Below are 72,089 nucleotides of genomic sequence, written 5' to 3' on the forward strand. Positions count from 1 at the left end.
GCAAGTTCGATGACATTACATCTGTTCTTGAGGGACTTTCACAATTGCCCCCCTGACTGTCCGAGTCTGATGCATTCATTGGAGACAAAGTTGGCGATTTACTCATTGAGCAGTTGGTAAATCCTGACCAAAGATGTGATTTTTTTTGCTTTTAGAAAAATAGTTCGGGCGAGTGAGATGTTCGTGTCACTGACAAAGAAAGTTACTACTTCAGCGGCTGAGAAAAACACTGCGTAAAAGGTGGCTTCCCGGTACTGAGACGTCGGTTCTTTAGAACAATAAACCCGTTCCTAAAAGGAGCCTACTCCTTCTGGTAGAGTTTACTGTCACATTACTGCATTTAAGGACAGTAAGTCACAAGTGAAGTTTGCAAATGAGTAATGTCTTCCTTGAATGTGACTGACTCATATTGTTGCCTATTTTTCGCTCTCTCTCTCTTCCCCACCCCCACGGCTTCTTTCCCTCCTGCTAGCTCCTGTTCCCGTACAAAAAGTAAAACACATGTATTCGGATCCAGCCAACACAGAAGGAAGACTGGAATAATCTGCTTTAAATTTGGAAAGTGGGAACTCCATCACATATCCGGGCCCGCTCTTACAGGACTGTGGGATTCCTCGAATCATTATTTGGCTCAGTGGTTCTTTTGGCCACATGCACGGGAACAGACCCTGTAGTTCAATTTGTCCGTGACAACCACATATCCTAAATTAATCTCGTCCCATTTGCCAGCATTTAGCCCGAATCCCTCTTAATCCTTCCTATTCATATACCCATCCATATGCCTTTAAATGTTGTAGTTGTACTAGCCTCCACACTTATTCTGGCAGCTCATTCCATACTCCCACCACCTTCTGTGTGAAAAGGTTGCCCCTTAGGTCCCACTTAAATCTTTCCCCTCTCACCTTAAACCTATGCCCTCTAATTTTGGACCTCCCTACCCTGGCAAAAAGACCTTAGGTATTCACGCTATCCATGCTCTTCATGATTTTATAGATCTAATCACCCCACAGCCTCCAAAACACTAGGGAAAACAGCCCCAGCCATTTCAGCCTCTCCCTACAGCTCAATCCCTCCAACCTGGCAAAACCCTTGTCAATCTTTTCTGAACCTTTTCAAGTTTAACAACATATTTCATACAGCAGAGAGACCAGAATTGCACACAGTATTCCAAAAGTAGTCTAACCAATGTTCTGCAATATGATCTCCCAACTCCTACACTCATGCACTGACTAATAAAAGCAAGCATACCAAATGCTTTCTTCACCACTCTGTCTACCTGCAACTCCTCTTTCAAGGAACTATGAACCTGTACTCCAAGGTCTCTTTGCTCTACAACACTCCCCAGGACCTTGCCATTAAGTGTATAAATACTGCTCTGATTTGCCCTACCAAAGTGTAGCATCTCACTTTTATCTAGATTAAACTCCATCTGCCACTCCTTGGCCCATCGGCCCATGTGATCAAGGTCCTGTTGTACTCTGAAGTAACCTTCTTCACTGTCCACTACACCACCAATTTTGGTGTTACCTGGAAACTTACTGACCATACCTCCTGTATTCATATTCAAATCATTTCTACAAATGACAAAAAGCAGTGGATCCAGCACTGATCCTTGCAGCACACCGCTGGCCACAGGCCTCCAGTCTGAAAAGCAATCCTCTAACATCACTAAATAAAAACCGAAAGAATGGCAGATGCTGTAAATCAGGAATAAAAACAAAGTTTCTAGAAAACCTCAGCAGGTCTGGCAGCATCTGTGAAGGAGCAAACAGAGTTAACATTTTGGGTCCGGTGACCCTTCCTCAGAACTCAGAGTTCTGAGGAGAAAAGTTCTGAGGAAGGGTCACCGGACCTGAAACGTTAACTCTGTTTTCTCCTTCACAGATGCTGCCAGACCTGCTGAGCTTTTCCAGAAACTTTGTTTTTTTCCCTCCAAACCGCTGTCTGTCTCCTACCTTTGAGCCAATTTTGTATTCAATGACTAACTCTCTGTGTATTTCATGTGATCCAGTCTACCATGTGGAACCTTGTTGAACACCTCACTGAAGTCCATATAGACAATGTCCACCACTCTGCCTTCATCAATCCTCGTCATCGTTTCTTCAAAAAACTTAATCAAATTAGTGAGACACAATTTCTCATGCACAAAGCTATGTTGACTATCCCTAATCAGTCCTTGCCTTTCCAAATTCATGCAAATCCTATCTCTCAAATTCCCTCCGACAACTTGCCCACCAGACATGTCAGGCTCACCATAGAATCATAGAATCCCTGCAGCGTGGAAGCAGGCCATTCGGCCCATGGAGTTTACACTGCCACTTTGAAGAGCACCACACTTACACCCAGCCCCCTACCCTATCCCTGTAACCCTGCATTTCTTACTCACCTGGCCTGCACAGCTGTGGATACTATGGGCAACATAGCATGGCTAATCCACCTAAGCACATCTTTGGACTGTGGGAGAAAACCGGAGCACCCGGAGGAAACCCATGCAGCCATGGGGAGAACATGCAAATTCCACACAGACAGTCACCTGAGGGTAGTCCTTGGTGCTGTGATGCAGCAATGCTAGTATTTCAAAACATCTTCATTTCTCTACATTATGTCATACCAAAGGCTTCCCAGTCAAGAAGACAATGGAGTGAAACTTGATGCCCAATGGGCACAGCAAAGATTTTAGAGGAAAACAACCTCAAAGAACTGTGGATGCTGGAAATCAGAAACAAAAGCAGAAATTGCTGGAAAAACTCAGCAGGTCTGACAGCATCTGTGGAGAGAAATCAGAGTTAACTTTTCAGGTCCAATAATCCTACTTCAGCACAGAAAGGATATGAAGAAGGGTCTCTGGGCCTGAAATATTAACTCTGTTTCTCTCTCCACAGATTCTGCCAGACCTACTGAATTTTCCCAGCAATTAAAGATTTTAGTGATGTTGATTGAGGGCTAAATGTCAGTCAGGGAGTGGGTAGAAGGTCCCTCAGAAGGTAACACACATACCTCTAAAAATGAAGGTTCAACTTCCACTTCAGAGATTCTCCTTTATTATGTTGTTTTTTATTATCCTGCTCAATGTTTATCCCTTAAACATTTCTTTGTGGAAGGTGACTGTGTGCCAATTGGTTGTTAATTTCCACACATTTAGATGATGAAAACATCAAAATTGTGAAGCTGAGGCAACTGGTGGTAACAAAGTCGCAGTAGAAATACAAATTTTTCTTTTCTTAAAATCAGCATTTTAAAATAAATGTAACAATGCGAAGACTCTGCCTTATCCTCGATAATGTACACTCTTCTACCAAGGTGCTAAATGAGCCTTAGGCTTGTAGACGTATGTCATAAGCATCACACCCAAGCTTGTTCTCATTCCAAACCCGTCCCTTCAAAGCACTTGTCAAACAGGTTAAGGTTGCAAGTTCTGTTCTAATATCCTGGATCTTGAGGAAATAATTTCAAGGGAGAGCTAACCTATGCCCTGCATGCTTATTTCTCTCTTGGTTATGCCCTTGTAAATAACAGTGCGTCCTGCAAATTTGAAGTTCAACTGTAGTCTTTTACCTAAGAATCAGCCTCCTATTTTGTTTCATTTTAATTCACTTGTGGAGTGCAAGTGTCGCTGGTTGGCCTTTTTTTATTACCCCTTCCTAACTGCCCTTGAGAAGGTGGTGGTGAGCTGCCTTCATGAACTGCTGCAGTCCATGTCTTGTAGCCCTTAGGGAGGAAGTTCCAGGATTTTGACCAGTGACACTGAAGATGCAGTGATATATTTCTAAATCGGGATGGTGAGTGGCTTCAAGGGGAACTTGCAGGTAGTGGTGGTCTCATGTATCTGCTGGCTTTGTCTGTCTAGATAGAAGTGGTTGTGGGTTTGGAAGATGATGTCTAAGAATCTTTGGTGAATTTCTGCAGCGCATCTTATAGATGATTTGCCGTGCTGCTACTGAGCATCAGTAGTGGTGGGGAGAGTGGATGCTTGTGGATGTGCTACCAATACAGCAGGCTGCTTTGTCCTGGATAGTGCCAATCTTTCTAAGTGTTGTTGGAGCTGCACTCATCCAGGCAAGTGGGGTGCATTCCTTCACACTCCTGACATGTGCCTTGTAGATGATGGACTGGCTTTGGGGAGTCAGCAGGTGAGTTACTTGCCACAGTATTCCTAGCCTTTGATCTGTTCTTGTAGCCACTGTGTTTATGAGGTGAGTCCAGTTGAATTTTTTGTCAGTGGTAACTCCCAGGATGTTGATAGTGAGGGATTCAATAATGGTAACACCATTGAGTTTCAACAGAGTGGTAGTTTGATTGTGAGATAACAAGGTGTAGAGCTGGATGAACACAGCAGGCCAAGCAGCATCAGAGGAGCAGGAAAGCTGACGTTTCGGGCCTAGACCCTTCTTCAGAAAAAGTTTGATTGTCTCTTATTGGAGATGGTCATCACCTGGCATTTGTGTGGTGTGACTACTGCTTGACACTTGTCAGCCCAAGTTTGGATGTTGTCCAGATCTTGTTACATTTGAACTTGGACTGCTTCAGTATCTGAGGAGTTGTGAACAGTGCTGAACATTGTGCAATCATTGGCGAACATCCTCATTTCTGACCTTATGATGGAGGGAAGGTCATTGATGAGGCAGCTGAAGATGATTGGCCCCCAAGATCACCTGCAGAGATGTCCTGGAGCTGAGATGACTGATCTCCAACAATCACGACAATCTTCCTATGTGCTATGTATGACTCCAACCAGCAGAGACTTTGCCCCCGATGCCTTTTGTTTCCACTTTTGCTAGGGCTCTTTGATGCCACACTTGGCTGAATGCAGCCTTGATGCCAAGGGCTGTTAAGCTCACCTCGCCTCTGGAATTCAGCTCTATTATCCATATTTGAATCAAGGTTGTAATAAGGTCATCACTTTACTGATGATTGAGAGTAGACTGATGGTGCGGTAATTGGCCAAGTTGAATTTGTCCTACTTTTTGTGCACAGGACACTTCCGGGGAAATTTTCCAGAATATCTTATAGATACCAGTGTTGTAACTGTACTGGAAGAACTTGACCAGGGGAGCGTCAAGCTCTGGAGCACACACATTCAGTATTAATACCAGAATGTTGTCAGGACCCATAGCCTTTGCAGTATCCAGTGCCTCTAACCACTTCTTGATCTCACATGGAATAAGTTGAATTCTAAGGTTTTGGAGTAGATTTGTAGCTCGGATTGTGGGTGTTGGGGAACTCGTTTGGGGAACTCCAAACGAAAGTACACAGAAAAGCCACACACATGGACCAGGTACTGAACTTCAACAGTAACCATCCCAGCACACACAAACGAAGCTGCTGCGAACACTATTTAAACGGGCAACAACACACTGCAGCAACACAGAACTATGCCAAGAGGAAGACAAATACCTCTTCCAGGTTTTCAAGGATAACGGATATCCAAAAAACTGGGTCAGAAGATGCCTACACGAACAACATCAGGAAGATACTACACGCCCCGACACACTCATCACACTACCCTACATCAAGAACACATCGGAACTAACCGCAAGACTCCTACGACTGCTGGGCATCAGGGTGGCACACAATCCCACATCAACCCTACAACAACTGCTCACCCAAACTAAAGACCCACTCCCCACCATGGACAGAACCTGCAGAAACTGTGAGAAACAGTACATTGGACAAACAGGAAGGAAACTAACAACAAGGGTACACGAACACCAACTAGCTACAAAAAGACATGACCAATACTCACTCATCTCAATCCACATGGACAAGGAGAACCACCAATTCGATTGGGACAACAACAAAATCCTGGGACAAGCTAAGCAGAGACAGTCACGGGAATTCCTAGAAGCCTGGCACTCACAAAGCATGCTATTAATAAACACATAGAACTCGACCCCATATACACTCCACTATGAAGGAAAACCGGAAGTGAGGCGATCCAGCTCATCAGACTCCAGAGTTTAAAAACCAGACGGAGGCTGCACTGAGGATGTTACCCAGCATGGTAACGAAATGTCTGTGAAGCAACAAACTAGCTCGGCAAGCCAAACAACCTCAATGAATTGAATTGGCTGAAGACTGGCATCTGTAATGCTGGGAACCACTAGAGTAGGCTGAGATGGATCATCCACTTGGCACTTCCAGCTGAAGATTGATACAAATTCTACATCTACAAAATCCCCTGCAGAGATGGTGGTGGTCCCGTTTGGTAGCTTCACCAGGTTGACACCTCATTTTTAGGTATGCCTGGTGCTGCTCCTGGCATGCCCTCCTGCACCCTACATCAAACCACAATAGTTGCATGAGAGATATTCCGGGCCATGAGGTTACAGATTGTGCTGGAGTACAATTCTGCCGCTGTGATGGCCCACAGCACCTCATAGATGCCCAGCCTTGAGTTGCTAGATCAGTTCGAAGTCTGACCCATTTAGCACAGTGATAATGCCACACAATACGATGGAGGGTATCTCAATGTGAAGGCAGGACTTCATCTCTACAAGGACTTTGTATTGGTCACTCTTACTGATACTGTCATGGTCAGATGTACCTGCAGTCAGCAAATTGGTAAGGATGAGGTCAAATACGTTTTTCCCTCTAGTTGGTTCCCTTACTATCTGCCGCAGACCCAGTCTGGCAACAATGTCGTTTAGGACCCGACCAGTTCGATCAGCAGTGCTGCTGCCGAGCCACAGTTGATGGTGGACATTGAAATCCCTCACCCAGAGTACATTTTTTCACAGTTGCCCCATGATCATTATCCCAATGGAGACCAGAGATGGGATTAACTCAGTTAAGCATTGAGGTTGACTATCTGAAGTAGTCATCGCTGAAAATATATAAATAACTGATGGGGTACATTGGAAGAACAGAGTGAGAACAGATACATAGGGTTTCTTTGAGAAAAGATAGCTCTTTAAAATATAAGGGACACTGTTCCAAACAGGCAACAAAACTTGAACTTTGAAATGTGAGTACATAGTGAGAAAACATGGCCATAACATTAAAGACCAATTTAATACCACAGTTTAATATTTGTGTAGCCCTAATGGAAATAGTTAAAGCCATGCCAATTGGCAGCTTTGAAAATAGTTGAAAAAGCCACAAGATAAATGTTCTCAAATTATAGCCTTCAGCCTATTGTGGACCATTAGTCTGTGGGGCATAGGAACAAGAGTGAGTTATTTCACTCACTGATAAAGCCTGCTATACCATGAGTTAATGTGTGATTTACAATCTAACTCCATGTGGTCAACCTATATTCCTTAGTACTTTTGATTTGCAAAAAAATTATCAATCCCAGTTCCACTATTGAAAACGTCTGTAGCTATAACTTGTAATTTAATTACACAGACAGACCAAGTGTTATGCAGCCCAACTATTATTCAGCAGATATTTTTCATTCTACTGGTAATAGTCTTTATAAACATGAAGGGAAATTAAAGCTAGACCAGCAAACTACAGTATTTACATGGGATTAAGCCTGTAGTTCACATTTGCTTGAGAAGTTCACTTATCTGTCTTTCCCTGTTTCTCCATGAGGTCTCTTTTTCTTCCAGAGACAGCCCACACACCTTCACTGTCACTACATATTGCTGACGACCCCATTGCAATGAATCGGTTATTAAACTACGCTCTCCATATTGCTGTTTCTCCTAATTTTACTCCTGAAAATTCTGATTTAAATGTTTGACTATGCCTACTAGACTGAGACTCCCCATCCAGTTGAAATGATTTCTCTCTAACATATCTACTTTCATTAATATCTTGAACCACAACTAATTCCTATGTGTCCAGCAATGCAGGAAGAAGGTAATTTACTCCACCAGCGTAAGGATTCTGGGTAATCCACGATTCAGGATGGGAAAAAAATTGTGGCTTTAAGAGCTGCTCCTATTTTGAGGTATTTTCAGTGTTGGAGGGGATTTCCTTGAATTCGAGGAGTAATTGCAGTTTTATAAGCTGTTGCATTGTTTTGGAACTTTGGGGATAAAAAGACCAAAACAACAGCACTTTAAAAAGGAGGAAGAGAGACAAAGGCAGTCACCATGTGAGAAGTGAATCAAATGGAGAAATAAACCTGCACAGATTTCTGACCCAGCAGTGAACCTGCACAGCTGACTGCCTCCGCTGTTTGGTTTCAAATAACTCTGAACATCAGAGTTTGTTTAAGATAAACAAACAATGAAATTCACAGTTGACCTTGGAGAAACCTGTGCAGGGGAGATCACAACAGAGGAGCAGTTAAGTTTTAAAGTGTAAACTTATTTTTTTTTTCTCTAAATCTATAATAATGTGTAGAGTAGATTCTTTTTGATTATATGTTTTTAATGAGGTCTGTCTTTTGATTAAACGTTAAAAATATAAAACTTAGGTACTAAGTTAACCTAGAACAGTGTTTTAGAGCAATAAGACTGGGCAATTTTCTGGGTCTGTAGATTGTTAAGGTGCAGAGATGGCCTTTAGAAGAGTGATGTGCTTTTCCTGTCACATGTAGGACACTGGGGAAAAATTCCATGTTACTGATAATTATGTCTGCAGGAAGTGTGTTTGGATGTGAGTTCTATCAGATTGCATGGATCAGTTGGAGCAGCAGTTAGAGGTAATGAGGAATTTACAGGAGCTGGGGGTGTGATGGATGGCATCTGCAGGGAGGGAGATAAACTGAAAATACAGCCAGGTAGATGGGTGACCTCCAGGAAAAGTAGGAGAGAGAGGCAGGTAGTGCAGGAGTCTCCTTTGGCTATCCCCATTTCAAACAAGTATGCTGTTTTGGAAACTGTAGCAGGTGATGGACCCTCAGGGGAATGTAGCACTGACAGCCAGGTTTCTGATGGCAAGACTTGCTGTAAGGTCACAAGGGGAATGTCAGGTTCCAAGCGATTGATTGTGATCGGGGACAGTCTAGTCAGAGGCACAGACAGACGTTTCCGTGGCTAACAGTGAGACGACATCAGAATTGTGTGTTGCCTCCCTGGTGCCAGGATCAAGGATATCCTGGAGAGTGTGCAGAATAATCTCAAGGTGAGATAGACCAGCAGGAAGTCATTATACATATTGGAACTAATGACATAGGAAGAGAAATGGACGAGATTCTGAGGAGAAAATATAGGAAGTTAGGGAGGAATGTAAAAGTAGGTCCTTGAGGGTAGGGGTACCTAGATTACTCCTGGTGCCACAGCTAGTGAGAGCAGAAATAGGAGGATCAAGCAGGTGAATGTACAGCTGAGGAGCTGGTGCAGGGGAGAAGGATTTGCATTTTTGGATCACTGGAATCTCTTCTGGGGTAGAAGTGACCTGTGTAAAAGGATTGATTGCACCTGAGTTGGAAGGGGCCTAATATACTGGTGGGGAGATTGGCTAGAGCTGCTTGAGAGGATTTAAACTAGTAAGTAGGGACGGTGGAACCCAGGGAGATAATGGTGAAAGGGATCAGTTTGAGACTGTTGGAGTTGGGAAAAGGAGCAAGTCTAATAGTCAGGGCGGGTCGGAAAAAAGCAGAGAATGAGGTAGGACAGATAAAGCAAACTACATTTATTTCAATGCAAGAGGCCTGACAGGGAAGGCAGATGAACTCAGGGCATGGTTGGGAACATGGGGCTAGGATATCATAGCAACTACAGAGATGTGACTCAGGGGTGGACAGGACTGACAGCTTAATGTCCCAGAGTATAGATGCTATAGGAAAAATAGAACGGGGGGCAAGAAAGGAGGGGGAGCAGTGTTTTTAATTAGGGATAGCATTACTGGTGTACTTTGGGAGGATATTCCTGGGAATATGTCCGGGGGAGTTATTTGGCTAGAACTGAGAAATAAGTAAGGGATGATTATTGGTATTGTACTATAGACCCCACAATAGTCAGTGGGAAATTGAGAAACAAATTTGTAAGGAGATCTCAGTTATCTGTAAGAATAGTAGGGTAGTTATGGTAGGGGATTTTAACTTTCCAAACATAGACTGAGACTGCCATAGTGTTAAGGACTTGGATGGAATGGAATTTGTTAAGTGTGTGCAAGAAAATTTTTTGACTCAGTATGTAGATGTACCTACTGGAGAAGGTGCATCATTTGGCCTACTCTTGGGAAATAAGGCAGGGCAGGTGCCTGAGGTATCAGTGTGGGAGCACTTTGCGGCCAGTGACTGTAATTCTATTAGTTTTAAAATAGTGCTGGAAAAGGATAGACTAGATCTAAAAGTTAAAGTTTTACTTGTTAAAGTTAAATGATGGAAGGCCAATTTTGACGGTATTAGGCAAGAACTTTCAAAAGTAGATTTGTGGGCGGATGTTCACAGGTAAAGGGACAGCTGGAAAATGGGAAGCATTTAAAAATGAGATAATGAGAGTCTGGAGGCATCATATTCCTGTCAGGGTGAAAGGCAAGGCTGGTAGGTGTAGGGAATGCTGGATGACGAGAGAAGTTGAGGTTTTGGTCAAGAATAAGAAGGAAGCATATGTCAGGTATAGGCATCAGGGATCAAGTGAATCCCGAGAAGAATATAAAGGCAGTAGGAGTATACTTAAGAGGGAAATGAGGAGGACAAAAAGGAGAAATGAGTTGGCTTTGGCAAATTGGGTTAAGGAGAATCCAAAGGGATTCTACAAATACATTAAGGTCGAAAGGGTAACGAGGGAGAGAATAGGGCCCGTTAAAGATCAGCAAGGCCACTATGTGTAGAACTGCAGAAGATGAGGGAGATACTAAATGAGTATTTTGCATCAGTGTTCACTCTGGAGCAGGATATGGAAGACGGAGAACGTGGGGAAATAAATAGCGACATCTTGAAAAATGTCCATATTAAATAGGAGGACGTGCTGGATGTCTTAAAATGCATAAAGGTGAATAAATCTCCAGGCCTGATCAGGCATACCATAGACCTCTGTGGGAAGCTAGGGAAGTGATTGCTGGGCCCTTTGCTGAGATATTGGTATCATTGATAGCCACAGGTGAGGTGCCAGAAGACTGGAGGTTAGCTAACATGGTGCCACTATTTAAGAAAGGTGATAAGGAAAAGCTAGGGAACTATAGACCAGTGGGCATGTTGTTGGAGGGAATCCTGAAGGATAGGATTTACATGTATTTGGAGAGGTAAGGACTGGTTAGGGATAGTCAACATGGCTTTGTGCATGGGAAGTCATGTCGCACTAATTTAATTGAGTGTTTTGAAGAAGTAACAAAGAGGATTAATAAGGGCAGAGCAGTGGATGTGATTTATATGAACTTCAGTAAGGCATTTGACAAAGTTTGTCATGGTAGACAGTTAGCGAGGATAGATCACATGTAATATAGGGAGAACTGGCCATTTGCATACAGAACTGGCTTGAAGGGAGAAGATAGAAGGTGGTGGTGGGTTGCTTTTCAACCTGGAGGCCTGTGACCAGCAGTGTGGCACAAGGATTGGTGCTGGGTCCATGGCTTTTCATCATTTATGTAAATGATTTGGATGTGAATGTAAGATTTACGGTTAGTAAGTTTGCAGATGACGCCAAAATTGGAGGCGTAATGGACAGCAAAGAAGGCTACCTCAGAGTACAATGGGATCTTGATCAGATAGGCAAATGGGCCGAGGAATGACAGATGGACTTTAATTTAGATAAGTATGAGGTGCTGCACTTTAGAAAGGTAAGTCAGGCAGGACTTATACACTTAATGGTAAAGTCCTGTGGAGTGTCGCTGAGCAAAGAGACCTTGGATTGCAGGTTCATAGTTCCTTGAAAGTGGAGTCGCAGGTAGACAGGATAGTGAAGAATACATTTGGTATGCTTGCCTTTATTGGTCAGTGCATTGAATATAGGAGCTGGGAGGTCATGTTGCGGCTGTACAGGATATTGGTTAGGCCACTTTTTGAATACTGCATGCAATTCTGGTCTCCCTGTTATCGGAAGGATGCCATGAAACTTGAAAGGGTTCAGAAAAGGCTGACAAGAACTTTGCCAGGGTTGGAGGGTTTGAGCTATAGGGACATGCTGAATAGGCTGGAACTATTTTCCCTGGAGAGTTGGAGGCTGAGGATGACCTTATAGAGGATTAAAAGTCATGAGGGGCACGAATAGGGTGAATAGACTAAGTCTTTCCCCTGGAGTGTGGCAGTCCAAAAGTAGAGGACGTAGGTTTAAGGAGAAAGGGGAAAGATATAAAAGGGACCTAAGGGCATATCTTCACTCAGAGGGTGGTGTGTGTATGGAGCTACCAGAAGAAGTGGTGGAGGCTGATACAATTATGTAAAAGCATCTCAATGGATATATGAATAGGAAGTGTTTAGAGGGATACGGGCCAAATGCTGGCAAATGGGACTAGATTAATTTTGGATATCTGGTCGCCATGGACAGGTTGGACTGAAGGGTATGTTTTCTTGCTGTACAGCTCTATGAGTCTATGGCTCTAAGTACGTCCATCTTCTCTCTGATACCTCACATTCCGTCTGCTTCTACACCTGTACCCACCTCCCACTAATGTGCTTCCACTCTCACTGTTGCCTGCAAGATCATCCCTGAATTATTGTCATAACTCCTGACATCAGTAACCCTGAATACCCTCACAGAATCAGGACACCTCTCCGTCTGTCACCCACTCTCACCTCCTTTAATACCTACATCCCTTTCACTCCAGGAGAATAACGGCCCCCAAAAAGGCACAGCAACTGATGACGGGGAGTATGTTCACTGACATTCAGCTCCTCACCTATAATGTCGATACCATTTTGACTCTGATCATTTCAAAGCCCCTGGACTGGTACCTGCGGATGCCCTTGACTTACCATTCTGCTCCCACTCCCTGATTGAAGGCTATCTTCTTTGACTTTACCGACAACTGCTGACAACCATGTGCTCGCCCTAAGCAGAAAGGCAGACAGCAATCCTGTGACCCTGCAAAATCTGGCTAAGCGGCAAAGTGCATAAGGGCAAGGCTGGGATGCTGTGAGCACCCAGGCAGTCAGAATAAATAAAGCACCAAGACAGGAATGAAGAGCGGAAGATGTGACCTGTCCCAGTCCATGAGCTGGGTATGTGTCCCTGAGAGCACAGTGTCCCAGTAATGCTATAGCATTACAATTAGAGTTACTGGTGCAACCTGATGTTCAGCATCGAAATGCAGACGTGCCCTGTAAGTAGATCAGAGATGTGCCCATAGGGCATTTTAGAGATTGGCACATATAAGATGCCAATGGTCATGGATACTTGACATAAGTGATTGGTTTCTATGGAGAGTGGCCTGAGATGTTGGTGCCAAGTGTCCAACATGAAGGTCATTTGGGGAAAGTGGCGCACTAAATTCACCACGCTTTGGCATCTGTGTCGAGTTTTCTCCACATCTAACTTGTTTGGCGTGTTTGGTCAGATGTTAACATTGAATGTTAATGAGGTAAATTGGGCCATTAATAAAGTGTTTAACAAGCAATAATCTGCCTTAATTAGCAACTCGTTGCTGCTTAGTGAAAAAACTTGTCAAGAGCATAAAAAATGGAGCGAGATGCTCCCAATGTCATTTGGCCTCGCCAAATTCTCATCTGATTCTGCCATGAATCCTGACATAGCCCATATTTCTCAGATCCCATTGTCTTTCCTGTTATGAATGAAAAAAAAACCCTGGATTTGGACATAGAGGGTTATAATATTGAAGTTTGTGGAACTAGAAAAGTCTAATTCCAAACTTAAGGAGGGTATGGGTGGATTGGTGAAACAGGCAGATGCAATTTATTGAGGATGAATGTTGAATAATTCACTTAAGCTATACGTTCTAAAGGATATTATTTTGATGGGGTTGCAAGACAAGCTTATAAATTTGAAAATTATATTTCTGACTCAGAAGTGATGTGTCACCATTCAAGCTGATGCTAATCGGTTACAAGATTTGTCATGCCTATACCGAACACTTGCATTAATCTAGGCAAAAATACGGCTTAAACTCTCCATGATTTCACGTGAACTTGATTTCAATATTCCATTCCTCATTTCTCCTGGAATCAGCCTATCAACTTCACAAGGCCACACTTTGCTTTTGAACTCTCAGATGCCTCGTGGTTCAGTGCTGGGCCTTTCACTATTTACAATCTACATCGATGACTCCAATGAAGGGACCCAATGCATTGTCACTAAGTTTGTGGATGGCACAAAAGATAGGTGGTGAGTAAACTGTGAAAAGAGTATAATGAGTCAGCAAAGGTGTATAGACAAGTTGAACGGATGGACAAGTTGTAGCAGATGCAGTATAATTGGGGAAAATGTGAACTTGTCCATTTTGACAGGAAGATTGGAGAAATAGCACATTATTTAAATGGAGTGAGATTGTAGAACATGGTGACACAGAGGGATATGGGTGTCCTGATGCATGAATCACAAGAATTAGTACGTGGGACAGTATGTAATTAGGATTAGTAAGTAATTAGCCCCCATGCAACAATTACCATCAAGTCAGGGGATCAACTCTGGTTCAGTGCAGGAGGGCTTGCCAGGAGCAGAACCAGGCATACCTGAAAATTAGATGTCAACCCGATGAAGCCACCAAACAGGACTACTTACAAGCCAAGTAGCATAAGCAGCAAGTGATAGACAGAGCAAAGCAAACCCATAACCAACAGATCAGATCTAAGCTCTCCAATTCCGCCACATCCAGTTTTGAATGGTGGTAGATGATTAAACAACTCACTGCAGGAAGATGCTCCACAAATATCCCCATGCTCAATGATGGAAGAGCCCAACACCTCAGTATGAAAGATAAGGATGACAGATTTGAAGGAATCTTTAGCTAGAAGTGCCAAGTGGTGATCTATCTTGGCCTCCTCCAATGACCCGAGCATCACAGATGTCAGTCTTCAGCCAATCTAATTCAATCCATGTGATATCAAAAACAGTTACAGGCACTGGATACTGCAAAGGCTATGCGCCCTGACAAAATTCCAGCAATAGTACTGAAGACTTGTGCTCCAGAACTTGGTTCAAATATGGACAAAAGAGCTGAATTCCAGAAGTGAAGTGACAGTGACAGCCCTTGACATCAAGGCTACATTCGACCAAGTGAGACATCGTGGAGCCCTGGAGTCAATAAGTATTAAGGGGCAAACTCTCTGCTGGTTGGATTAATACACGGCACATAGGAAGATGGTTGTGGTTTTTGGATGTCAGTCATCTCAGCTCCAGGGCATCACTGCAGGAGTTCCTCAGGGTAGTGTCCTAGGCTCAACCATCTTCAGCTGCTTTTATCAGTTGACCTTCCTCCATCATAAGGTCAGAAGTAGGAATGTTCACTGATGATTGCACAATGTTTAGCACCATTTGCGACTCCTCACACTGTGAAGCAGTCCGTGTTCAAATGCAACAATCTCTGCACAATATTCAGGCTGAGGCTGACAAGTGGCAAGGAACATTCATGCCAGAGAAATGCTAGGCAATGACTATCACCAATAAGACACAATCCAACCATCGCCCCTTGACATTCAAAGGTGTTACCATCACTGAATCCCCCACTGTCAACATCCTGAGGGTTTCCATTGAACTCAGACTGGACTTGCCACGCAAACAGAGTAGTTATAACAGCAGGTCAGAGGCTAGGAATCCTGCAGCAAGTAACTCAACTACTGATTCCCCAAAGCCTGTCCACCATCAACAAGGCACAAGTCAGACATGTAACTGAATACTCCCACTTGCCTGGATGGGTACAGCTCCAACAACACTCAAGCTTGACACCATGCAGGATAAAGCAGCCCACTTGAATAGCACCACTCCCACAAGCATCCACTGTCTCCATCACCGACGCTCAGTAGCAGCAGTGTGTACTATCTACAAGATAGAGTCATAGAGTTTTATAGCATGGAAACAGACCCTTTGGTCCAACATGTCCAGGCCAAACATTGCTGCCTCACAGCACCAGGAACCCGGGTTTGATTCCACCTTGGGCTACCGTCTGTGTGGAGTTTGCACATTCTCCCCGTATCTGTATGGGTTTCCTCCAGGTGCTCCGGTTTCCTCCCACAGTCCAAAGATGGGCAGGGTAGTTGGATTGGTTGTGCTAAATTACCCATCGTATCCAGGGATGTAGAGGCCAGGTGGGTTAGCCATGGACAATGCAGGGTTACAGGGATAGGGTAAGGGGGTTGGGTCTGGGTAAGTTGCTCTTCAGAGCGTCGGTGTGGACTGGATGAGCTGTATGGCCTGCTTCCACACTGTAGGGACTCTGTGATATCCTAAATTAATCTAGTCCCATTTGCCAACATTTGGCCCATATCCCTCTGAACCCTTCCTATCCATGTACCCACCCAGAATCCTTTTAAATGTTGTCATTGTACTAGGCTTCACCACTTCCTCTGGCAGCTCATTCTATACACACTCTGTGAGAAAAGGTTGCCCCTTAGGACCCTTTTAAATCTTTCCCCTTTCACCTTAAACCTGAACCCTCTAGTTTTGGACTCTCTTGGCCTGGGTAAAAGACCTTGTGTAGTTACCTTATCATGATTTTGTAACCCTTCAAAAGGTCACCCCTAAGCCTCTGATGTTCCAGAGAAAATAGCCCCAGCCTATTCAACCTCTCTCTCTAGCTCAAACCCTCCAGTCCTGTCAACATTGTTGTAAATCTTTTCTGAACCCTTTCATTTTAACAACATCTCCCTTGTAGCAGGGAGATTAGAATTACACACAGTATTCCAAAAGTGACCAGATCAATTACTGTGCAGAAATTCACCAAAGATCCTTAGACTGCACCTTCCAAACCAACATTCACTACAATCTAGAAGGATAAAGGCCGCAGATACATGGGAACACCACCCCCTGCAACTTCCCCTCCAAGCCACTCACCGTCCTGACTTGAAAATATTATCGCCGTTCCTTCACTGTGTCTGGGTCAAAATCCTGGAATTCCCTCCCTGATGTCACGTGGTATTACATCATGTGGATTGCAGTGGTTCAAGAAGGCAGCTCATCACCACATTCTTGAGGACAATTAGGGACGGACAATAAATGCCGGGCCAGCCAGCAACACTCATGTCCCACGAATGAATAAAAAAAATGTGGTAATGTTTGCTACTGTTGTACAGGACATTGGTAAGACCATGTCTCGAGTACTACATACAGTTTTGGTCTTCTTATTTAAGAACCAACTCAAGAACAATTCCAAGAAGGTTCACTCAATGGATTCCTGGGGTTCTATGAGGAAAGGTGGGACAGGCTGAGTCGACATCCATTGAAGATTAGAAGAATAGGAGACATGTTGATACATATACAATCTTGAGAGGACTTGACAAGATGGATGCTGAAAGGATGTTTTCTTCTGTCGGAGAGACTAGAACTAAGAGATGCAGTTTAATAGTACATTTAAGGTGGAGATGAAGAAATTCTTTTTCACCCCGAGTCACAAATCCGTAGATCTTGCTTCCCCATATCTTGCTGGGACCAGTTTCAATTAAGTTTTGAGGCGGAGTTTCACAGATTCTTCTTTTTTTTTAAAGATAAACTTTTATTTTTAATTTTACTGACATCTAAATATTGCCACTTGAAATCTATTCTGAAATCTCATTATGCATCATGTGCAGTAAGAGCTGCAGTACCACCCTTGCGGTTTCATGTATGAATAACCAGTGCTCAATGTTTACCCACAAAGTTGATCCATACCTTTTGAAAGCAGCTCCTGGAGAACAGTCCTAGTCAGAGAACTTCTCATTTTTAACCTTTCAGAGCTGACAGATTAATTTGGGTGCCTTTTTTAACAGTTTACAATATGTGCCTCTATCAAATGCGATCAAATTGCTCAGCTTGTCTCTTAATTTTTCTTTTGACCACTTCTTCTGCTACTTCTTGACCTTTCCTCCAGTCTTGTTTTCTGAATTTTCATCCTTTTTGCCTCCTTTGTTTCCATCTTTCTTCTTATCATCTTTGTGAGGCAAGTTACTGCTTCAAGATGCAGGAGTCGAAAAGATTCTCAACTGAAAAAGAACGTGTGTAAGGAGATGGTTGGGAATGTGGAGTGGAAGCTATAACCAGATCAACTATGATCCAATTGAATTGTGGATCAGACTTAGAGGGACGAATACTGGCTCTTAATTATTATGGAGCCCACTCTTCTTTGTTACACCACAGAGAGGAGTAAGATTTAAAAGATACATGAGGAGCAACTTTTTCACACAGAGGGTGGTGCATAAATGGAATAAACTTTCAGAGGAAGTGGTAGAGTTGGGTACAATTACAATATTTAAAAGAGATTTGGACAGGTATGTGAATAGGAAAGGTTTAGAAGGATCAAATGCTGGCAAATAGGATTAGTTCGGTTTAGGAAATCTGGTCGGCATGGATGAGTTGGACCCAAAGGGTCTGTTTCCGTGCTGTATGACTCTGACTCCTGATAAAACCATTGTCCTGAATTCTCATTGCTTGTCTCAGAAGCTGATTACAGATCAATAAATCAGATCAACCTAAGGTTATTCTTTGTGTTTGATTATTCAGGGCTCCCTGTTTCCACCATCAACTAAGCTCCGATTTCAAGGAGATGTCATTTTACTGATGCAGTGACTTGTCTTCACTCTGCTCAGTAAGAACTGTGGCTCACCTTTCAATTAGAAGGCTGTGCATCCAAGGCCCAGGGCACTGTTCGAGGTGCTGTCTTTCAGATTATGAAGATAAATTCAAATCCTGCCTATCCTCTACAGTGGATATTAAAGATGTTTTGGCACTATCTTGAAGAGAAGCAGGGGTATTTTCCAGTGTGTCTTTGTTTAATCTGAACAAAAGTCTCACATAAATGTAAGTGTTTTTGTGGCCTGGCCAACATTTATCCACAAACGAATAGCTAAAACAGATTACTTGGTAATGATTACATTTCTATTTCTGGGGAACAAAATTTCTGGGCTATATTCCTGCACAATATAGATCATAGAACATAGAACATAGAACAGTACAGCACAGTACAGGCTCTTCGGCCCACGATGTTGTGCCAACCTATTATCTTACGAATGTCAATCTACCCTACATTTTACTATGCTCCATGTGCCTCTCCAAGAACCGCTTAAAACTCTCTAAAGTATCTGACTCCACTTCCACTGCCGGCAGCGCATTCCACATGCCCACCGCGCTCTGTGTAAAGAACCTACCTCTGACATCTCCCCTATACCTTCCTCCAATCACCTTAAAATTATGCCCCCTCGTTATAGTAATTTCTGCCCTGGGAAAAAGTCTCTGGGTATCCACTCTATCTATGCCCCTCATCATCTTGTACACCTCTATCAAGTCACCTCTCATCCTTCTTCACTTCAATGAAAAAAGCCCTAGCTCCCTCAACCTTTCCTCATAAGACCTGCCCTCCAGTCCAGGCAGCATCCTGGTAAATCTCCTCTGCATCCTCTCTAAAGCTTCCACATCTTTCCTATAATGAGGTGACCAGAACTGAACACAATATTCCAAGTGTGGTCTAACCGGAGTTTTATAGAGCTACAGTATAACCTCACAGCTCTTAAACTCAATTCCCCTGCTAATGAAAGCCAACACATCATATGCCTTCTTAACCATCCTATCAACTTGGGTGACAACTTTGAGGGATCTATGGACGTGGACCCCAAGATCCCTCTGTTCCTCCACACTGCTGAGAATCCTGCCATTAACCCTGTATTCTGAATTCAAATTCAACTTTCCAAAATGAATCACTTCACACTGTTCTGGGTTGAATTCCATCTGCCACTTATTTGCCCAGCTCTGCTTCCTGTCAATGTCCCGCTGCAACCTACAACAGCCCTCCACAACTCCACCAACCTTCATGTCATCAGCAAACTTACTAACCCACCCTTCCACTTCCTCATCCTAGTCATTTGTAAAGATCACAAAGACCAGAGGTCCCAGAACAGATCCCTGTGGAACATCACTGGTCACCGAGCTCCTGGCTGAATACTTTCCATCTACTACCATCCTCTATCTTCTATTGGACAGCCAGTTTTGTATCCACACAGCCAAATTTCCCTGAATCCCACGCCTCCTTACTTTCTGAATGAGCCTACCATGGGGAACCTTATCATAGAATCATAGAATCCCTACAGTGTGGAAACAGGCCCTTCAGCCCAACAAGTTCACACCGACCCTCAGAGCATCCCACCCAGACCCATCCCCCTATAGCCCACCTAATCTACACCTCCCTGAACACTACGGGCAATTTAGCATGGCCAATCCACCTAACCTGCACATCTTTGGACTGTGGGAGGAAACCGGAGCACCTGGAGGAAACCCACACAGACACGGGGAGAATGTGCAAACTCCACACAGACAGTCGCCCGAGGGTGGAATCAAACCTGGGTCCCTGGCGCTGTGAGGCAGCAGTGATAACCACTGTGCCACCGTGTCACCCCTATCAAATATTATCAAATGCCTTGCTAAAATCCATATACACCACATTCACTGCTCTACCTTCATCGATGTGTTTTGTCACATCCTCAAAGAATTCAATAAGGCTTGTGAGGCATGACCTGCCCCTCACAAAGCCATGCTGACTATTTCTAATCAAACTGTGCTTTTCCAAATAATCATAAATACTATCTGTCAGAATCCTCTCCAATAATTTTTCCCACCACAGAAGTAAGACTGACCAGTCTGTAACTTCCAGGATTATCCCTATTCCCTATCTTGAACAAGGGAATGATATTTGCCACCCTCTAATCTTCTGGTACTACTCCAGTGGACAGTGAGGATGAAAAGATCATTGCCAAAGGGGCAGCAATCTCTTCCCTCGCTTCCCATAGTAACCTTGGGTATATCCCGTATGGCCCAGGGGACTTATCTATCCTCATATTTTTCAAAATTTCTAGCACATCCTCCTTCCTAACATCAACCTGTTTGAGCATATCCACCTGTTTCATGCTGTCCTCACAAATGTCAAGGTCCCTCTCACTGGTGAATACTGAAGCAAAGTATTCATTAAGGACCTCCCCTACCTCCTCTGACTTTGCGCACATGTTCTCTCCACTATCCCTGATTGGGCCTACCCTGACTCTGGCCATCCTCTTGTTCCTCACATAAGCATAGAACGCCTTGGGGTTTTCCTTGATCCTATCCGCCAAGTTTTTCTCATACCCCCTTCTAGCTCTCCTAAGTCCATTCTTCAGTTCCTTCCTGGCTACCTTGTAGCCCTCTAGAGCCCTGTCCGATCCTTGCTTCCTCAACCTGAAGTAAGCTTCCTTCTTCCTCTTGACTAGGTGTTCCACATGTCTTTTCATCCATGATTCTTTCACCTTACCATCCTTTCCTTGCCTCAGTGGTACAAACCTATCCAGTATTTGTAGTAGCTGCTCCCCAAACAACCTCCACATTTCTGTCATGCATTTCCCTGAGAACATCTGATCCTAATTAGTGTTCCGTAGTTCTTGCCTAATAGCATTGTAATTCCCCCTCCCCCAATTAAATACTTTCACATACCATCTGCTCCTATCCCTCTCCATGACTATAGTAAAGGTCAGGGTGTTGTGATCGCTATCACCGAAATGCTCTCTGACCGAGAGATCTGACACCTGGCCTAGTTCGTTGCCAAGCACCAAATCCAATATGGCCCTCCCCTCTAGTCAGCCTATCTACATATTGAGTCAGAAATCCTTCCTGGACACACCTGATAAAATCTGCTCCATCCAAACTATTTGCACTTAGGAGGTTCCAGTGTATATTAGGGAAATTGAAGTCGCCCATGACAACAACGCTATTACTTCTGCACCTTTCCAAACTCTGCCTCCCAATCTGTTCCTCAGTGTCTCTGTTGCTATTGGGGGTTCTATAGAAAACTCCCAATAAAGTGACTGCTCCTTTCCGGTTTCTGACTTCCACCCATACTGACTCAGTAGACAAACCCTCCTCCACAACCTCCTTTTCTGCAGCTGTGATATCATCCCTGATTAGCAATGCCACTCCCCCACCTCTTTTACCTCCCTCCCTATTTCTTTTGAAACATCTATATCCTGGACCATCCAACAACCATTCCTGCCCCTGTGTTATCAAAGTCTCCGTAATGGCCACAACATCGTAGTTCAACTTCAAATGCACTTCAAAAAATACTTCACTGTTTGTAAAACCTTGAGGTCAAGAAAGGTGCTGTATGAATGCAAGTCTGTATGCTGATTTTTATTGATGTAAATATTAAGCCAACTCCTTTTTGAAGTTTCTGAGTCATTCCATCACATTTGTTTGGGAATTCAGTTGAGGAAAAGCTTTGACTGTTTTTTATTGTGAAACCTTGCTTAAGGCTTGTATCCAAATAAAAGGATTCCATTGATGTTCTCAAAACAAAAAAGTACTCAAATATATCTTTCTTAAACTCTTGCCTTGAGGACCAGATTTAATTTAAAAACCACAGACAGAAGGAATCCTTATTGATGGCATTCTGCATTAGACTTTTACCCAGCTTAGATGAGACCCAATGGGGTTTGTGTTACAATGAGTGATGCAGTATGGTAATACTTTCTGTACAGCAGACATCAGTCTTGCAAGGAGAGTTTTATTTGCTGATTTACTTTTGAATCACAGTGTATTAAACAATGGACTATTTTCGCTACTTTGATCAGATGACTCTTGCTTCCTGTTGAAGTAGTAACGCCAGCCAAATATTTGTACAAAGTCAGGAAGACATTAAGTTTGCAGTAAAGTCACAGCTGCTGAAAAATTCCATTTATAATTTGGCTGACATCCCTCACCAGAACCACAAAAATATGGTCTCACTTGCATTATGGAAGCTTTCTATGTGCAAATTGGCTGTCTTTCAAAGTAATTGGTTTTTTTTATTCATTCACAGGATGAAGGCAGCACTGGCTGCGCCAGCATTTGTTGCCTATCCCAGAGGGCAGTTAAGAGTCAACCACATGGCTGTGGGTCTGGAGTCACATGCAGTCCAGACCTGGTAAGAATGGTAGCTTCCTTCCCTGGGGGACACCAATGACATTAGAGGGTTTTTCTGACAATTGACAACGGTTCCATGGTCATCATTATTCTTCATTCCAGGCTTATATCGAATTCAAATTCCATCATCTGCCATGGATTTGAACCTGGGTCCCCATAATATTAGCTCTGATGAAGAGTCATCTAGGCTCAAAATGTTAACTTGCTCTCTTGCCACGGATGCTGCCTGACCTGCTGTGATTTCCAGCGTTTTTTGTTTTGCCCGGAATATCGTGTGAGTCTCCTGGATTAACAGTCCAGCAATAATACCACCATGCCAACACCCAGTGGTATCGTACAGCACTTTGCAAGTTCTGGAGAGGACCCCATGGTTATTAATAATTCAGAGGCTGAAGCTAGTGCTCGGCGGATGGCCAGAATTCAACTCTCACCACAGAAGTTGGTGGAATTTAAATTCAATTAGTAACTCTGAAGTTGAAAGCTGCTGTCAGTAATGATGTCATGAAACTGTTAAAAGTTGCTGTAAAACCTCTTCTGCTTCACGAATGCCCTCGGTAAAAGAAATCTGCCATCCTTGCCCAGTCTAGCCTACATGTGACTTTTGATCCATAGCAATATGGTTGACTCAGTTATACAGTCCAGAAACAGACCCTTTGGTCTAACTAATCCATGCTGAACATAATCCCAAACTAAACTAGGGCCACCTGCCTGTCCTCTGGAGGGATCTAGTAGGCCACTCAGTTCAAGGGGTAGTTAGGGATGGGGAATGAATGTTGGCCTCTCTAGTGATCCCATGAAATAATTACTTTTTCCAAAAGTTTTTTCCCAAAGTGAAGTGGACAAAACATGTTAGTTTCTTTTCTAAAATGAGTCCTCAGTGGCTCTACACCAGTCTGCATCATGCAATATCAGTCAAGAGATTCTCTCACTCTTATCACAGGCATATTGGAAAGATTTACTAGTTGATAACCAAACTGTTTGGTCACATTGTGAACATATCTTTCATAGCCATCAAGCCTTGGAGTAGAATCCTGAGCTCCGGGCTCACAATGGTGTTATCCATTGTGCCACATGACTTCCTTCTGGGGATTGGAAAGGCACCATTTAAATAAACATTATTTTATCTTCCAGTTCAATAGAGTCCTAAGCGTTTGGAAATGAAAATAGTCAACTGTAATAAAATTTTTATTAAAGATTTCACAATTTCACATGATATACATAAGTAACATTTCCCTTTAAGAGAAGCGAGGCTAGAATGTATATGCACAATGGCTCAATGCTATTTGGAAAATAGTGAAAAGGATGTTCACCAGGCAATGGGTTCTTCTGCAGAACAATGCGCCCGAAGGAAAATGCGTCTAAGAAATCAACACACAAACATAACGGTGGTGGTTCTTCCAGCGAGAACATAAAGTCATTTAAAATTTAAGGAGAGAATTAGAAAATGCCTTTTCAAGCTCATACAATCCTGACAGTGTGGAAACAAGCTATTCAGCCCGACAATTCCACATGAAAGAGCATTCCCACTCTATCCCTGTAACTCTGCATTTCCACCTAGCTTCATATCCCTGGAGACTATGGCAATTTAGCATGGCCAATCCACCTAACCTGTACATCTTTGGACTGTGGAAGGAAACCAGAGCACACCCACACAGACACGCAAACTCCACACAGACAGTTGCCTGAGGCTGGAATTGAACCCAGGTCATTGGAACTGGGAGGTAGCAGTGGTAACCGCTGAGCTACCATGCTACCCCAAAGTACACATCTGTCAAGTTACACTAGGAACAGCCTTTGTTGGAAGGTCTTGCAAACCCGAAAACCTAACTTGGTTTCTTCCTCCATAGATGCTGCCTGAATTGCTTAGCAGTTGAGGCAATATTTGTTTTTATTTCACATTTCCAGCACCCTCTGTATTTTGTTGTGTTTCAGGGGAGGGTACCTGACTCATCAGATGGAAATTTATCCTTCATTCAGACTGAACAAGAGGGATGTCAGGTTGTTTAAATACCCCTCCCTCTGCTCTCCAATTGCAGCCTTTGAAATTACCGTCCATTATTCATTCTTCCATTCCATCACTCAGAAACAACTGATTTTTTTTAACAAAGCTTGCAAATTCTGCAATTCAACCAGTGTACACCAGTTAGTGCGTTTGTGCTTATAAATTGTTCACTGGGATATTGCAGTGAATCACAGGAAAGTTATCAATAGATAACTGCCACAGCATGATTGAACTTTGTGTCTTGTGTGTTCTATCTGTGGGATTCCTGTTTGAAAAATGGGTTCTGCAAAGCAGCTGTTTTTAATCTGGCATTTTGTCATCCAAATATTTCTATAAACAATAATTCGGTCTTGCACCACATTTCAGAAGTTTAAAGTTCAGTTTATGCATCAGAAGAACCACAAGTATGCACGTCAGTCTCCATCAGTCAAGGTTGAAAGTCTTAAATGATATTCGTCGACCAATGTTCAAGTGTATGTATGTGTACGTGGATGCGTCTGGCATCTGAGAGACAGAGAAAAGGACAGAGCATGAGGGACAGAGTCAGCAAGGGACAGAGAGGGGAGAGAGAGAAGGACAGAGAGAGGGGGAGAGAGATGGATAGAGAGAAAGAGAGAGAGCGAGGCGGGGAGAGAGAGCGAGAGAGAGTGTGTACATACACATATGCACATGAGTGTTTTTGTGTCTGGTGTGCATTTGTCTAAGTGTGGATCTACTGTACGCTTTTGTCTGCTGTGCACACGTTGGTCTGTTATTGATGTTGACCAGTTCCTTGACTACAATCTAATAAATGATAGAGATTGGTAGTTAATGACTAGGTGAGATGTCACATGTTTGGAAATCTTCTCTTGTGATAAGGTTGCTGTTTGATAGGCCCGGCGCAAAGTGAGTGGCTCGCACTTGACTGGTTAGTCCTTGCCATTTCCCTGATACACAGCCAATTATCAAACAGTAAGCTAGCAGCTCAATGCTAGGCACTGATACAAGGTCACAGACCACTGACCGGAATCCACCTGTGCAGTATGAGGCAAGAAACATATCACAACTTCATGAACAGGGGCTAAGTGGACAGAACCTGCAGTGCTCTGTGTCGTATGTTACTGTATTTAATCAGATGCGAAAATGATGCAAAATACCTAAATCTGACAGTTTGGTCATTCATTCTTGGAATCCACCTACGGGTCACTGTGCTGAGCAGTTTATGCATTGTTGCAAAAGAGAATCTTCTTTTTGTGCATGAATGAAGTCACAGGGCTTCACCCATATAACAACATAACGCTGGAAAATGTTCCATTCAAGACGTCACCAGGTTAAAATGTATGCTGTCGTTATCCAGAAGACTAGCCTCATCCACAAATATAACAGAAGTTTCCTCCATTTCTAATTTCTCGGCCTCACCCAGTTCCCCTTCTTTCTCTGCAAAGGTTGCTCGTAGTTGCTCAACATTTGTCACCTTGCAGGTTATCTCTTCTTCTGCTTTGAAAATCAGGCTTCCTTTTGTTTGCTTACTCCACATCTGTCAAAGCAAAACAAACTCAGCTCAGTAAACTTTCTTGGCCCTTTTACCTGTTTTATCATGAGTCTTATTTAGTTTTTTTTAAGCTCATTCACAGGGTATAGGCATCACTGGCTGGATTATCATTTAGTTCCCATTCCTAATTGCCCTTGAGAGAAGTGGTGAAGCATCACCATGAACTAATGCAGTCCATGGTATTATTATGTCTGATCTTCTAAAACTCCAAATGACATGAGTTTGTGAAACAAACAATGGTTAAAGGTGGTCTATTGATTGTAAGGAGGTCAGCCAGGTGGACCTCATCAAATATGGGTTCCCAGATTGGACCAGATTAACAGCACCAATCAATCAGAGAGCCCTGGCTGATAGATAAAAACAGGAGTGTTAGAGATCTGTTCACTCTGAGAGCTCACTCTGACGGAGCTGGATCAGTGTCAAGGACTCTCCATGTATAAATAAAGCATAATTTACTGACAGGATAATGGCCTCTGCAGAGTTATTTCAAGGGGTTTCCACAGAATGGCTTGCATTTATATAGCTCCTTTCAAAACCAGAGGTCATTCCAGGGCTTTATAGCCAGTGAAGCACTTTTGAAATGCAGTCAAATGTGGAAGTCAGTCAAGGGCAAACTGGGACACTCATCCCTCCCTATCTTTGTACTTCAGCCCTCAGGAAATCTGTGCATTTTCGGATTCTGATTTCCTGTGCAGTACTGATATGACTCTAATTTCCTTTCCCATTGCAATTAGAGAATGAAAGCAACCTATTGTTAACCTACCACATCATTTCCACTGGAGTCACCAAACATGCCTTTAAAAATTTTTCCTGGATCAGGGATTGGTGGCAGGATCAAGATCTGAAGTCTTAAAAAGAAGTGACACATCAGTTAGCAGAATGTAAAGTGAGGTAGTCACTACACAAACAATATGTCATACCTATCAATACACTTCAGTAATAAAAGACGACACTGCTAGTGGTTAGTCAAGCTAACAGAAGAAATTCATTCAGATTATTTTGTCGAACTGGTCCAAATCCGAATTATGGAAAGTACAGTCTAGAATAAGATGCAGGAGAAGGCCATTCAGCCCCTTGTATCATGACCTATCCCTCCTTTCCATTTGCCTTTCCCTCCTAGCCTTTGCTTATCTTCCAAACAAATACCATCAATCACATTTATGATAAAGAGTTCCAACAGCACTCTGGTATCTACAACTATTCTGGGGTCAAGAATTCCACATTTCTGGGTGAATGTAAGTGTTCTTTCCCCTCCTGAATAGTCATGCTCTAATTTAAAGACTATATCTTCTTTGGTCTGTCAAGGAAATAGATTATCTGTATCCACTCTACCAAATCCTTTCGAAATTTTCAACACTTCGACCAGATCTCACCTCGACCTCCTTTATTACATATTAATGCAACCTATCCTCAGAATTTAACTCTCTGCTATCTGGTCTAATCATTTCCCTCCTAGTACTCCTCTAACCTTAAGCCCTTTATTATGTCCTCTGTGTTCTCATTTTCCAAATAGCCACTCAGCAACCTGTTAGGCTTCATATCAGAGATGCTAAGCCTGCTTCTTAGTTATTATGAAATAACTCCTCTCACTATGCTTTCTTAATGCCACATATTTTTTTATCTGCACCCGGAGGCTTTTGTCTGTTCTTAGAAAATGGATTGATGTTTTATAAAGGAGTTAAAAAGAGATGTTTTAGAAACCAGGATGGAAAGCTCTTACTGTTTCAGGTAGGTAAGGAGTGTGATTGCAGCGGCTGCCACCAGGATAGGGATAATGATGAGTAAAGCAATTTTCCAATTCCAACCTGGCCCAATGTCTTCTCCTGTGAGAAATATCAGTTTTATTCACAGAGAGATAGTGCTGTCATCAAAACCACATGATTCACATCATTAGATATTTAGAGTCAAAGAGTCATACAACACAGAAACACACCAATTCAACCATGCTGACCAAGTTTCCTAAACTAAACTAGCCCCATTTGCTTGCATTTGGCCCATATCCCTCTAAACCTTTCCTATTCATGTACCTGTCCAAATACCTTTAAAGTGTTGTAATTGTACTTGTATTTACTGCTTCCTCTGGCAGTTCATTCCTCATATGAACCATCCTGTGTGTGAAAAGGTTGCCCCTCAGGTCCCTTTTAGATCCCTCCTCTCTCATCTTAAACCCATACCCTTTAGTTTTGAATTCCACGATCCCAGGGAGAAGACATTTGCTATTCACCTTATTTATGCCCCTCATGATTTTATAAACCTCTGTAAGGTCACCCCAAACCACCTATGCTCCTGTGAAAAATGTCCCAGCCTATCCAACCTCCTTATAACTCAAACCTTCCAGTCCCAGCAACATCCTGGTAATTCTTTACTGACCTCTCTCCAATTTCATAACATTCTTCCTATAGGAAGGCGACCAGATCTGTACTCTAAAAGTGGCCTCACCAACGTCCTACACAGCTGTAACATGACATCCCAATTCCGATACTCAATGGTCTCAGCAATGAAGGCAAGCATGCTAAACGCCTTATTAACCACCCTGTCTACCTGTAGCGCAACTTTCAGCGACCTATGTACCTGAACCCCTAGATCTCTCCGTTCGACAGCACTCGTCAGGGCCCTAACATTAACTGTGTAAGTCCTGCCCTTGTTCATCTCACCAAAATGCAACACCTCGCATTTAATGAAATTGAACTCCATCTGCCACTCCTTGGCCTCAAATGATGGCCCAAGTTCTCTTCGTAATCTTAAATAATCATCCTTACTGTCTACTATACCACCAATTAAATATTAAATCTTTAGGTCACAATAAATCAAGACCAAGGGATTACGAGGATGGGGTGAGTCTGGGTAAGGTGTACTTCAGAGGGTCAGTGTCGACTGGATCGGCCAAATGGTCTCTTTCTGCACTGTAAGGATTTAATGACTGTGGCACTCCCATTGTTGAGGTTGTTGACTTGCTCGCTGAGCTGGCTTGTTCTCATTCAAGTGTTTCGTCCAAGTATGGGTCCAATTCTACATGTTTGTTGATTAGCCCATAGTGGCCCAAGCCAAACATTGGCACGCATGGGAATTCCTAGAGGCATGGTTCTCCACCTGTAATGCCATCAACAAACATATAGAATTGGATCCCATATACAAACCTGTACAGATCAAAACCGGAAATGACACTACTCACCATAATGGACCAGACGGTATAAATTCCAATTGGAGTAGGACAACATTGCTTCATCAGAGGCCTCACTGATGATGTCACCTAGCATGGTGATGAAACGTCTGAACGAGAACATGTCAGCTTGGCGAACAAGTCAACAACCTCACCTGCAACCCGAGCTACAGATCTTTGCCAAAACTTTAAACTCCCATTGTTGGTTTGGTTTGCTAAATGGTGTCCACAATTCCAAAATGGGCAGGAAGACCAGGGAAATTTTCAAACATGACTGCTGTTTGCCAAATGGAATTGGATTTCTCTCTACGTGTCCACTGCATATTTAAGAGCTATTTAAAGCAATATGTAACTTAAGTAAAAAGATGCCCTGTGCCTCTTGATTTTCGTTTTCTCCAGTACCTGATTTGCCTTGTGGTAAGCTTACTCAGCATCACAGCACTATCAGGTAGGAAGCATCTTTCCTCATTGTTAGTTAAAAGGGCCAGAGCAGAGCTTATAAGTTTGTCAAGTCAGGTTGTTGACTGGCCATGACTTTTGGAAGCTCAGTTTGATTGTTGAGAGTTTTTAACTAGTTTAGGCCTGTATGTATCAGTCACTAAAACCATTGATGGCTCTCTGGTAAGTCTGCCAAACAGCTTCAAGCAGCAATTACGGCAGAACAGAGGGAACAGGCCATTTGAGGCTCTTGAGAGAGGTCCCACTCCAACAGAAACCTGTATCAGATACCTTCCCTTCATTAAGGAGCTCAAACACCCACTGCAGCACAAACTCCCACCTCATACCAGGACATGGACAGTACTCCCTGTGGCTCAGAGGGTCGCCATTACGCTTAACCTTCCTGTCACTGACTTTTTCCAGGCTGCTGTTGGAGATATCAGTAGCATCTTCCAGTTTGCAGAAGGGCACAGTATCAGGCAGCTCACAGAATTGCCTTACACGGTGAGCAAATTCTAAACCCGATCCCCAAAGGCACAAGGAAGCAGGACAAGGGAGAACTAGGCTTCATCCATAGTGCAGGTTTAAAACATATGGCACCTTCCACAACCACAATACATCCTAAGTCAAGTAGTTTTGTAGTGTAGTCACTGCTGTATTATAGGAGTCAGAAAAATCCAATTTACACACAACAGTATCAAAGAGCAAGGTGATAATGAGAAGGTTCCTGCAATGTTGATTGAGAGATAAATGTTGATCAAGACTCTTGTGATAACTTCCCTGATCTTCTTCAAAGGGGTACAATCCACTTGATAACCTTTGAAAAATTGTGATTTTCGGTTTCCAAGTTTACACTTCACTCTTGAAGTCAGGAGTTGGACATACGGCAATGTTTCTCTTACCGAAGTATTCCTCTTCACTCCATTCACTCCAGATGCCATCGTCTCCGCAAATGTTGTATCTCGCCCGTACCTGCACTACATTCTCAACATTCGGGTCTGCGTCGGGAATTTTCATTTCTGGGTTGGAGGTCTTGAAGGAAGAAAGCTTGATGATGATTAACCAAAAAAAAGGCATGTGCTAATTTTATAAATAACGTGCATGGAAAATGAGAGCAATCTGGAGCTCCTAAAAGACAATAAATTTAATCCATCTGAAAAATGGTGAGTTAGGGACATGAGACATTCAAGTGGGAGGGTGCTAAATGGTCAATATTGAGACAAGTAATTAGATAATCTTGTTATTTCATAAATTAACACTGTGACTCCATGTGGAATATTGTGTAGAGTTCTGGTCACCACTCTACAAAAGTTTTTGAAAGAACTGAAGGATTGGATTGTAAGGAGCTATGACTCACATTGGTCGTGACTTCACTGGAAGAGAAGGGTAAGAGGTGATTATAAAATGCTGCTGTCAACATTTACCTTCCTGACCAGTGAACAAATCAGAGAAAACAACTTGCATCTCTAAAAGGACTTGGTAAATGAAACATTGGGCAGTTTTGGAAATGTATCTGCAAATGGGTGTAATAACATTTTTCAGGGTGGAGGTCCAGTGAATTGGACTGCTCGCCTCTTCCAGCTTATTTTTGGGAAGATGGCTACAGAAGGGTGATACCTACTTGCCCCCAGAGGCGGGTAGATTCTTCAGCCAATTAAAGTGCCAACTGAGGCCCGTCATCACATACCGTCTGGATTTCCCCGTATTCTTGGGAGTCCCCAGCTGGAATGGCGGTGGCCTGCCTTTGTGAACTGAATTCAAACTGTGAACCCTTGCTTGTGGTAGGCGTTTAATGTGACAGAGTTTCCCAGTCAGTTAGAACCCTATGATAGCTTCCTCACCACAACAGCCTTGTGTTAAAAATCTTGCTGTGCAGGCTCTTCCCACGACCAGATAATCAGCCATGCCTCGATGACAGAGATGCTCACCTCGTGAACAATCCAATCACTGCTCATGATGCTCCTCCTTCTAATTTCATATATCACACACTTTTGGTTCCAGTGAGCAGCTGGACTCCAGTTGATCCGAAACACTTTGCCCATCTTTGAAATGTTGATTCCCCAAGGAGGGGACAATTGCACTAAAATGGAGTGGAACATATCAACATTATGAGACTCAATGTTACCCTGCAAATACAAACATTAGCAGAACTGTACAACGTCATTATAATACAAGACTCCACTAGTTGAGCTACTGCTTCAAGTGAGGACAGATTTAGATCTTTTGCTACTTTGGAAATAGCCTTATTCAATTTCATATAAATTGGTAACCTTGAACAGGTGCTACACAGACAGGCAGCAACAAACAGCACCAGCTAATGCCACTGGGCCATTAATTCCTGGCACTTCACTTACACCAACAGGCACTAGCGAGAGTCTGCCTCTGGCAGGGTGTTTTTATCTAACGTGGTAATGTTTATGTTATCTCTCATAACATGAGGAATCGGTATTGAAGAACCCAACAGATGTTTATTACTGCAATTAGGTACAAATATTACATTCCTCAGACACATAAGCATTTGGGTTAATATTAACCTATCAGGTTGCATGGGACTCAGTAGAGTGTCATGCTTCAAGTGATCTGAGCTAAGATGGAGAATGAAATCTTTGTCCTGTCAGATCAAATGCTCTGATGCAGTGAAGATACCATGAGCATCTCTCAAACCTACATATATATACTGTGTCTCTTTATGGTATACTGACATTAAGACTGAGATATAAAACAACAGACAGGTGCTGACTGCACACAACTTTCAATTTTTCAGTGATTGGGAACACCTCAGTTCATAACTTGCGCCTCAGACATAGCCCATTAGCCAAATTTGATTTTTGTTATTTATGATCAGGATATGGGAAGACTAACATTTAACAGCCATCATTGCTGCCCACAGATGTAGGTGAACCTTCTTTGTAGAAATTTTAATTCAACTGAATTCCTTGCTGTGCCAATCCAAAGGCCAATTAAGAGACCATCACGTCGATGTGAGATTGAAGTCACATTGGCCAGGCCAGTTTAGGAATGGCAGATTCTTTGTCACAAAACAGCGTTAGAGAATTAGTTGCATTGACCATTTGAAGAGTTATGGTGGTTTTTACTCCTTTTAAATACACATTCTGGATTACTAGCTCAGAAACGTAATCAACATCACAATGCCCCTTTAAGAGACAGTGGGTTGTGGACAAATAGTTAGGTGATACAAAGATCCCTTGGCATTATACAAAGAGGAGAAGAGTTCTCCCTGGAGCTCTGACCCATCTATAAATGTATCCCACAACCAAAATCTCAGAAAGATATTGTCTGGTCATTATTTCATGACAGTTCATGGGATTTTGCTGTACACATCTGAACTGCTCAAATTCCTATGTTGCAACTGTAACTACACCAAAAAAGTACTTAATTGTAAGTGCTTTGGGACACCCTGAGGTTGTGTAAATTGCTGCATAAATGCAAGTCTTCATACCAAGAGTTAGCTGGGAATCCTGTATGATGTTCTTTGGTTGCTTAGAGTACTCCTAGCCAAAGTCCCAGTTCTCAGGCATTTACAGGTAATCCGAAGTAGCAGTGGGTGATAGTTCTAATAATCAACATTGCTCAGTATGTCAACGTCATCTGACTTCTCATTTTTTTAATTCATTTACAGGATGTGGGCGTTGCTGGCTAGACTCGAATTTACGACACAAATAATTAACCACATTGCGATGTGCCTGGAGTCACACGTAGGCCAGACCAGGTAAGGATGACGGATAGATTTCTCTAAAGATCATTAGTAAATCAAATAAGATTATACAACAATCAATAGTGAACACATGATTTTCATTAGGCTAGCCTTTTATTCCAGAATTTCACAATCCACCATGGAGAGATGTGAACCCATGCCCCCATGGCATTAGCTGTGGTGCTGAATTACAAACCCAGTGAGATGACCACCATGCCACCACCTTCCCTTCTACTCTGTTTGCTTTGTCTGCCTGTGTGTCAGTGGTTATGTTCCTGCGTGAGAATGTTTAAACATTGGTATGGAGGTGGAGTCAATCTACTGATTTAAAGACTGGTAAAAGAATAATTGTCAAGAACAACATAGATATTTCAACTGATTCATCCTATAAATGGTATTTGCATGGTAAAACCTCCACTCATATCAATGAAATTAATGTTTCTCACTGGCTTAGTGATAGAGTCATAGAGCCGTACAGCATGGAAATAGACCCTTCAGTCCAACTTGTTCATGCTGACCAGATATGCTAAATTAATCTAGTCCCAAATGCCAGTATTTGGCCCATATTCCTCTAAACCATTCCTATTCACGTACCCATCTAGATACCTTTTAAATGTTGTACTTGTACCAGCCAAAGGTTGCTCCTTAGGTCCCTTTTAAATCTTTCGCAAATGATTTCACAATAATGAAAACATTTATTAATACAAAGTGCATTGTTGAACACAGTCTGCTGCTTGAGGTACTTTTTCTCTTAAGTAATGGGATTCAACAGTGATCCGATTCAATTTGCTTGCAATTCTTAAAAAGGACTATAAAACATTCTCTAATCCAACAATCTCATTTGGATTTGATACAAAGTCTTGGAGGTGAGTAGACAGTGTATTCTTCCACTCAACTATCCAGACAGTCAAAGAAATGTTAATTTATGTACGAGCAAATTATTACAGATGCTGGAATCTCTACTGAAAACAAAAAATGCTGGTACCCACAACGGGTCAAGCAGCATCCATGGAGAGAGAGCAAACTGATGTAGATGCGTGGAGGGGGCAGCACTTATGCAATGGTGGGGGTGCAAGGTGGAGTGCTGGGGGAGAAAGGGTGCTGATTATGCAGATTAAGTGATCAGAATGTGAGAATGGCAGAACAATGGCGTGTCTAACTGGCAGACTGGGAAAAAACAGACTGGAGTGGGGCGGGCAGAGAGAGAACATGATGTTGTAAATGTTGATTTATGACCTGCCAACTAGCTGTAAAGATCACTTGCTTGCTGTTGACAACAGCTCATGTCTCACTGGTCGGACCCTCAAATGAATTTAGGCTGAACCTTCAGTGCAATTCATAGATAGGGTTACACTGTCAGAGGAAAAAGGATCAGTGCTGGGGGCGTGCCACAATGTAGGAAGGTCAGCGCTGAGGGAGCGCTGCACTGTCAGAGGGTCAGCGCTGAGGGCATGCCACAATCTAGGAAGGTCAGTACAGAGGAAGTGCTGCACTGTCAGAGGGTCAGCTTTGAGGGAGTGCTGCAATCTCAAAGGCTCAGCACTGAAGGAGTGCCACAATGTCAGAGGGTCGGTACTGAGGGAGCGCTGCACTGTCAGCGATGCTGCTGTCATATATTTGGGCTACAGATTAAAAATCTTTTCCAGAGATATCTCAGCATTAATTTGCTGGTGCATATGGCAATCACTAAGTAATCCAGCCTCATTCTATTGATGGCAGCACACGTGCAACTTACCAAAACTCGCAGCTTCCAGATTATAGAAGAACGGCTTTATCTTTGCATAAGAACTTTTTCCTGAGACACAAATATGTAAGTCCTGTTCATCATCGAATTGATCACGTTGAAGGTGGCAACCAACGTTCAATCTGCCATCTTTTGATATGTAACTGGTACAGTTCTGAATGACATCCATGCCCTTTTGCCTGCGTGATCACAAAGCATATTTAGCTTGCATGCATATATATACACACCAGGGTAAAACTCATCCTCACCATTTAAAGATTTAATACTCCCTTACCAGTAATTGAAGTTATACACTGTGTTAGCTGGTGTCTTACTTCCAATGTCCCAAGTGCAATTTATATATTCTAAGTTGTAGAAAATACAGCTGAAGTTCCTGGCAGCAGTGTTGGCATCACCTGCAAGAGGAAAATAACAGGAAAAAGGGTCAAGGAGACATCAGAAGCATAGTAACAGGATATAAAATTTGCCAAGATCATGGCCGATTCAGGGCTCTCTTGTGTGCTCTCATTCAAAACATCATCTTCTTTGTGTACCAAGAAAACTCTCAGAACCCAGCTCTGCCACAAATGCAAAATGAGCTTCTAAATCAAAAAAAGCAGGGCCTTGAGTTTTCTCCAATCTGAAACGTGAAATCTAAAAGTCATTCACTCATTTTGAACTGGCCTCAGCAATTTGAGCACAGTAACAATGACTGGACATTGCCACAGTCGGGTATTCTGGCCAGGTTATCAATTAAACACTTGGACAGCACTTCAAACCCCTGATTCTCTATGCCCTGCTTTGAATATAGAGGGGACTGTTTTGCTGTACTCAAATTGAAATGGGGGGAATGCCACATTAAATTCAGTAATGAGTAATAAAGCAGATTTAGTTAAGAGCCTAACGTTGCTGGAACATTCATCCCATAGTGATCCAAATTTGTTCATGCTCAGCATAGCACTCAAAAAGGGAGTACATGAAACAGCTGCTAAGATTATTGGTTTAGGTACTATTCCGGTCTATCATTCTCATGTTTTTCAGCTTCACTTCCCCTTCTGACTTTGGAATCATGCTACTTAACTGTGAAGGAGGATGGGCTAACAATCATTTAACTTGATTTCAAACTCCAAACCCCCAGTAGAAGGGGGGTTTTGCACGGTGGATCAGTGGTTAGCACTGCTGCCTCACAGCACCTGGGACATGGCTTCAATTCCACCTTCGGATGACTGACTGTGTGGAGTTTGCACGTTCTCCCTGTGTCTGTGTGGGCTTCTTCCAGGTACTCCGGTTTCCTCCCACAATCTAAAGACGTGCAGGCTAAGTGGATTGACTATGTTAAATTGCCCCTAGCTTTCAGGGATGTGTAGATTAGGTGGGTTTGAGGGATGGGTCTGGGTGGGATGTTCTGAGGGACTTGTTGGGCTGAAAGGCCTGTTTCCACACTGTAGGGATTCTATGATTTCATTCACATTCCATCACAAAATACCCACTGTGCTGTGTCTTTAGTTGTTCCTTTTGAAGGACTTACTGAGCAAGTTTTGGTTTCAAAATCTGATTTTGAATTGGCCTATATAATATTTCTGGATGGTGAAATTAAAGATTGACTTTGGATTCACCTTATCTTTGAACATGTACTTTAGCCATGGCATCATAATGCCAGTAAATGTTTAGGACTAAAAACAAGGAACAGAAACAAAGTTGCTGGAAAAACCCAGCAGGTCTGGCAGCATCTGTGAAGGAGAAAAGAGTACTGAGGAAGGGTCACCGGACCCGAAACGTTAACTTTTTTCCTTCACAGATGCTGCCAGACCTGCTGAGCTTTTCCAGCAACTTTGTTTTTGTTCCTGATTTGCAGCATCCGCAGTTCTTTTGGTTTTTATACAATGTTTGGGACTAGCCCTTTGGTGAAAATTTGCAGAAAGAAGGAGATGAAATCATGAAATGATGAGCTCAGAAGCTGACTTAATCCTGCCAAAAAACATGGTCACAAGAGGTGGTTGGGTATCACAAACAAACAATCCACAGATGGTAATGATACCACTGTTCAACTCTTTAAGATTCGAAGTGGTTACAATTTTATTTGCTTGATAATTACAGGATCTTCAGATGGGCCTAGTTCAGACTTAAAACTGGAGAAACATTATAAGCCCCCCACTTTCTCATGCATTGTTTCATTTTGAAATCTGCTGCATTTTGGTTTCCACTAGGATCTCAGAAGTTCTGAACTGTTCCCTGAAGAATTTCCCTCAAGGTTCTCAAAATTGGCACTGATGTTTTAGCAGAAATCTATGCATCTGGATCAGGTTCTGTTTTAAATTCCTCATAGAGACAGTGGCCAATTGAAAGAGCTCCCAATTAAGCACTGCACTGCTAGTCATTCTTGTACCGTTTGATTTCTCCATATAGGTGGAACATGTTCTGTTTCCAAGTCTGTTTGCATGTCAATCTGAACTCAAGTTGAAACACAATGCAGGACATAATAAGGCAACCATTTGTAAGTGCAAGAAACATTTGTATGTTGGATATTTAAAATTACACCTCGGTAAGGGATCGCTTTCCTATGTGTGTTCAAAAGTCAGATGCTCATAAATTGGGGACCCCTGTATATTTTAAATGTAAATAAATCTTTCCTAAAAGGCTGATATTCATTAACGGCTCAGAGTGAACAGCAGAAAGATCACAAATCTCTGGTGTTGGATGTTGTGAAAAGGAAACCATTAATCTTGAGAACAGGCAATAGCAAGAACTTGCCCTCCACAGGATTTTTGCCTGATGTGGCAATGTTTTATGTTATCTCCCATAACAAAGGAACTGGGTGTGGGGTATTGTATTGAAAATTCCAGTAGACATTCAGTCCAATTAATCATTATATACAATCATAATATTTCTCTGCTGTTTCTGAGTCTGGGTTTGCATTAAGTTATTAGTTTACAACACAGCATGCTTCCATTAGTGTGTCATATTTCATATGGTAAAAATGGAGTCTGAGTCTTTTATACTTTCAGATCATGTGCTATGATACAGTGATCATATCATGAACAAATCTCTTAAAGGCATACCAACATACTCACCACAAGACAGACACAGCACAGACCTCAATTATTCACTGTATTTATTCACAGCTGAGATGATGGATGGAGAACCTCATCTCTAACTTTGAAACTGATGCAGTGCCACATGGCATTTTAAGCCTTGTAGCTAGAATTATAACATTGCAAAGAGATATCTATTGATGTCTTGGGACAACAGGTAATGCAAATTAAAAGTTAGAATGTTTTTTTCTTTATTTATTCACAGGAATGAGGGCATCACTGGCTAGGCAGCATTTATTGCCCAGAGGACAGTTAAGAGTCAACAACATTGCTGTGGGACTGGAGTCACATATAGGCCAGACCAGGTAAGGATGGCAGTTTCCTTCCCTGAAGGACATTTGTGAAGCAGGTAGGTTTTTGCTTGACAATCAATTCATGGTCATCATTAGATTCTTAATTCCAGATATTTATTGAATTCAAATTCAAATTCCACCATCTGTTGTAGTGGGATTTGAACCGAGGCCCCCAGAACATTATCTGGGTTTTTGGACAAATCATACAGCGATAATACCATTAAGCCATTGCCTCGCCCAACTAGGCTATCGCCTCCCCTGTAATTGGCCCATGGGAACAGAAAGGTCTGCGGGCCCAAATACAGAAAACTATAAACATGTTTAAAAAGAAAGCACATGATCCCAGGTTTATAAATAAAGGGCAAGAATCAAAAAGCAAGCAAATTAAGTTAAATTGGTAGGTATCAGCTGCAGTATTATACCAAGTTCTGGCGCCACACTATGAAGAGAATCTCCAGGTCTGACAGAGGGAACAGAGGTGATTTACAAGAAAGGGACCAGACATGCTGGATTAAGAGATAACAAGGTGTAGAGCTGGATGAACACGGCAGGCCAAGCAGCATCAGAGGAGCAGGAAAGCTGACGTTTCGGGCCTAGACCCTTCTTCAGAAATGGGGGAGGGGAAGGGGGTTCTGAAATAAATAGGGAGAGAGGGGGAAGCGGATAGAAGATGGATAGAGGAGAAGATAGGTGGAGAGGAGACAGACAGGTCAAAGAGGCGGGGATGGAGCCAATAAAGGTGAGTGTAGGTGGGGAGTTAGGGAGGGGATAGGTCAGTCCAGGGAGGACGGACAGGTCAATGGGGTGGGATGAGGCTAGTAGGTAGGAGATGGGGTTGGGGCTTGAGGTGGGAGGAGGAGATAGATGGGAGGAAGGACAGGTTAGGGAGGCGGGGACAAGTTGGGCTGGTTTTGGGATGCGGTAAGGGGAGGGGAGATTTTGAAGCTTGTGAAGTCCACATTGATGCCATTGGGCTGCAGGGTTCCCAAGCGGAATATGAGGTGCTGTTCCTGCAACCTTCGGGTGGCATCGTTGTGGCACTGCAGGAGGCCCAGGATGGACATGTCGTCTGAGGAATGGGAGGGGGAGTTGAAATGGTTCGCGACTGGGAGGTGCAGTTGTTTAGTGCGAACCGAGCGTAGGTGTTCCACAAAGCGGTCCCCAAGCCTCTGCTTAGTTTCCCCGATGTAGAGGAGGCCACAACGGGAACAGCGGATACAGTATACCACGTTAGCAGATGTGCAGGTGAACATCTGCTTGATGTGGAAAGTCTTCTTGGGGCCTGGGATGCGGTTGTGGGGGTGCAGGTGTAGGGGCAGGTGTAGCACTTCCTGCGGTTGCAGGGAAAAGTGCCGGGTGTGGTGGGGCCGGAGGGGAGTGTGGAGCGGACAAGAGAGTCCCGGAGAGAGTGGTCCCTCCGGAAAGCAGATAAGGGTGGGGAGGGAAAAATGTCTTTGGTGGTGGGGTTGGATTGTAGATGGCAGAAGTGTCGGAGGATGATGTGTTGGATTCGGAGGTTGGTGGGGTGGTATGCGAGGATGAGGCGGATTCTGTTTTGGTTGTTATTGTGGGGAGGGGGTGTGAGGAATGAGTTGCGGGAAATGCGGATGACACGGTCGAGGGTGTTCTCGACCACTGGGGGGTTGGGGGTGAAGTTGCGGTCCTTGAAAAACGAGGACATCTGAGATGTTCGGGAGTGGAATGCCTCATCCTGGGAGCAGATGCGGCGAAGGAATTGGGAATAGGGGATGGCATTTTTGCAGGAAGGTGGGTGGGAGGAGGTGTATTCTAGGTAGCTGTGGAAGTCGGTGGGCATGAAATGGATATCAGTTTCCAGGTGGTTGCCAGAGATGGAAACAGAGAGGTCCAGGAAGGAGAGAGAGATATCAGAGATGGTCCAGGTGAACTTAAGGTTGGGGTGGAAGGTGTTGGTGAAGTGGATGAACTGTTTGAGCTCCTCGTGGGAGCATGAGGCGGCGCCGATACAGTCATCAATGTAATGGACGAAGAGGTGGGGTTTAGGGCCAGTGTAGCTACGGAAGAGGGATTGTTCCATGTAACCTACAAAGAGGCAGGCATAGCTTGGGCCCATGCGGGTACCCATGGCCACCCCCTTTGGGAGTGGGAGTTATTGAAAGAGAAGTGTTGAGGGTGAGGACGAGTTCGGCTAAGCGGATGAAGGTGTCAGTGGAGGGGGACTGGTCGGGCCTGTGGGACAGGAAGATGCGGAGGGCCTTTAGGCCATCTGCATGGGGAATGCAGGTGTATAGGAACTGGACTTCCTTGGTAAAGATGAGGTGTTGGGGACCAGGGAATTGGAAGTTTTGGAGGAGCTACACGGAGAGATTAGAAAATATGTACGCATTCTCCTTCAAGCAGAAGGGCTAAGAGTAGGTCTACAGAGACAATCACGATCATGAAAGCTTTTGACAGAGTAATGAAGGAGAAACGGATTCTGCTAGCAGGCATATTAGTGACAGCTAGACAAAAAAAAGGATAAAAGTATCGTATTGTCGGTGTATGTTATGATCTTGAGTCCATTGCATGAAAGGTCGTGAAAGCAGATTTAGTGATAATTTATAAAAGGGAATTGAATAAAAGCCATGAAAAAACCCTAAAGACCAGAGAAGCAGAACATATTGGGTACTTCTTTCAAATTGCTAGCACAGACAGAATGAACTCCATCTGCATTCAGGTTATAGCAGGCCCAATGTGCTTCTGTAAACTGCTTTTTTATGGTACATTGGTTTGGAAGAATTCCAGTACTGCAAGAATGTTTTCACAGATAAGTCTCACAGTAATAAATGGCCTAGGGGCAAAACCCATGAAATTCTAACGGTCATCAAGAGGAAGTCAATTTATATGGGGATGGCCCCATTGGTCTGGAAGAGAGCCAGTGGCAATAAATAAACTAGGGAACTGCAGGTCCCTTATCTAGTAAATAAGAAGGGGCAACTGAATGTGAAACAGCATTGCCATTTGGAATGCATGCCTGGGGATAAAGACTCACGTTTACAAAATGTCTTCCACATTGTAGAGATGTCCCAGTGTACGTTCTAATGAAGAAAGTACTTGTGAAGTGTAATGATTTTCTGGAGTTTAGGAAACATGGCAGGCAATTTGCACATAGCAAGGCCCCCAAAGTGACACTGTCACTATGATGAAATGATCTGTTTTCAGGTTTGTTGGTGGGAGGATGTCCATCCTCTCTCAAATGAGGGCATAACATCGTTTCGCCTTGTCTGGAAGATAGCACTCTCTCTGGCAGTCTGGATTAGTGTGATCAGGGTGGCACGGTGGCTCAGTGGTTAGCACTACTGCTGCACAGTGCCAGGGACCTGGGTTCAATTCCACCCTCAGGCGACTGTCTGTGTGGAATTTGCACATTCTCCCCATGTCTGCGTGCGTTTTCTCCGGGTGCTCTGGTTTCCTCCCACAGTCCAAAGACGTGCAGGGGAGGTGGATTGGTCATGCTAAATTGCCTGTAGTGTCCAGAGATGTTTGGGTTAGTATGGTAAAATGCAGGGGTAGGTGAATGGGTCTGGGTGGGAAGCTCTTTGGATGGGTGGTGTGTACCTGTTGAGCCAAATGGCCTGTTACCACACTGTAGGGATTTTATGAACTTGATTATGGGACAGAAACCCATTGAACCACAGCTATCACCATCTTCATAAGGCTGGCTAGAACACTAAGTGGACAATGGCAAAGTTTCACTTCACAGGCAGCGAGCAGCCATATTTGTAATGTAAGTCATTGTAATCATCCCAGCTGATGGTGATACTGGACAAGTCAGAGCCGCAAAGCAAAACCTGGCTTGATCGATCATAACTTTTATTTTTGCTATTTAGTTATTGCAAGTGGTCAATTACTGAACAAGTAAGTTCATAGATGACATGAACATTGATGGTGTGGTAAATAGCGAAGAGGAAAGCTTTACACTCCAGGATGACTCCAGGGTGGCACGATGGCTCAGTGGTTAGCACTGCTGCCTCATAACACCAGAGACCTGGGTTTGATTCCTTTTCGTCTTCATAGATTGATCAGTAATCAGGGGGCACAGTTTTCAGGTAAGGAACAGGAACTTTAGAGGGGATTTAAGAAAAAAGCATTGAGTTTCGTGGGTATCTGGAACACACCGCCTAAAAGATAGTAAAGGTGAGAATCCTCAAGACATTTAAGTAGTGTTTAGATGAACACTTGAAATGCCATTGCATACGAGGCTATGGGCCAAATGATTGGAAATGGGATTAGAATAGATGGAGATAGCAAGAACTGCAGATGCTGGAGTCAGAGACAACACAGTATGGAGCTGGAGGAACACAGCAAGCCAGGCAGCAGAGGATTGGGAAAGTTGATGTTTTGGGTTAGGTTGATGTTTTTTGACTCCATGATAAGCTTCTTAAATTAGTGCATTTAGCTGTCTTGTAGGATGCTTTCCTCTCTGACAATCCCTCCATTGTTGGAGCTTTTCTTACCAATTTCTATGACACTCAGGAATTCTTTTTTTTCTGCCCTGGAGATATCTGGTCAGCATGGACGAGTTGGACTGAAGGGTCTGTTTCAATGCTGTACAGCTCTATGACTCTATGATTCTCTGAAAGAAACATGTACACTTGCTTTCCAAATTAAATTACTACTGTCTGTCTCTCAGTGTCATGGGACAACAGTCCATTTTTTCCTCTTTTACCTTTGTTTCTAATGCACTGAACTATTCACCTCAAGACTTTTAAAAAGCATGAACATGCAACTGAGCAGAACTCCACACAGGCAAGTGCCTCCAGCAAAACACAAAAATGGAACTAATACAATGTTTTACCATCCTAACACACAATGTCTACAAATAGAAAACAAAACAAATATATACATGGCTCTTCCACTTTCAAACAAGTTTCCAAACTTGAACAATATTGAAACATGAACATTCAACACATCTAACAGGAAAGGCCACAAGTGCTAGCTCAGGGATTTGGCCAGATCTGAGGAATTGTTTTGAGCACAAGGTTCAAATACCTGTTGCCTTTAAAGCTTCTGACTCACATAAACAACACTGAACGACAGGAAATTGTATTCATGAAGTATCTTTAACACGGTAAATTGTCCTACGGTGCTTCGCAGAAGTGCAATTAGAATACGTAAGATACTGAACCATATAAAGGAAATAAGAACGTAGGTTACCAAAGAGTGCCAGGTGTCAAAGAGGTAGGTGCTTCAGAACTATCCCAGATGCCTTCTTAATTACCTTATCTACCTGTCATGCTGCCTTCAAAAAGGAAGAGTGAGAGATGGAGGGGTTTTGGGAAGAAGTTGCTCAAGGCATGGCCACCAATGGGGAGTCATTAAAATTGAGGATGTCCAGGAGGCCAGAACTGGAAGAGATATCCTACAGAATTCTCAGGCTGTAGGAGACTACAGAGACCAGGAGAGACAAGGCCATGGATGGCTCTGACAAAACTACTTGTTTGTCATATCTTGTCAAGCTTGCGTCTGTTGGACTTGAGGACACTTAGCATCACTGGGCTGGTCATCCAAGTCCACAGCAATGACTCTCAACTGTCCTCTAAACGGGCTCACTGAGCCATTCAAATCCAGGACAATTAGAGATATATAATAAATGCTGGCCTCCCAGGAATAGCCTCATTAGACAGAGAGAAAAAGAAAAAAAGAGACCAGCCACATAGTTATTTCACTAATCTGTGAATATAAATCCATATTCTGTCACCATTGAAACATCTAAAAAGCGTGTGGCCAAGAAATGATAACTATTTTAAGGATGAATTTTAAGACTTTGTTAAATAATCTAAAACATAAAACTTTGCATTACCTTCTTCAGGAGGGATATATTTCTCAGTCCAGTTGCTTTCTTGACATGTACCACCATTCATCGCCAATGCCTTCACTCTGAAAGTGATTCCTTGATTAAGAATCACCTTATCTTCACGAGTCATATCTTTCTTTCTTTTTCTTTCCTAAATAAAACAATATATCAATAACTCTCTGGATTACAACATGCATTAGGTTCAGGCTTCCTTATAAAACACACAAACTGCACAATGTCCTGGTTGAAACATACCTGGCGTACTGGGTGCAGATCTGCTTACCACAAATAATGTGTGATGTGCCCATTATAAGTATAGGGGTTAACCTGACTATTTTGAAGTCTGTTAATCCTATTCTTAAATAATCAAAAACAGAGAATCCTGGACAAATTCAGCAGCTCTGGCAGCACAGATAGAAAGAGAAATGAAGTTAACATTTCAAGTCCAATATGACTCTTAACTGAAACATTCTGAAGAAGAGTCATATTGGACTCAAAATATTAACTCTGTTTAACTCAAAATTTAACTACTGCAGACTGAATAATGCTGTGATGTCTGGTGTCTGTCTTTTGATGTCACAAATCATATCGATTTGAGGAGTACATTATAAGTAAGATTTAAAAATAGGGGAGGGCATGTTGTGTTGAAGACTTAAGGAATCTGCAAAGGGATCAGATGGATTGACAGATCGGGCAAAGACTTGGCAAATGGAGTTTAATGTGGAGAAGTGTGAGGTCATATACTTTTGGTAGGAAGAATCAAAAGTCAGACTGTTATCAAATAGACAGTCACAGTTACAAAAGTGCAACACAAAGATATAAGTGTTTTCGTGCACAATGCTCAAAAAGTTAGCAAGTAGGTGCAGCAAACAATTAAGGAACTTTGGCCTTTATTTCTAGGGGCTTCGAGTTTATAAATAGGGAAGTCTTGTTACATTTGTATGGGCTGAGGCTGCACCTGGAGTATAATGTGTAGTTTTGGTCCTTTTATGTTTAAGAAAGGATGTACCACATTGAAACTTCATGAAGCCGATTCAGGAGGTGAAGGGATTGACTTATGAAGAATGGCTTACCAGGTTAGGCCTTTATGCCTAAGAGTTTGGAAGAATGTGGGGTGATCTTAATGAAACATACACGACTCGAAGGAGGTTTAACAGAGTAGATGTTAACAAGATGTTATCATTAGTGGAAGAATCTCAAACTAAAGGATAGAGTTACAGGATAATGGGACATCATCTCAAACTGAGAGTTGAAGGAATTTCTTTTACCAGAGACCAGTGAATGTGTAGAATTCTCTTTTGCAGAGACTTGTGGAGATTAGATTACTGGAAGCATTGAAAGAGGAGGTAGATAGATTTTTGAAATATTGAGAACTTGAGGGCTGAGCAACTGCCATGAGAGAGGAGTTGAGGCCTTTGGGGAGATCGTGTTGAATGGCAAAGCAGGTCTGAAGGGGCCTAATGGCCTACTCTTGCTTATAATTCTTGTGCTCCAAAACATGAGCTCAATCACCCTTCCATCAACATAGGCCTTTGAAGTAACGGATGGAGAGTAAACAGTAGGCTTCAGAGGGGAGAGCTACAGACAAAAAAGTGGAGAAGTCAGAATGCCCCAACTTTCAACAGAAGCTGTCTGATAGGGCTCCTTATGAAGCCAGGGGAGATACTGAGAAAAATACTAGAATAGCCTGGGATAACACACTTCAAACTGGCAGCAGCAGAGGACACTGGTCTAGATTTGGGAAGGACAAGTTCTACACAATATCAAAAGAATGTTTTCATTGAGAGTGTGTCTGGATTACCAGACAGTAATGTGGATATTAGGTCACTTTGGATGACAATGCAAGAGAGATACTGGTAGGATGCAAGCTAATAGGCTACAGGAGATTTTTCATTCAAATCCACCATGTGATCTGGGAAAGGATATCGAAATGAAAGAATATACATGACACACCTTGAGAAAAGTTGGTAACCAATGTTGGAAAATGTGAAAATTGCGTTCTGCAGAAAGATGGAGTGGGTCAGGAGGAGAGATTGTGAGAACAATGAAGAAGTTGTGAGAATGGTGAAAGAGGGAAGATCATTAGTGAGCATCATCAAGAAAGGGCAACAAGGATTGACTGGCTTCAGACTAAGACTTGCAAACTTTCTAAGGGAGATGACTAAGGGAAAATTAGAGGGTTATAGACGAAGAGGGAGAAAGAATGCCAATGTTAGAAAACTTGAAATTGAAACAATGAGGCTCCTACAGTCAAGTGCAAGCTAGTGAGGCAGGGTAAAGTGAGCAGAGAACTTGCCCTTAGGCATATCCCAGCTACAATGCACCAAACACTGGGGAAGAAAGACAATGAACATTTCAACTTACGTCCCACTCAGCGCCATCATACTTAAACACGCTTTCAAACTTGATTTCTTTGGTGGAGTTTTCTAAATAACTTGGCAGTTTCCACGTCCAGGTGGAATTAATGAAACCAATTCCCTTCAAAGTCACAGTCAAATCAGTTGGAGGTGGGACAGTCTCTGAAATGGAATCAAAATGAGCACCGAACAATTAGTTTTCACACCCAAAGTTCAAGACACAGAAGTTGCAGTCAGTGGAACACAGTCATCAGCAGACAGAATTCGTGAATAATCCTTGGGAATGGTAACCATAGTAACTCAACCTTGGGCTAGTCTGATGCCAGATTCAAAGATATTAATCTGGCTGTGTACTAACACTCGTTCTCTAGAGATTTGAACACAAAATTCAGTACCGAAGGAGTGTTGCCTTGTTGTTAAGTGTTGTGATTGTTACATGGGACATCAAGAGCCCCATCTACTCTCTCAGGAAGTCAGACGATTTGCAACAACTGCATTAGTTTGAAGGAGAGCGGTGACGCACTGGCTGGTGGCCAGATTCACATTTCTCCGTCAACCAAAACTGCTGTAAAAATACTAATTCTTGCTTTTCATGTCTCAGGCTCCCACGTGTGCAGAATGCATTGTCAGCTGGAGCAGGTCCAGCTCTGGACATTAGTTTTAAGTAACAGCTGGAGTAACTGTGGTTCATCCACTCAGAGCTTTGTAGGAAGCCTGTTTATCAATGTAGTCGCTCTGCAGCATAAAACATGCACAGGCAGACAGTCACAGAAATATAGATCGTACAGCATGGAAACAGGCCCTTCAGTCCAACTCATCCATGCCAATCAAGTTTCCAAATCCAAACTAGTCCCATTTGCCTGCCTTTGGCCCATATCCCTCTAAACCTTTTCTATCCATGTAACTCTCTAAATGTCTTTTAAATGCTCGAACTGTACCTCCCTCTACCATTTCTTCTGACAGCTCATTCCATACACACACCACCGTTTGTGTGAAAAAGTTGCCCCTTAGGTCCCTTTTAATCTCTTGCCTCTCACCTTCAACCTAAGCTTGCTAGTTATGGACTCCCCTACCCTGGGGAAAAGACCTTGGCTATTCTTATCTGTGCCCCTCATGATTTTATAAACCTCTATATGGTCACCCTTCAGTCTCCTACACTCCTGGGGAAAAAGGTCCCAGCCTATCCAGCCTCTCCTTATAACTCAAACAAACAGTCTTGGTAACATCCTCGTAAATCACTTCTGCACCCTTTCCAGTTTAATAACATCCCTCCTATAGCAGGGTGACCGGAATTGTACACAGTACTTTAAATGTGGACTTAATGTCTTGTACAGCTGTAACATGATGTCCTAACACAATGTACTCAATGCTCTGACCGATGAAGGTAAGTATGCCAAATGCCTTCTTCACCAACCTGAAGCCACTTTCAAGGAACTATGTACCTGCACCCATCGGTCTCTGTTCGACAACACTCTTCCAGGGCACTAGCATTACCTGCAAATTCCTAGCCATCAGACAGTCCAGAAGGACCAGGCTAGTATAATAGTGCAGGAGTCCCCACAGTGCAGCTTACTCTCCAACTAGTATTCTATTCTGTTTAGGTGAGGGTCATGTGTCAACTGGGATCAGCAACCCGAACCAAGTCCCCTTAACCATGGCTGGGTCAACTGCATGGAGTGGGGGAGATAATGGAGTGGAGGAAGACTGGAAAATGGTAATAAAGAATTCAAAGTCAGGGCAACAAACAAGCGTTTCTCAGCTGCATTTGTAATTCCTGGATAATGTGTTGCCAGCCTGGTGCTAGGGTCAAGGAGGTGACTGAGCACTGCAGAGCACTTTGAGGGCAAACAGTCAGATATTGCAGCCCATGTCAGTACTAAGGATATAGGAAGAAAGTGGGATTGGGTCTAGTTAGCAGACTTCAAAGAATTATAAAGAAACTAGCATGCAGGATCTCAAAGATAGCAATAAAAACAAAGTTGCTGGAAAAGCTCAGCAGGTTTGGCAGCATCTGTGAAGGAAAAAAACAGAGTTAACATTTCAGGTCAGTGATCCTTCCTCAGAACTGATGGTGGCTGGGAAAACATCAGTTTATATGCAGAAAAAAAGGGAGGGCTTGGGGTAGGGAGTAAACGATAGGATAGAGTCTAAAGAGAGAGAAGAGCAGTTGGTCACACAAAGGAGTTGCTAACATTTAGGCTGGGAGGGTGAATGGTTGTTAATGGGGACTGTTAGTGACTAACAACAGGTGGTGTATAATGGCAGGCTACATGGTAACAAGGCCTGGTGTGTGGGGTAGGGGGGTGGGACATGGAAGAGTTTAGGCCCTAAAATTATTCAATTCAACATTGAGTCCGGAGGGCTGCAGGGTCCCCAAGTGGAAAATGTGGTGTTGTTCTTCCAGCTCACGTTGATGTTCACTGGAAGACTGCAGCAAGCCAGAGACAGAGATGTTGGCTGGGGAGCAGGGTGGTGCGTTAAAGTGGCAGGCAACAGGTAGTTCAGGGTTTTTCTTGCGAGCAGAACGTCGATGTTTTGCGAAACGGTCACCTAGTCTACGCATCGTTTCCCCAATGTAGATGACAACTGGGGAAACAAAGCGTAGACTGGGTGATCGCTTCGCAGAATATCCACGACATGGGACATGGACCTAAACTCTCCCATGTGCCAGCCCCCTACCCCACACACCAGGCCTTATTACCACATAGCCTGCCATTATACAACACCTGTTGTTAGTCACTAACAGTCCCCATTAACAACCAGAGAAGGGTCTAGGCCCGAAACGTCAGCCTTCCTGCTCCTCTGATGCTGCTTGGCCTGCTGTGTTCATCCAGCTCTACACCTTGTTATCCCATTAACAACCAGTTAACAACCAGTCTGATCGTTATCAACTCCTTTGTGTGTCCAACTGCTCTTCTCTCTCCTTAGGCTCTATGCTATTGTTTACTCCCTCCCCATCCCCCTCCCTTTTTTCTGCATATAAACTGACGTTTTCCCAGCTACCATCAGTTCTGAGGGGCACTGGACCTGAAACGTTAATTCTGTTTCTTTTCCCTTCACAGATGCTGCCTGATCTGCTGAGCTTTTCCAGCAACTTTGTTTTTGTTCCTGATTCACAACATTTGCAGTTCTTTTGGTTTTTATCAAAGATAGCAATCTTCGGCTTAGATACAGTCATACACACTAGCGCATTCAGCAAATAGGAAGACAGGCAGCCAATTCTTGGCTGTTGGAGAGTCGGTGCAGGAGAGTGGGTTTTAAATTCCCAGGACATTGGGATTAGCTTCAACAGGAGTTCACCAGAACAGAGCCAGGAATCAATGTTCTCTTGGGGTGATTTTCTAGTGTTTTTGGGGGAATGTTTAAACTAAATTAGAAGGTGGGTGAGAACAAGGATGCAGCATTATGAAGAATTTGGAGAGACATATAGTACAAGAGTAAGATATAAACAGCTGTTGGGTGGGATGTGAGTAATAGGGAATGGAGTAAGATGTAAATTAATGGTACTTTGCATGTCTGAATATGGAGTGTGGGAAATAAGGTAGGAGAGCTGGAAATACAAATGAGAATGTGAGTTGTGGTGGTAACAAAGACCAAGCCCTGAATAAAGGGCAGGACAGGGAGATTTACTTCCCCTTCAGTGTGTTCATCTCTAGGACATTCTGTTGCAAGTTTGGACTTAATGAATCTAATTACTGGAGGGGTTTAAAGTGCCATTACTCACTCTAACTCTGCTTGCTTGCCTGTTGCTAACAAGGGAGAATCATTTCAATCTCATGATTTCAAGTCAGTCCAAAACACTTCACAGCTAATAAAGTACTTTGGAAGTATACACTGCTTTATGTAGGAAATGAGGCAGTTGATTTTCACACAGCAGAGCTCCCGACAAAAAAGCAATGGGACAAAGGGGCTCTTGCAGTGCAGTGGTAATGTCCCTGTCTCTGGACCAGGAGGCCTGACTTCAAGTCCCACCTACTCCGGAGGTGTGTAGCAACATCTCTGGACAGGGTGATTAGGAAAAATAGGTTAAATAAAAAAAAAGATAATCTATTGGTTAATGAATAAATACTGCAATAATTTCCCTGTTCTTCCTCAAAGAGTGTCATGACATCACAGCACTGGCTCACAAAGCCAGCCTGGGTTAGGCCAACTGGAGTGAGCTTGACCCCCACCACCATAGAATCCCTAAAGTGTGGAAATAGGCATTTCAGCCCATCAAGTCTGCACCGAATCTCTGAATAATATCCCACCCAAATCAAACACCACCATATCCCCTTAACCTTGCACTCCCCATGGCTAAGCCACCTAATCTACACATCTTTGGACTGTGGGAGGAAACCAAAAGCAGCCAGAGGAAACGCGTGTAGACACAGGGGTATCCAGCATTTGTCAGCATTATCCACATCCTGCAAATGAATAAAAAAAGGGACCGGAAGTTAAGACTTGGGGCAATTCCCAAGGATTGAAGGGTCTGGTGAGACTTTCTTATTTTAAAGGAGCTTTCTCGTTGTCCCATAGTGGACGGATTGTAGTATTGCCAGCTCTGGTTGGGTGTATTTTATCATGTGGCTTCCTATCCTCAAGCACCCCTTCCCCAAATATCACCAGCTTGTCTGTTCTTGCAAAGTACTATCCTCCCACAACAATCAAAAAAACATGACCTTTATTAAATGATAACCATGACTCATTCAATTAAACAGCTTTCCTTCCTGAACTCTATACATATATGCATGCCTTTATAATTGTGACGGAAATTAATGCTGGGGTCTACAGGATGTTCTGGGAGAAATGTCCACACAGCGTAACAGTTGTAGGGTAATAGGGGTGAACATATTATCGCTCTGATTGATCCATCTCCTGTACATTTCAAAAAACAGGGTATGAGTAAAGGTTAGAGATAAAAAAAAATGCTGAAATCTAAGATAGACAAATAGGAGGCTGGAAGAACACAGCAGGCCAGGCAGCATCTGGAGGAAAGGAGCAGTCAACGTTTTTGGGTATTACCTGCTGTGTTTACCTATGCACATAACCTCTACATATGAGTAAAGGTTACTGTCTTTCAGAATGTAGCTTGAATACTCACTTGAAGAGTGAATGACTAAACATTTGGTGACACTATGGCAGTATAACACTAAATGAGTTGTTAAATGGGCGTTGTTGAGTTGTTTTTGATGGTGTACTATCCTGAAGCAGAAAGCTTTAAAGGAGATTTCTTGATGTCTCATAGTAGAAAGGATTGTAGTGTTGTCAACTCTGGAAGCTTTCTCCTTCAGTGATAGACTGAAAGATACAGTGATTCCTCAAATATGGTTTATTCATGTCCTGATCTTTATTCAGACTTTGCCTAATAGATTAACAGTGGGGAGGGGGTGGGTTTTCAGTTGGCTGGTTTGTGATGCAGTGACACTAATAGCATGGGTTCAATTCTCACACTGGCTGAGGTTATCACAAAGGTCTCTCCTGCTCAACCTCTTCCCTCTCCTGAGGCGTGGTGACCACTATCAGTTGTCTCTCTCTAATGAGAGAGCAACCCCGTATTTTGGTAATTTTATGGCAACTTAACCATTTATTGGAAATCAAAACAGGGACAATAAGATCATAGAAAGTTTGCTGCAGTTTTTTTTATTATTTATTCATGGGATAAGGGGACCAGCTGGCCCAGCATTTATTGCCTATCCCTAGTTGCCCAGAGGGCAGTTAAGAGTCAGCCACATTGCTGTGGACTTGGAGTCACATGTCGGCCAGACCAAGTAAGGAGAGCAGTTTACTTCCCTAAAGGACGTGAGTGAACCAGATGGGTTTTTCCTGACAATCAATTCATGGTAATCATTAGACTCTTCTTCCCAGAATTTTTTTTTTAAACTGAATTCAACTTCCATCATCTGCTTTGGCTAGATATGAATCCAGGTCCCCAGAACATTACTTGGGTCTCTGGATTAACAATCCAGTGATAATACTATTAGGCCATCACCTCCCCGTTTTACATTTATTAACTACAGAACAAACCACATATTTTACATAACCTAAACCTATTATATATCAAGTCAAATTGCTCTAGTTATTCTGTTAAAAACACTGTTAAGACATCTATAAGAAATCTGCATAAAAATTGTGAACACGTAAACTTTTTAAGCAGGAAAGCCAGTGATAAGGTTCCACCCATTTCACCTTTAGACTTCGAACACAAACACTGGAACAGGAGTAGGCCATTCAATGGTCTATGTGATAATAAGCTAATTGTTCTCACACACCACCTTCGTCAACAACAGCTTGTATTTATGTTGCAGCTATACCACAATTAAACATTATAAAGTATCACATGGGACAATTCGAAAAGAATATATAACACACAAAAGAATCTCAGATCAAATATCTAAATCACCAGATCTGAAATATTAACTTTGTTTTTTCTTCACGGATGCTGCCAGACCTGCTGACCTTTTCCAGCAACTTCTGATTTTGTTCCTGATTTATAGCATCCGCAGTTCTTTTCGGTTTTTATTCAGATAGCTAAAAACTTGGTCAAAGATATATGTTTAAGAAAATTATTAAGGGAGCGATCCAAATTACAAAGAAAACAGGGCCCGGCTGCTAAAATTGGGAATGTTACATAGGCTGGAACTGGGGCAGAGTCTGATTTCTCCATTTGCCATGGGTCAGGAGGAAATTAGAGACAGAGGGAGGGCTGAGGCCTCGGAGTAAGGTCCAAACTTTAAAACTGGCAAAAAATTATCATTCCATTTCTATTAAATCTGCTGAGTAACGAAATGGATATCCATGCTGTCTTTATTTATGGGAGGGTAATGTCTGTGTGGAGTGACCTAATGACTTGGAACTAGCTTCCCACAGCTCCTCCCTTCAAACTGAAAGTGAGAAGTTTAAATTCGACTCTAGACAGGCATAACAAGGAGCTCTCTGAGTCCTGACAACAGGCTGGAATCTAACTGGAGAGGAACATTAGACATCCCTCGCACATCTAGCAGTTTTATGGATTGGAGTGATAAATAAGACAAAGTACCTAACCAGGGAAGACAGAGGAAAAGTCCAGGCCATACAGTCAGTGTGTAAAATGGATTAGCTCTGCCCTTTGCGGTGCCAGAGATGTTAGGATGCTGCTGTAACATTGGGACTGAGTCAGGCTCAAGACTAAGATTGAGAGATGTAGGACTTGGAAAATGCAACTGAGTGGGCCTAGCACTGTGCTGTTACAGAGCAGTTTCATATGGATTCGTAGTTCAATGCATCACTGGAGCCTGGACTTGTTCACAGTCTTCAAAACAGTGGGCAAGTGAGAACAGGTCAGCTGATGTCCTTTACTGTTGTATAGCTAAAGAAAACATCACCCAGCAGATAGTTGTGATGTATGAAAACAAAACAGGAGTAGGAATGTGAGATTAAGGATTATCAGATCAGTCATGACCCCATTGAATGGCAGAACAGATTTGATGGGCTGAATAGCCTACTGCTGCTTCTGTGTTTTACTGTCTTGTGAGTTGGCCATTTGACTCGCTCATCCAACTCAATCAAGACTGACTCTCTACCTCAATTCCATCTTGCCTCGATTCCCTTCTCATCCAAAAATTAATTGATCTCTCATTTGAATTTACTAAATGCCTGGGCACTAACAACTTTCTGGGGTAATAAATTCCAAAGATTCAGAAGTCTGAGTGAAGAAAAATCTCCTTACCTCTGTCCTAAACAGCTCTCAATCCTAAAACCAAGACTTTGACATATGGTGAGGCTCTCTTGCCAGTGGAAACAGCCTCTCAGTATCTAGCCTGTAGAGTCTTGTCAGAATTGTATATCTTTCAATGACTCAATCAAAAGAATGCCTCTCCATAAGATCATAAAACATAGGAGCAGTAGTAGGCCATTTACCCTATAGAGTCTTCTGCCCCATTCAATGAGATCATGGCTGATCTGATAATCCTAAAGGATATAGTAAGGACTGGAGATGCTGGAAGTCAGAATCGACAAGACATGGAGCTGGAGAAGCACAGCAGCTCAGACAGCATCGGAGCAGGATGTTTAGTTTGGGAATTTTTAGTTTGGGAACATGGTAGCATCTTTCCAGAGAAATCAGGGTTAACGTTTCGGTAAACAATTAACCATGTTCCCAAACTAAACTAGTCCCGCTTGCCTGCATTTGTTGACAACTCGACACGAAACCTTAACTCTGATTTCTCTCCACAAATGCTGCCAGACTTGCTGAGCTTTTCCAACAATTTCTACTTTTGTGTCCTCGTAAATTTTTTTTGCACCCTTTCATGTTTTGCAACATACTTCCTTTAGCAGGGCGACCAGAACTGTACGCAACAAACCGAATGTGGCCTGACCAATGTCTTGTACAGCCATGAGGCCCCTTATCACTGGACTAAAAAGGCAGCCCCTAATTTAAAAAGTCTCCCTTAGTCTTAGGACACCCAGAGGTGAAATCATTAAAACAGTGACTACATCTCGAAACGACTGCACCGGGTCTATAGTGGTGTGGAAGGCACTGTGCAGTGTGATTAAGGAGATTGAAATCTTCCTTCACGTTGCTGCGTGCCCACACTTACTGCTGGGAAGCATTGAGCGCTATGTAAATAAGAACTATGCTGCTGGTAAACGCCGCACACCGGACTCGGCAATGTGCCAACCATATGGAAATTCCCCCGTCCGGACTCCCACAGTGCGTGGGAGTTCCTCCCAAAAATCTGGGGCTGGACGCCACACATGTTTTTCAATCACTTTAAAACATAAAACAAATACAACCGAAACGACGAAACGCAGTATCAAGGGAACGTCTGGGAGAAATGAAGAAATGCGTTCAATGATAAAGGCAAGCAGGAACAGAGGCTGGAGAAAAAAGCTTACCTGTCCAGGTACAGTCGTGACTGCCCTCAGTGACCATGGAAGCACTCATAAGGCACAGGACCAACCTGAGATCCATCGCCCGCATCTCTACCCCTTGCCCAGGCGCCAGGCACTGTCCTCAGGCCGGGTTCGGTGTAATGACCACCCAAACCCCGGGGAAGGAACTGAGATACCCACAGCGTGGCCAGAGCGCTGCTCTGTATGCTCAGCGCGCAATCCCTTCTCTAGAGCCGGAAGAATGTTTTGAAACTTTCATCACCAGGCAACGTCAATGAGGCGTGGGACGTCTGAGGTCTTTTTTTATCTGCTTTTGAGAGTTTCCACATTCCCTCAGGCTCCTCCCCCAGCTGTTTAAACACCACAATGGAGAAGAGACAAGAAAAGAGCAACAAGTCTTTGATTAATGCTATTGCATTGTCTTTGTGCTATTAAATTGATATTTTCTCTGTGCTATCATATTGATATTCTCTCCGTGCTATAACATTCATATTGTCTCTGTGCTATTAGATTGATGATCTCTCTGTGTTATTGCATTGATAGTCTCTCTGTGCTATTGCATTGATATTGTTTCTGTACTGTCTCTGTTTCAGAGCTATTACATTAAAATTCTCTCTCTGCCATTACATTGGCATTCTGTCTCTGCTTTTACATTGATATTGTCCCTGTACTGTAACAATGATATTCTGTGTCCTATTACAATAACGCATTCTCTGTACTATTACACTGACATTCTCTCTGTGCTATTAAACTGATATTCCATCTGCGCTATTTAATTGATATTCTCTCTGTGCTATTAAATTAATATTGTCTCTGCGCTATCACATTGATGTTCTCTGTACTATTACATTGATATTCTCTGTGCCATTACATTGATATTCTCTCTGTGCTGTTACACTGATATTCTCCCAGTGGTATTCCACTGATCTTCTTTGTGCTAAAGCATTGATATTCTCTCACTGCTATTGCATTGATATTCTCTGTTCTATTCCATTGATATTCTCTCTGTACTATTACTTTGATATTCTCTCTGTGCAATTCTGTTGATATTCTCTCTGTGCAATTCTATTGAAATTCTCTCCGTGCAATTTCATTGAGATTCTCTGTGTGCTATTACTTTGATATTCTCTCTTGTGGTACTCCATTGATATTTCTGTGCTACTTCACCGATATTCACTGTGCCATTGCATTGATAATGTTTGTGCTGTTGCATTGACATTCTATGTGCTTTTGCATCGATATTCTCTCTGTGCTATTACTTTGATATTCTGTCTGTCGTACTCTATTGAAATTCTGTCTGTCGTATTCTATTGATATTCTGTCGTCATATTCCATTGATATTCTGTCTGTCGTATTCTATTGATATTCTCTCTGCCATTTCATTGATATCCACTGTGCTATTACATTGATATTCTCTCTGTGCTGTTGCATTGATATTCTCTCTGTGCTAATACCTCGACATTCTGTCTGTGCTATTGTTACAAACTGGAAGTTGACCCCGTCTGAGACCTAACACTGAAACACCCAAAGAGGAGCACCTCACCCTATAATCTGTAAAAGGTTCGTGAAAGGTGGTGTAACCAGCCTTTCAGCAAGTTCTAGTGGTCAAATGCAATAAATCCCTGACACTTCCTTTACAATCAACAAGTAACAATTTATTTATCCAATTCTAACAGTGAACAAATTAACTAAACTATTAACAAACCAAATAAACCCCTTGTAACTACTAACTATTCTGGAATGAAACAAGATTCTAATGGTATGCTGTTCCAATAAATACAACTCCCAATGTGCTGTGCCTTCTCCGTCGAATGTTCTGTCAGGAACGCCTTTTCCATCAATTCTTCTGTCAGGAATATTAACTCATTGGGTGATTAGTATTTTGATATTTAGATGGTGCTTTCTCTAAGAGGAAACTGTGGGAGCCAGTGATTCTCTCTTGAGATCTGAGAGCTGTTAGCTCTGGTGGATGGCAGTTAGCTCTCTGCTCTTTGTCCAACTGCCCTTTTCTTTTACACCCTTGATGACATATCAATTTTGTACGATAGAATTGGACCTATATTGTCAAAACCATCAGATTTAAATTTAATTGGTTTTTGGCACCTAAGTGTCCGGTTAAAAATAATTGGCTAAATTCAAAAACTTGCTGTCTTGGTAACAAAACAAAACTGTTGCTTGGCCTGCTAACTGTACAGCTTTTTGATACAAATGTTTCAATTCGGGTGCTCTCTGTGTACTTGCAAACCTTCAAGCTGCTGCTCACAGCCATCCATTTTACATCGGAGTGGCACGGTGGCTCAGTGGCTCAGTGGTTAGCACTGCTGCCTCACAGCACTACAGACCTAGGTTCAATTCCAACCTCGGGTGACTGTCTGTGTGGAATTTGCACATTCTCCCTGTCTGTGTGGGTTTCCTCTGGGTGCTCTGGTTTCCTCCCACAGTCCAAAAATGTGTAGGATAGGTGCATTGGCTATGCTAAATTGCCCATAGTGCCCAGGGATGTTTGGGTTAGACAGGGAAATACAGGGGTAGGGAAATGGGTCAGGGTGAGATGCTCTTCACAGGGACAGTGTGAACTTGTTGGGCCGAATTCCCTGTTTCCATACTGTAGGGATTCTATGATCTCTAAGCATAGAAAAAGCATATCACCTATAAAGGGACCACACAATGACTTCCCCCCCTAGCATTTTGCAAACACCAAATTCTAACTTCCTGCCTCCAAATCCACAGGTACTCTACTCAACTTTGCTATACCTCTGCCCTTAAGAAGAAAAAAGAACCATTAGTACAAAGAGATGGCTTTTTTAAAATCGTAACTCCATTGTGTTACGAGATCCATAGCTCGTCAATCTAAACTTATACATTTTATACAAATTCTAGTTATATAACATTGAATACTACCGTTTCTATCTTATATAAGCATTTTTCATTTAAACCCGCCAAAACACATCTGCAATAATATTTTCACGACTTGCAACTTGTACAATCTGTAAACTAAATGCTTGTAACATGATACTCCAACAAAATAGTCCAGTGTTCTTGTCCTTAAATCTTTCCAGCAATGTTAAAAGATTGTGATCGGTATACACAATCGTCTCTGATGCATTGTTTGCAATGTAACATTAAAATGTTGTAAGGTCATTACCAAACACAATAGCTCTTTTTCAATGGTTGAATATTTTTCCTGGTGGATATTTAGTTTTTTGGAAAAATAACCAATTGACCTTTCTATTCCACAATTACCCTCCTTGAACAACACAGCTCCAACACCTACATCGCTTGTGTTGATGGCGACTTTGAAGAGTTTCAAAAAATCTGGCATGGCTAAAACTGGTGCGGTGGTTAACACTACTTTTAAAGTCTCAAATGCCTCCAGGCATTGTTCGGTCCACCAAAATTTTGAGTTCACTTTTAACAAATCTATCAGCGATGTCACTACACTACTAAAGTTTGGTACAAATTTCCTGTAGAATCCAATCAATCCTAAAGATCATAGCACTTCCTTTTTCGATGATGGTCTTGGAAATTCCTCAATGGCCTTCGTCTTCACGTTCCTTGGTATTATCCATCAATATCTGATATTGTGCCCTAAGAATGTCACTTCCGTCTTCGGAAATTCTGTTTTTCCAAGTTTATGACCAACTTTGCCTTCTGTGGTCCATCAAAGAGCTCTGCAAAATGCTTCATGTGATATTTTCATGAATGGCTCAAGACTACTAAGTCATCTATGTACACGGCACAATTAGTCAAATCTGCAACAAATCTGTTCATAAGCCTTTGAAATTTGGCTGGTGCATTTCTTATTCCAAAGGGCATTACTTTAAATTGATATAGCCCATTTGGTGTTACAAAAGCAGAAACTTATTTTGCTCTCCCTGACAAAATGTCCAACTTTGTGATGTAGGTGGCTTGTCCTACTTTTTCCACACAATCTTCCAGCCTTGGAATTGGGTATGAGTCAGATTTGGTCACAGCGTTGACCTTCTAATAATCTACACAGAATAGTTGAGTACCATGAGGTTTGAGGACCAACATTAGATTGATATTCTCTGTGCTGTTAATCGATACTCTCTGTGGTATTGCATTGATATGCTCTCTGTGCTAGTATGTTGATATTCTCTGTGCTATTTCATTGATATTGTCTGCACTATTACATTGATATTTTCTCTGTATTGTTATATTGACATGCTGTCTGTGGTATTACGTTGACATTCTGTCTGTGCTTTTCTGTTTATATTCCCTGGACTATTACAATAATATTGTCTGTGCTATTATATTGATATAATTTCTGTGCTTTTACATTGATATTCCATGGGCTGTTACATTGATCTTCTCTGTGCTATCACGGTGATATTTGTTCTGTGCTATTACAGTAACATTCTCTATGTACTTTAACATTGATATTCTCTGGTATTTCATTAATATTATCTCCGTGCTTTGACAGTGCTATTCTCTCTGCGATGACATTGATATTGTCTCTGTGCTACTATTTTGATACTCCCTCTATGCTTTTACAGAGATATTCTCTGTGCTATTGCATTGATATCCTCTGTGCTAATACATTGGTATTCTCCTAGAGCTATTATATTGATATCTCTGTCCTATTACACTTGTATTTTCTGTGCTATCACATTGATGTTGCCTATGTGGTATTCCATTGAAATTCTCTCTGTTCTATTAAATTGATATCCTCTCTGTGCTTTCACATTGATGTCGTCTCTGTGGTATAACATTAATACTGTCTCTGTGCTACTACATTGATATTCTCTCAGTGTTATTACATTGATGTTCTCTTTGTGCTTTTAGATTGTCATTCTCTCTGTGCTTTTATGTTGGTATTGTCTCTGTTCTATTAATTTGGTATTCTCTCTGAGCTACTTTGATGATAATCTCTGTGCTATGACATTGATTTTTACTCTATGCTATTACATTGATCATCTCTCTGTGCTGTTACATTGATACTCTCTGTGCTATTATATTGATATTCTCTATTGCATTACATTGACATTCTCTGTGCTATAACGTTAATATTCTCTCTGTGCTATTACATTGATATTCTCTGCGCTTTTAGTTGATATTGTTTCTGTGCAATTGCGTTAATATTCTCTGTGTGCTATTACATTGATATCCTCTGTGCTATGACATTGATATGCCCTCCCTGCTTTATGGTGATATTTTCTCTGCGCTATTATGTTGATATTCTCTCTGTGCTATTACATTGATAATCTCTCTGTGCTATTACATTGATATTCTCCCATTGCGATTATATTCACAATCTCTCCCTAGTGTTATATTGAAATTGTCTCCATGCCAATACATTCCTGTTAGCTCTGTGCTGTTATGTTGATATTCTGTCTATGCTAATACATTGATATTCTCCCAGAGCTATTATATTGATATCCTCTGCCCTATTAAATTGATATCCTCTGTGCTATTACATTGATATTGTCTCTGTGGTTTTCCATTGAAATTCTCTCTGTTCTATTAAACTGATATTCTGTCTGTGTTATTACACTGATATTCTCTGTGCTTTTGCATTGATATTGTCTCTGTGGTATGACATTGATATTATCTCTGTGGTATTATGTTAATACTCTCTCAGTGCTATTACATTGATATTCTCTCACTGTTATTACATTGATAATCTCTTTGTGCCATTACATTATTGTTCTTTCTGTGCTTTTATGTTGGTATTCTTTCTGTTCTTTTACTGTGGTGTTCTCTTCAATACTTTGAAGATATTCTCTGCACTATGACATTGATATTCTCTGTGCTATGACATTGATATTCTCTGTGCTAATACATTGATATACTCACAGAGCTGTTATATTGATATTCCCTGTCCTATTACATTGATATTGTCTCTGTGGTATTCCATTGAAATTCTGTCTGCCCTATTAAATTGATATCCTTTTGTGCTTTTACACTCATATTCTTTGTGATTTTATATTGTATTGTTACATTGTGATGCTGTCTGTGGTATTACATTGATATGCTCTCTTTGCTGTTATGTTGATATTCTGTCTGTGCTATTCCATTGATATTCTTCATGCTATTCCATTGATATTCTCGCTGTGGTATTGCATTGATATCTGTCTGTGCTATTAAAGTCATGTACTATCTGTGCCATGACTTTGATATTCTCTCTGTGTTCACATTGATAATCTCTCTGTGCTATCACATTGATATTCTCGCTGTGGTATTACATTGACATTCTGTGTGCTTTTATATTGATATTCGCTCTTTTGCTATGACAGTGATATCGTCTCTGCCCTATTATATTAATATTTTCTCTGTGCCATTACATTGATATTTTCTGTGCTAATGCAATGATATTCTCAGAGCTGTTGCATTGATAGTTTCCCTGTGCTATTGCATTGACATTCTGTCTGTGCTATTATGTTGATATTCTCTCTGTGCTATTACGCTGATATTCTCTGTGCATTTACATTGATATTGTCTTTGTGGTATGACGTTGATATTATCTCTGTGCTATTACATTGGTATTTTCTCTGTTCTGTTACATCGATATTCTCTCGCTGTTATTACACTGATATTCTTTTTGTGCTAATACATTGATATCCTGTTTGTGGTGTAACATTGAAATTTTCTGTTATTGCATGATTCTTCTCTCTGTGCTATTACTTTGATATTCTCTGTGCTATTACTGATATACTCTGTGCTTACATTGATCATGTGTCCGTGCTATTACATTTATATTCTGTCTGTGCCATTACTTTGATATTCTCTCTGCGTTCACATTAATATTGTCTCTGTGGTATTGCATTGATAATCTCTGTGCTCTTACTTGATAGTCTGTCTTGTGCCAAGAAAGTGATATTGTGTCTGTGCTATGACAGTGACATTGTGTCTGTTCTGCGGCGTTGGTATTATCTCTGTGCTATTACATTGATATTCTCTCTATACTATTACATTTATATTCTCTGTGATAATGTATGGTTATTCTCTTTGTGCAATTATATTGATATTCTTTCTGTGCTTTTATGTTGGAACTCTGTCTGTGCTATTACTCTGGTATTCTCTCTGTGCTACTTCGTTGATATTCTCTGTGCTATTAAGTTGATATTTTTTCTGTACTATTACATTAATATTCTGTCTGTGCTTTTACATTGATAATCTGTTTGTGGCATTGCATTGATATTCTCTGTGCTATAACACTGATATTCTCTGTGCTTTTATATTGATCTTACCTTTGCTTTGACACTGATACTATCTCTGTCTATTACTTTGGATTTCTGTCTGTCTATTACATCAATATTCTCTCAGTGTTATTACATTGCTATTCCCTTTGTGCTATTACATTGATATTCTTTCTGTGCCTATATGTTAGTATTCCCTCTGTGCTTTTACTCTGGTATTCTCTCTGAGCTGCTTTGGTGATATTGTCTGTGGTATTTCATTGATCTTTTCTGTGCTATTATGTTGATATTCCCTCTGCTATTACATTGATATTATCTCTGTGCCATTTACATTGATATTCTATTTGTATTGTAACATTGAAATTTTCTGTTATTTCGTGGATATTCTCTCTGTGGTATTACATTGATATTCTCTCTGTGCTCTTATATTGGTATGGTCTCTGTGCTATTACTCTGATAATCTCTCTGTGATACTTCGTTGATATTCTCTGTGCTATGACATTGATATTCTCTCTGCGCTATTACATTGATATTTTTTCTGTGCTATTACAATAATATTTGCTCTGTGCTATTACATTGATAATCTGTTTGTGCTATTACATTCGTATTCTCTGTGATATAACACTGATATTCTCTGTGTTTTTACATTGATATTGTCTCTGTGTTTTGATGCTGATATATCTCTGTGCTATTGCTTTGATCTTCTCACTGTGCTATTACATTGATATTCTTTTTGTGCTATTACAGCTTTCTGTGCTTTTATGTTGGTATTCTCTCTATGCTTTTACTCTGGTATGCTCTCTGTGTTACTTCAATGAAAATCTCTGTGCTATTACATTGATATTTTCTGTGCTATTACATTGATATTCTGTCTTACATCTCTATGTGCTATTGCGTTAATTTTCTCTCTGTGCTATTATATTGACATTCTGTCTGTGCTTTTATGTTGATATGCTCTCTGTGCTACTTTGTTGATATTCTGTGTGCTATTACATTGATATATTTTCTGTGCTATTACATTGATATTATCTCTGGTATGATGTTGATATTATCTCTGTACTATTACATTGGTATTCTCTGTGCTATTACTCTGGCATTCTCTCTGGGCTACTTTGTTGATATTCTCTGTGCTATTGCATTGATATTTTTTCTGTACTATTATGTTGATATTCTCTCTGCGCTATTATGGTAATATTCTCTCTGTGCTATTAAATTAATAGACTTAATAGCCTGTACTCTCACTTTATTAATCTTTCTGTGCTATTATTTTGTTAATCTCTCTGTGCCATTACATTGATATTCTCTATGCTATTACGTTGATATTCTCTAGATGTTATTACATTGATATTCTCTTTGTGCTGTTAGGTGGTCATTCTGTCTGTCCTTTTATATTGTTATTATCTCTGTTCTATTAGTCTGGGTATTCTCTCTGAGCTACTTCAATGATATTCACTGTGCTATGACATTGATGTCGCCTCTGTGCTATGACATTGATATAATCTCTGTGCTATGACACTGGTATTCTCTTTGTGTTATTACATTGATATGCTGTCTGTGCTATTACTTTGGTATTCTCTCTGTACTATTACATTGATATTTTCTGTGATATTGCATTGGTATTCTCTATCTGCTATAACATTGATATTCTCTCTGTGCTTTTATGTTGGTACACTCTCTGTGCTGTTGGTCTGGTATTCTCTCTGTGCTACTTCATTGATATTCTCTGTGCTATTACATTGATACTCCTTCTGTGCTATTACATGACATTTCCTCTGTACCATCACCTTATCATTCTCTCTGTGCTATTATGTTGATATTCTCTCTCTGCCATTACATTAATATTGTCTCTGTGGTATTACGTTGGTAATCTCACTGTGCCGTTACTTGTGATGCTATCTGTGGTATTACATTGACATGCTCTCTGTGCTGTTATGTTGATATTCTCCCTGTGCTTTTCCGTTGATATTCTCTATGCTACTACATTGATATTGTCTCTGTGCTATTATATTGTAATCTCTGTGTGCCATTACATTGATATTCTTTCTCTGCTACTACATTCATATTCTCTCTGTGCTGTTACATTGATATTCTCTCAGTGCTAATACATTCCTATTATCTCTGTGCTATTACATTGATATACTCCCAGTCCTATTTCATTGATCTCTCCTGTGCCAGTACATTGATATTTTCCCAGTGCTATTGATATTCTGTGCTATTACATTGATATTGTCTCTGTGATATTGCGTTGAAATTCTCTCTGTTCTATTAAAGTGATATTCTCTCTGTGCTATTACATTGACTAGAGAACAGTGGAGAAGGCAAAGAACATTCCGAAAGACTTATCCTGACAGTAATTTTGAGAGATTAAGTTTTAATTTATTTTTCTTATTAATTTGGTTTATATAAGTGGGTCTTGTATTTATTGGAATAGCACACCATTAGAATTTTGTCTTATTTGGGAAAAGTTAGATGTTAAAGAGGGAATTGTTCGGTTTGTGAGTAGTTCAGTTAATTTGTTATTTGTTAGATTTAGAGAAATAAATTGTTACTTGTTGATTGGAGAGTGACTTTCAGGAGTTCATTTTATTTCACCTCTCCTTTATATTCCCTCGATGTGAGGTGAGAGGCAGGTTATACCACTTATCATACTTTCTTAAACAGATTAGGAGGTGAGGTGAACTTCTCTGGGGGTTTCGGTTTTAATTATCAGAGAGGTGTCAACCTTTGCTTCGTAACAGATTGGAGGCTCGAGTCAGGGATCCAGCTGATTCGTGTACGGGATCTGAAAGGTTCAGAACAAATTTGGACAAATTGAACAGATTTCGGGTAAGAAAGCTCCCTGCAGATTTAAACAGACTTGGGGATTAGTGTCCTGGATCTTTAAATAAAACTTGAGTGATAAGTGAAAAATCTGTGCAATCTTGTTTACTTGTGGTTGGTTAAATCAAAAGTGAGGGATATGGTTCTTAACATTGCTAAAGAGTTATGGGGTTTGAAGATGCTTTTCAATTTTGCCAAGGAAGTTTAGAAAGACAGAGGAAGGATATACTTTTAGACTTAGCAAGCAGGCTAGTATTATGTTTAACTGGAGATAAGAGGAAAGCTGAAATTGTAACAGAGTTAGTCAAGCATTTAGGAATATCAGAGAAATAGGCAACTGCAATGGAGTTAGAAAGGGAAAAAGAGAGAGAAGAAAGGGAATTGAGACAGTTTGAATTATGGTTACAAGCAGAGGAAAAAGAAAAAGAAAAAGAGAGAGAACAAAGGGAAAGTGAGAGATTTTGAAATTTGGAAGTTGCAAATTGAGCAGGAAAGTCAATTTAAAAGGATGGAAATAAAGATAGAAGATTGGCTATGATGAATTTGTTCATCATTGGTCTCCTCCTCACCAAGCCTAAGACCTGGTTGGGAGATATACAAATATGTTAAAACATTACCAAAATTCCATAAAAAAGATGTAGAAGCCTCTTTCATTTCCTTTGAGAAATTGGCTAAACAGATGAACTGACTAAAGATTGTGTGGGTAAAATGTTCAGACCAAGTTGGTAGACATGGCTAGTCAGGTGTTTGCAGCGCTGTCAGATTAGGTGTCAAGAGAATATGAAGAAGTAAACCCAGCTGTTTTGAGTGCCTATGAATTAGTACCAGAAGCATACAGACAATGGTTCAGAAATATAAGAAAGGAGCCAGGTCAGACTTATGCTGAGGTTTGAAAGAATTAAACTTAGCAACTTCAATAGATGGATGAGAGCAATAAAGATCAAAAAGACATATGAGGATCTTAGAGAGATCATTCTGCCGGAGGAGTTCAAAAACCCACTTCCAGAAATGATAAGAACTCATGCTGAGGAACAGAAAGTTAAAACAGTGAGAAGAGCTGCAGAGATAGCGGATGAATATGCAATTGTGCAGAAATCGAAATCTGGCTTCAGACAGCAAATTCATTCCGTGAGGGATAGAAATTAGGAAAGAGGGAGATCCTTCAGTGAAAAACAAAAGGTAGACCACACTGGGAACAGTCTACCACATGTGAAAAAAGAGTCCCAAGAGGGTGAAAAAGAGGCGAAACGCCTCAGGTGTTTCCACTGTAATACAGGGGGACACACAAAGTCTCAGTGCTGGTGGTTAAGAGAAGCACTGGCAAAAAGGATATGGTAAGAGACTAAACCATTGGGATTAGTTGAGGTAGTGAAGGAAATCCCAAGAGAAGTCAAGGAGCTGCAGGAGAGTGTACAGCCTCGTCATGATACCTCTTACCTCTTCAAAGACTTCACCTCTGTGAACATAAGAACATAAGAACTAGGAGCAGGAGTAGGCCGTCTGGCCCTTCAAGCCTGCTCCGCCATTCAATAAGATCATGGCTGATCCCTTCGTGGACTCAGATCCACTTACCCGCGTTCTCACCGTATCCCTTAATTCCCTTATTGTTCAAAAAAAATCTACCTTTTTTTTAAAAGCGTTTACTGAAGTAGCGTCAACTACTTCACTGGGCAAGGAATTCCATAGATTAACAACCCTCTGGGTGAAGAAATTCCTTCTCAGTTCAGTCCTAAATCTGCTCGCTCTAATCTTGAGGCTATGCCCTCTTGTCCTAGCTTTACCTGCCAGTGGAAACATCCTCTCTACTTCCATCTTATCTATTCCCTTCATAATTTTATATGTTTCTATAAGATCCCCCCTCAATCTTCTGAATTCCAATGAATATAATCCCAATCTGCTCAGTCTCTCCTCATAAGCCAATCCCCTCAACTCCGGAATCAACCTAGTGAACCTCCTTTGCACCCCCTCCAGTGCCAGTACATCCTTTCTCAAGTAAGGAGACCAAAACTGCACACAGTACTCCAGGTGTGGCCTCACCAGCATCTTGTACAGCTGCAACATAACCTCTCTGCTTTTTATTTCAATCCCTTTAGCAATGAAGGACAAAATTCCATTTGCCTTCCTAATTACTTGTTGTATCTGCAGACCTACCTTCTGTGATTCATGCACAAGGACACCCAGGTCCCTCTGCATATCAGCATGCTGCAACTTTTTACCATTCAAGGGTAAGGTTTACTCAGGAAGAACAGGAGGACAAGGTAAAGAAATTAAAATATTAAGAGATTCGGGAGCTGGTCAGTCTCTAATAGTAAGAGATGAAAGTATTTGCACTCCTTCTGAAATATTACCCGAGACAGTGATAACCTGTGGAATAAATGGAGAGAGATTTAGCATTCCCCTGTGTAAGATTGGGCTGGAAAGTCCAATCAAGACTGGGAAAGTGACAGTGGCAGTGATTGAAACAGTGTCTATTCCAGGAATACAGTTTGTTCTTGAACAGGGAAAGGGAACTGTAGAAATAGGTATGAGTTACTGCCACTCAGAGTGAGGCATCAAATCTAGATGATTTGGACTTTGATATGCCTCAGAATAAATTGAATAATGAGAAAGTCCTTAAAGAACGGGATAGGGTAGTAAGCTATCTATTTCAGGAACAGAGAACTAAATTGAAAGGCTTTTTGCAGCACTATGAGGACATATGTAGAAGTAGAATGTGGGGTAGTAATACTATCCTACATGTGGTTGACGTAAGGAATTCTGTTCTAATAAAATAACATCCCTGCAGGCTTACTCCTCTCAAAACTTAACAGAAGGAATTGGAAGCGATGCTCCAAGAAGACATCATCAACCCAAGTCAAAGCGAGTGAAGTTTGCCAAATGTGTTGGTTCCCAAATCTGATGGTACTCAACAATTCTGCGTAGATTATCAGAAGGTCAATGCCGTCACTAAATCAGACTCATACCCAATTCCAAGGTTGGAGCACTGTGTGGAAAAAGTTGGACAAGCCACTTACATCACAAAGGTGGACCTACTTCATGGTTACTGGCAAGTATCTTTGTCGGACAGAGTGAAAGAAGTTTCTGCTTTTGTAACCCCAAATGGGCTATATCAATGTAAAGCAATGCCCTTTGGAATGAAGAACCCACCAGCCAAATTTCAAAGACTTATGAACAGACTTGTGACAGGAATGACTAATTGTGCCGTCCATATAGATGACTTAGTGATCTTTAGCCACTCGTGAAAGAGCATATGGCGCATTTGGCAGAGCTGTTTGTGAGAGTATGGAAGGCGAATTTGGTCATAAATTTGGAAAAAACAGAATTTGCGAAGGCAGAAGTGACATTCTTAGGACACAACATTGTACGTGGTAGGATGACACCAAGGAATGTGAAGACCAAGGCTGTTGAGGAATTTCCAAGACCATCCTCGAAGAAAGAGGTGCTATGATTTTTGGGACTGAGCAGATTCTACAGGAAAATTGTACCAAACCTTGGTGGCGTGGTGGCACCGCTGACAGATTTGTTGAAGAAGAATACGAACTTTCAGTGGGCATAACAATGCCAGGAGGCATATGAGAATTTAAAAGCAGTGTTAATCACCACACCAGTTTTAGCCACATCAAATTTCTTGAAACTCTTCAAAGTTGCGATCGATGCGATGAATGTGGAATTGAAAGGCCAATCGGTTATTTTTCAAAGAAACTCAATATCCACCTGAGAAAATATTCAACCGTTGAAAAAGAGTTATTGTGTTTGGTACTAGCCTTACAACATTTTAATGTTAATGTTGCAAAAAATGTATCAGAGACGGTTGTGTATAATGACCACAACCCTTTGACATTTTTGGAAGGAATTAAAGACAAGAACACCAGATTATTTCTCATAGAATCCCTAAAGTGTGGAAACAGGCCATTCAGCCCAACAAGTCCACACTGACTCTCTGAAGAGCATCCCACCCAGATTCATCCCTCTAACTTATTCCTGCCTTTCCCATGGCCAGCTCTCCTGGCCTACATATCCCTGGACATGACAGGCAATTTAGCATGGCCAATCAACCTAACTTGCACATCTTTAAATGATGGGAGGAAACCAGAGCAAACCCATGCAGACACAGGGAGAATGCACAAGCTGCACACAGACAGTCACCTATGGTGGGAATTGAACCCGGGTCCCTGGTGCTTTGAGGCAGCATTGCTAACTACTGAGCCAACACGCTTCATTGGAGTCTTAAATTACAAACATTTAATTTCGAGATTGTCCATGTTGCGGATTGTGAAAATGTTATTGCAGATGCGTTATCGCTGGTTTAAAAGGAAAAATGAGCATATAAGATAGAAGCCCTAGTGTACAATGTCATAGTATGTATATAGAATTAGTATGAAAAGTGTAACTGTAGCTTAATAACCTATGTATCTAGCAATAATGATGTTAAGATTTAGAAAAAAAAAGCCATCTTTTCATCATCATGGTGCTTTTCTTTCTTAAGGGGGAGTAATTAAGGTACAGTAATTGTTGATTAGAACCCAGGATGTTATAACTTGATTTTTTTTTAAATGATAGGGGGGAAGAGTGCGTGGTCCCTTTAATAGATGATGTGCTTCTTTGGGCTTGGACAATTAAAAAAATGTCTGCAGGCAGCAACAGATGCGCAGAGAGTTCTTGAAATTGAAACATCGTGTCAAAAGGCTATATTGTTAGTAGGCAAAGCAGCATTTCACCAAGACAACAGGTATTTTGGATTTAGCCAATTAATTTTAACCAGACCATGGAAACCAAAACCCAATTAAATTTAAATCTGATGGTTTTGACAACTTAAGACCAATCCTATTGTAAGAAATTAATAGGTCATCAAGGGTATAAAAGAACAGAGCATTTGAAAATCAGTGTGAGAGTCAACTGTCATCTGCCAAGAGAAAAAACTCTCAGTTGTAAAAGAAAGAATCACTGGCTTTCACAGAATTCTCTAAGTTCTCAGAAAATCATCATCTACACTAAAGGTGCAGTGGCACTCTTAGCTAATATTCCTGACACAAGAGAAAGGCGTTTCTGACTGAGGAAGTTGACAGAGAAAGGTGTTCCTGACTGGAGAACAGTGGAGAAGGTAAAGAACATTCCAAAAGACATATCCTGACTGTAACTTTGAGAGATTAAGTTTTAGTTTGTTTTTCTTTTTACTTTGGTTTATATAAGTGGGTCTTGTATTTATTGGAACTGCATACCATTAGAATTTTGTTTTTTTTTGGGAATAGTTAGTAGTTAAGGGGGAATTGTTAGTAGTTAAGGGAGAATTGTTCAGTTTGTTAACTGTTAGAGTTAGATAAATAAATTGCTGCTTGTTGATTGTACAGTGACTGTCAGAAGTTCATTTTATTTCACCTCTCTTTGAAAACAGATTGGGAGGTGAGAGGCAGGTTATACCACTTATCACATCTCCTTTAACAGATTAGGAGGTGAGGTGAGTATATCTGGGGGTTTCAGTTTTAATTATCAGAAAGGTGTCAACCTCTGCTGTGTAACATGATCACATCGACATTCCCTCTGTTATTTTACGTTGGTATTTTCTGTGATATTACATTGATATTCTCTGCCCTATTCAATTGATATTCTCTCTGCTCAATTACATTGATGTACACCCTATGATATTAAATTGATGTTTCCTGTGCTTTTACATTGACATTCTCTACGCTTTTACATTGACATTCTCTGTGCTATTACATCGATATTCAGTCTGTACTATTACACTGATATTCTCTCTGTGCTACTCCATTGATATTCTCTGTTGCTATTACACTGTCATTCTCTGTTTGCTATTAAATTGATAGTCTTTCTATGCTTTTATGTTGGTATTCTGTCTGTGCTGTTGCATTGATATTTTCTGCATGCTAATGTATTGATATTCTCACCGTGCTATTACATTGGTATTCATTCTGTGCTATAACATTGCAATTCTCTGTGTGCTATTGCATTGATATTGTCTCAGCGCTATTATATTGATATTCTTTGTGCTATTATACAGATATTCCCTTTGCGCTGTTACACTGATGTTCTCTGTGCCATCACATTGATATTTTCTGTATTGTATTACTTTGATATTCTCTGTGCTATTAGTTCAAAATCTCTGCTATTACATTAATATTCTCTCTGTGCGATCACATTCAAATTCTCTATTCCATTACATTGATATTCTCTCTGAGCTATTACATTCATATTCTCTGTGCTATTACATTGCTATTTTCTCTGAGTTGTTATGTTGGTATTATCTCTGTGCTATTACATTGATATCCTGTGTGCTATT

The 72,089-nt window shown here is 41.7% G+C and overlaps 1 protein-coding gene across 2 annotated transcripts; it reads right to left on the reverse strand.

The window, feature by feature from the left end:
• Window positions 1-24,007: 24,007 nt before the first annotated feature.
• LOC109938188 (interleukin-13 receptor subunit alpha-1-like) lies at window positions 24,008-56,095 on the reverse strand. Of its 2 annotated transcripts, none has more exons than XM_048605099.1 (10): window positions 55,818-56,095; window positions 46,969-47,123; window positions 44,611-44,755; window positions 35,700-35,820; window positions 35,417-35,604; window positions 31,895-32,046; window positions 30,869-30,998; window positions 28,089-28,191; window positions 27,132-27,216; window positions 24,008-26,353 (listed from the first exon to the last, which is right to left on the reverse strand). In XM_048605099.1, exons 1-10 carry the CDS (start codon window positions 55,900-55,902, stop codon window positions 26,132-26,134), a joined length of 1,386 nt encoding a protein of 461 aa, XP_048461056.1. In that variant the 5' UTR covers window positions 55,903-56,095; the 3' UTR covers window positions 24,008-26,131. The 2 variants fall into 2 exon arrangements, with proteins under 2 accessions (XP_048461056.1, XP_048461055.1); XM_048605098.1 differs by having other exon boundaries at window positions 30,869-31,013; window positions 55,818-56,094.
• Window positions 56,096-72,089: the final 15,994 nt, after the last annotated feature.

This window comes from Rhincodon typus, chromosome 14, assembly GCF_021869965.1.
Source record: "Rhincodon typus isolate 14 chromosome 14, sRhiTyp1.1, whole genome shotgun sequence".
Lineage (NCBI taxonomy): Eukaryota > Metazoa > Chordata > Chondrichthyes > Orectolobiformes > Rhincodontidae > Rhincodon > Rhincodon typus.

Bases quoted from the DNA above. Each gene is read 5' to 3' on its own strand.
- LOC109938188 (XM_048605098.1), bottom strand. From the start codon at position 55,902: ATGCGGGCGATGGATCTCAGGTTGGTCCTGTGCCTTATGAGTGCTTCC. The intron at 31,014-31,894 runs GTGAGCATCTCT...ATCATCATCAAG, and splicing joins GTGATTGGATTGTTCACGAG to CTTTCTTCCTTCAAGACCTC. The intron at 26,354-27,131 runs GTAGGTTAACAA...TTGCTTTGACAG, and splicing joins ACTCCAGTGGAAATGATGTG to ATGTGGAGTAAGCAAACAAA.